The following is a 72,089-nucleotide window of genomic DNA, read 5'->3' as shown; positions in this document are numbered from 1 at the left end:
GTTGGAGAGCCCACAACAAATGCTGTGCAGTTGGGTCCTGACAGGTCTAGAGAAGGGAATCATTAAGACTGATGGGACCAGAGTCCTGTAGCAGCTGTTGTGTACAGCCTGCAATCCCCCCAACACTGTCAGGTTTATGAATGGAAGTCCATGTGTTAGCTAATGTTGCTGAAGCATGAGCCACATTAGCTTCTTTCCCTCAGAAGGAAAATAGATGCAATAGTATGTGGATGCAGAAAGGAACTTGAGACACCTCTACCGCCTGCAGGTGGACCAGATGGATAGTGTGAGGCTGACAGTTTTTGAGGTTTCTGGGGTTTGGTTTGTTTTTTGTTGTAGTAGTTTTAGAGATGTTCAACTTGGAAGACAGAGAAGCCAGTGCTCTCACTCACTGGATGTTACAGAGCTTGAAGCAATCCAGAATCTCTGCAGTACCCCAATTCCTGTACTCCATTAGTATTGTCTTCCTGATTCATCACTGGGACTCATTTATGATTGGTGTCACAAACTATGTTACTTGTCCTATAGCTCAGGAATTATCTAGCTATTGAAAACCTATATGAATTTATCTATATTTTTTCCTGTCAATATGGAAAGCCTAGAACTTAACAAAAGCTCTGAGCAATTGATTTAAGCTGGTCTCACTACCAGGAATAAATTTTGCAGTCTATTTCCTTCTCACATATTCCTTAAGTTAAGTCTTCAAGTCTGGGCAGTTTCTTCCCTCCTTCCTTCGTGTCTCTGCTTATATGGAAAGCCTCTCCAAACATTTAGGCATGCGATTAGTAGTAATTTGACCTCCAAGATCCATAAAAGGAATATCTAGACAGTTCTCATGCTCATGAGCATGCTTTTTCTGTCCATCATTCTCCCACTGCCTTTTGTGAGATAGGACCTAGTGATTTTCCTTGTTGAAGGCAAGGAAAATACTTTGAAATTTAAGTACAAGAACAGAATAAAATAATTTTTTCACTGATTCCTGAGGCCTTTCTTTTAACAATGTTATTTATTCTTCTTCACTTTTTATTAATCTAAATTTTTGGTTTTGTCTAGAGAACTGATCCAGGGAGAGAGAAAAGAGATCCTTTCCAGAAGGGGTGGAGAAGGCCCATGATAACCCATACTTGCCATATAACAAAATGGAGAGATAGATCTGTCTCAGGCTGAGATCTCTTTCTCAGGTCTAAGAAACATTTCATGTCTTACCTGTCTCCCAGTACTCACTGTCAAACAAGAAATGTAAAGCTAATTATTTGTACCAACCCAGTCCAGTAGCTGAGCCTGAAATGAAAGTTGGAGCACTTGAATATTGTACAAGGACAGACATGTGTGAAAGTCCCAAGAGCTATAATATAAAATATTGAGATCATTAGAATAGACTAGAATACTTCAGTTGGAAGGGACCCACAATGATCATCTAGTCCAACTGCTTAACTATTTCAGGGCTGACCAAAAGTTGAAACGTTATGAAGGGCATTTTCCAAATGCCTCTTAAACACTGACAGGCTTGGGACATCAACCACCTCTCTAGGAAACCTTTTCCAGGGATTTTCCACCTTCTTGATAAAGAAACGTTTCCTAATGTCAAGTTTGAACCTTCCCTGAATCAGCTTAGAATGATTCCCATGCATCCTATCACTGGATCCCTGGGAGAAGAGATCAGCACTTCCCTCTCCCCTTCCTTGATGCATTATCCATGCATCTAACAGGGAAGAGGACATCTTCTCTGCTACTCTCTAGCTAACAGGTCTTTTCTCTCACAGAGAGAAAAAAAAGTGGTTAAAATGAACTGGAGGAGGAAAAAAGTTGATCCCCAACACACACAGATGCACGTAATCTAAAACATTAAGTTCTCTCCTTGCATTCTGGACTTAGTTCAAGACAGTGGGGATGATGATCAGTCTCCTATGCAGTGCACTACAGGAACTTAATAACTCCAGTGATCCAGAAACCCTGAAAAAACATTCTGTATAAAAGATGGTATGTTGATTCCTGGAACCTCTGTGACTCAGTAATAGCTTCTTAGGAAGAGTGGTTCTCACTGACTTAGCAGTGCTACACCTTTTGCCACTTTACTCCCCTCAAATGCAGTCTCAAAATTACTTTAACCAAAAAAAAAAAAAAAAAAAAAAAAAAAAAAGTTGCATAGCACAATATGTCTTTGGCAATGCTTTTGTAAGGCAGCTGAATTTTAGGGGTTTTTTACTTTATGCTCTGTAGTATCTTTTTACTACACACAAAAAGTGAACTTAAGTGGAAGAGAAAACATTAAAGAATGTAGCAGATGTGTACCTAGCTGCATGCAAAAAAGGAATGTCTGTTACTAAGCTCTTACTGACGGTACAACCAACTAAATAATAATTACATATAGGCATTCTCCAGCAGTGTATCAAAACCAGCCCAAGACATTTAACCTGAAAGTTTATTGTGATACTTTATTCTGTACTGCAACTATCAACCACTAGCAGAAAACTGTAATCTAATTTAGTACGATCTACAGCAGGAACCATAAAAGGTTCCTCACACACACTGAGCTACCATATAACAGTTACAAAAGTGAGGACAGAGCTTGAACCTAGCTTGACACAGTTTGCATTATTTGTTCTTTTTGTGTATGGGGTGGGTTTTTCAATCCATATCTCCCATTCTGTAGCTTTTTTCTAACTGCTCTTCACATTTATAATGCTACCTCTTTTTACATTATGTGCTTTAAGATAGCTCTCCCTCACTAATTAAAATAACTGCCTCTGTTAAAATATTACTGCTTTAAGTAAAATGAATAGTCTGCTGATTAGAATAATTCATTATAATGCCAGATCAAAGGGAAGCATAACCTTTTAGAGTCTGAAGTAAAAGTAGCAATGATAGTACTTAAACTCTTGACTACCTCTGCTCTAGCAAGGGTTCCCCATCACTCACTTCAACAACATTGCAAACTAAATGTGCCTTTGGTACCTGACAAACATGTAAAGGTCCAGGCTTTGCAACCTGCAATAAAACTGAGTAGCCACCGAGAATTAATAAATACCAGCTATGGTTGTACGGTATGATGCAAGGTGAGGATCATAATGTAATTTCTTGACTACTAAGTAAAATAATTAGTTGGTGAAGGCACTTTTTATGGCTGTGCTTCAGCTACACGACAAGGGAGTTCAGTGGCATCTTATGATGGGAGGGATGTGTGCAAGGCAAGATTGCACTTGCATGCTTAAAATCAGAAAGCCGAATGAGAAACTTCTCTACCTGACTGACAACATTGAGTCTCTGCAATCCTGAGTTATACCATTACCTGCAATATTGTAAAGCTTCCATTATCATGATCAGGTTAAGGATTAAACATAAGAAATCCTCTGTAATGGATTAAACAATGGAGCTATTGCACAGAAAGACTCTTTGTTCATTGTATCTGACTGTAATGATACACTCTAACATGGTTCTTGTAATGACATTTATCCTTTATGCTTCTTTGACTGGACTTTGAATGGACTCCAACTTTTGCTGGCTGAGTCATTTCAGTAAAGTATCTTGGTTCCCCATCACCAACTGAGTAGCAGTCAGGATAGTGGTATCAGTTGGGTACCTTGTGCGTAAGTACTATCACATAAGTGGAATCATACATCTGAAAAAGGTTTAATAGCATCTGAAAAAATGAAAGCAGCATATTACAGTTTTCTTTTTGCTTTGGCAACATTAAAGTGATGTGGCTTCTCTAGTAGTTTCTGCTGTGATTAATCTAGAATAAAGATGATTTTTCAACAGCAAAATCCAATTAAAAGACAGAAGAGAGACAAAAGGAAGGAAGAGATGTTGGGAAAGTTCAGTTCTCCCAGTGACATACTTTGCACTGTGACATGTCTTTGTTGACTTTGCTTTTGTATCCTTGATGTAAAAGTGTCTGATGGACAATCTATCTAACTGGATGAATGAATTTAGAGTGTATACTTGAAACTGAAGAAAGATCAAGCCAAAATGTCAGCTTGCATGTTGTCAGGGCACAGCATGGGCCAGATGTCCCAGGAGAAGTGGGGGCTCCCCGGGGCAGACAGGGCAGGAAGCGGTGGGACATGTCCTGCTGGTGAGGTCCTGCCCTGCCCTGCCCACCCCAGTCTGAAAATTTGACTATAAATAATATATTTCTACCTTGGCCACTGAAACCATGAGGGAGAGATATTTCTCTTTCTGTTTGCTTATCTTGGCATAATGGCTTTGCTCCTTTGTTTGAACTTCTGTGTACGAAAAGAAGAAAGAGGGTAAATGACAGACTTTGGCCACTATGTTCTTGTTAACAGTTAGGGACAGTTCACTTTGTATGTGATGGATGTTTAACAATTACTAATCTTTAAATTGCAGTAGTGCAGCTGGAGAGGAAGGAGAAAGATACTCCAAAGATAAATGAATATGGTACTTAATTAAAGATATACAGTTTCCACTTGAAGCAGCCTGTGCTTTTAAGGAGGAATTGTAGGTGAGGGGGAGGAGAGCTTGAAGAAGTGTAAGGAAAGAACTTTGAAAAAGGGTGAAGTACAGTTTCTGAGTGTGTAAAGGAGAGGAATTGCAAAATACAGTGCAATTCCACTGAGCAAGGGCACTGAATGTATATAAGTGAGATCACAGTTTAGAGGTGGCTATTACATTGCTTTACACAGCTCAGCTTAATGGGAAAAACAAACAAACAAACAAACAAATAAACAAACACACACACACACACCCAAAAAAAAAGGAAAACAAAAAGAAGAGGTAATTTGGCAAAAAGTGAGGAGAAAAAGCTTTTGAAATGAAACAGAATGAGAGGAGTTTCACAGAAATTCTGCTGTAATATGGGACCAGATCCTCTTCCCAGAGGTAATCAGAAATTTTGCTAGTGAATTCAAAAACAGCAGGACCATGCCCATGGTATTCAGGCAAAATTAGATTAGAAAGGTTTAGATTTGTTCTTTTTTTTTCTCCCCTCTAACAACAGAAGAAAACCAAGTCCTTGGTCACTAATGGTTTTGACAGACTGCTTCATGTGTCAGTATAAACATTGTACAAAAAGTTAGAGAAGAAAAACACAGGGGTTTTTTCCCACTTAGGAGTAAAATACCACTGCTTTTCTAGACCCTGTACTATGTGCATATTATCTCTGTCAAAGAAAAATATTCTGAGCACCGTCATCTAATTAAACAAATTACCTATTAGTCACTTGGATGTCAGGAAATTGAGGCAAGCTCAATAAAGACATGTCATGTAAAAAGATGTGTCATCTAAAGAAGTGGATCCCAGCATTTCCTCCCTTCCGCTTGCTTGTTTAATTCTTCAGACCCAAAAGTAATTGTAAGAAATAAGATTTTTGTCTATATTTCTACATTTTATGCTGACCCAGATGGTGTCTTGGGTTTAATCTGTTGTGACCTCGTGAGATGTTGAAAGTCTGGAAAGAAACCATCACCTCTGTTCCTTTGTGTGTTGGACACACTGCAGGGCAATGGGCCCTATTTGAGGGAGCTTCTGGATGTGCAGGTTTAACTGTACTCTGCAGATACATAACACATGGCTGAAGAGGAAAAAATGGCAATTTTTACTTCCTTGTGTCATCAGGATCAATCAAGCCAAAGGGTTGTGAAGTTTTTTGGTTTGGTTTAGTTTGCTTTTTCTCATTCTTGCAGAATAAGATTGAAAAACAAAACAACATACTACAGAAGAGAATAAAAATAAGTCAAGCAGATTTTTGTTTGTCTAGGATGGAAAATTGTTTTAATAAACTATCTTTTCCTCCTGATTTTTCTTCATGCCATTTTTTCAGTAACACACTGAGGCACTCTGTCAGAATTACTATCCTCTTTGGTCTGTTTTACCCTTTGTTTGAGGGAAAAGAAACAACTGAGAAAGTTGGCACATCTCTGCATATTACAGTGTCAGCAGAACCTCCACCAGACACATGTGCACATCAGTCAGTACAGAAATAGCTGTATGTGTGGGAGAGCAAAACACACTGCCCATCTGGATCTGAGCTTTTATTTATTCAAGTTTTTTTAAAATGTAAATAGTATTTAACATATGACCAAAGGAGTCTTTTTTTCTTTTTTTCTTTTTTTTTTTTTTTACTCCACTTCTCTGCTGTCTTATTCCAAATGAATTGCCTTACAGCAATGAGTACATCATACCCAGCATTGCTCAATGCTTCTGTTTCACCTGTTGCTGGAGATGCAGTGACTAGCCATCAGGTGCCCCCAGGGTCAACAGTAGACACTGAGACAAATTTCTCTCAAGTACCAGAGGAGCTTAAACACAGAGGGAAAAGTACTCCCAAAATAAGAATCCTTCTCCCAAATGGCAGAGGAGGTCACAGGCATCTGAGGAGAAGTGGGTAGGAAGAGAGCATAAGAAGCTGGTGTTCGTTTGTTGCATGATGCCCAAGAGAACACCAGGCTCCAGACATACCTTCTTCTTTGTAGAGCCAAAGTAAGATTGAACTATAACCTAAAAAGAGAACTAAATAAACTGCTTTTGACTAAAATTTAATCTTAAAGCAGCTGTTCAGCATATTTATTTGTTTAGAAATTGATAGTCATAGGTATCTAAAGCAATTTAGTGCTATATATCAATAAGAAAAATCAATAAGAAGTCAACAGAATACAGCAGATACCTTATTTATTAACAAGCAAGCCATATTTCTGCAATGAAAAGTCTGCCAAAGCAAATAATGTGTACTGTGCCCACAGCCTGGCAAATACAATCTCTGATGAGCTGTTAGGATATAGGTCAGGCACTGAGCAAGAACTTGCTCCATGACTAGATTTCACAGTATCACTTGGCAGATTCACCAGTAGTGTGTTGTTTACATGTTGTATAAAAAGGCAGTTTAGGATTGATCCTGTAACTACCCTGACTGAGTAGTGTTTTGGAAGACATTTGCCTTAAGTTTGTAATTTTTGCTGTACATACATGCCTTAGCTTAAGTTCAAGTTCTCCATGAGCATTGTCTTAAGCACAATCAATAGCAGAAGTTTAACCCTGAGTAGCGCTGTAACAAGGAACAGCTGCCTTTTAACCTTTGGGATAGATATACATAGAAGGATGCAGACTGGAGGCCATAACCTATGATGCTGAAGCTGTGACTGATCCATTACAAGGTTGAACCAGTAAAATTGCCTTCATGTTTATAGCAATCCATTACTTGCAACTAATGAGAACCAGGTTCCCTGCTCTGTTGATGAAACAGTATCTCAGGATCCAGTTCAAATAGTCTTACCCTGTTCAAAGAGCCTGAATCAACTAGAGGATTCCCAAAGGACAAGTAAATAAGTAATTTCAATTTCATATACCCCCCAGTGTCTCACTTCTCAATCACAGAAAAGGAATATAGGGTTTCAGCGTGGAAGGACAGCAAGGAATGATGTATTTGAATGGAGCATCACTGCATTTTTTGCAGATTTTGGGCTGGACGCTCAGCTATTTAAATATCACAGCCTTCTTGGCTTGTGTCCCTTTCATCACCTCTTCCAAATTCTCCACACTGCTCTGACAATGCTGGCAATGTGAAAGGAATATAACCCTGTGGCTGCACCAGTACTCCAGTTTCATCTTCAGGTGCCGGTGTCAGAGTATGTCAGAAGAAAGGGACATACCTCAATTGCTGACATGCCAAAATGATCCTTAGATGCTGCAAACACTTCCAGAGGGCTGTGGCTGTCAGACGCAAATAAAATAAAGCTGGAGTTCAGCTGTGATGGCTGGTAGTTTCAGTCAAATTAAGTTATTGAGAAATGGGAGAACAGTGAAAGCTATAGCTGGCAGTTCTAATTTCAATTACCCATGAATAGGCTATATACGGAATGTTTCTGAACTTAAAATTCACATCTGTTCATTGAATAATGCTAATCTCAGCTATGAGGGTCTGGGAATCTGTCTTCATGAAAGTGCTTGCTTGCCAGGTTAGCAAGCTGCTGAGCCTACATACTCCCAGAACACAGGTTTTTCCTGTTGTTAGAAGCCATTAATTTTTGGATCTCAAAGCAGCTTCATACAGTTTCCAAGATCTGCAGAGAGTTTCTGGGTTAGATTCTCCCTTATTTATGCAGCAGACTGTAGTCATGCTTCATCTCGAATCTGACACATTGTGGTTTTGATGCACATGAAGGAGAAAAGAAGCTTTATCTATTGCCAAAAGCTTTAGTACATTTATATGTTGCTATCTCTTCACACAGTATTTCACCATTCCTGAAAAGGGTTCAGGTTTTAGGATTAGTTGCACTGAAGGAATACTAAGGAAAGAAAAAATTCTCTGTTCATATTGTAGTTTGACCTTTGATATGTTAGTCTGATGAGAAATCATTTGAATAGTTATTGTTTCAGGTCAAGAAGTTATATTTGGTACTGACCATCAAAAGGTGAACTGGAGAAGGAACAGTGGGAGTACCTCTTGGCCTCTATGCTGAGAGTAAGAGAACATCTACAAACTGGAAGTGATTTTTTAGTTATAATGATAATATTAATTTCTTGTGCCTTTCATCTTCAAGAGACTCAAAATGTGAACTAACTTGGTGTAGCATGAACACTGAAAGATACAAGAAAATCATCGCAGCACAGAAAAGTGAGACAGTAGCTAATCCTCATGACTGAGAACTGCATCTTCACTAAGGTCATCATAACTTTTGTGTACAGTCTTCCTTTTGTAAACAAAACAGTCATATAGCACTATGTGTTTGAACTGTATTTTCAATTTTAATACATTTATGCATATACCATCTCAAGTTTGTTTAAACACAATGTTATTCACAGAGATGTAATTATATATTTGGCCAACAGGTGGAATGTGCACATATTGTCTCTAGAAATGTGACTGAGAAGAATAGCTCTTTCTGAGCTCTCATTGTATTTGGAAGGAGAAAGCTTTTTGGTTGCAAAGGGTTTTTCTGAAATTTTAGACTAATTTCTAAAATGTTTTTTATTCTAAAATAACACTGAAGATTTCAGTCATACACATAGAATTGCGACTCTCTTCTATTCATTCTGGGAAAATAAAATGGCTAATACTTTGGGTACAGAACTTTTTTATTGTGTGGCTGAACATTATTAGTAGTCATCCTGGGTTAAAATGTCTGTTTGTTAATATTGCTGAAATCCTTAAAGTTACCTTTGTGTGTGGAAGGACTACATGACTGAACTGTAAAATCTTTATTTAAACCCTTTGTAAAATACTGAACGATTTAATTTTATTTTGATTGCTAGTTACCCTCTTAGGAACAGAAGTCCTAGAGCACCTGATTCAAATTATATTGACAATGCACTTTAATCTCAAGTAAAATATTTCCATATTTAAAAGCTTACTCTTAACTTGATAATGCACTGGACTAGACATCACACAGACAAGGCTGTCTAAATGCAAAGCATGTAAGCGTTTCATCATAAAGATCAGACCTGATTCAGACAGATTAATTTTTCTCGGAATATAATTTGCTGAACCTTTTCAAGCACTGAATTTATAGGATCAGGGTAATCTGTATCATTATTAAATGTAAGTATGATCGCCATGAGATGATCTCTATCTGTCTTTGCAAACAGAAGGAGAACAGACTGTATGGAGGGGTAGGAAAGTACCTTTTCAGATAAGGGCTTGCAGCTTTTTCCCCTCCATCACTCTTCTTGTGTTGTGGATGCTGCATCGTATGGTGTATCCGTACAGGCATGCTGGGACCAATGAATGGTAAACAGACCTGGGAGAGCATACTGGCAAGTCTCCTGCCCATGTGGTGAGGGTGGGTCCCAGGAGCTGACAGAGCTTTTGAATTTGAACTTAGGCAATGTTTTGCTGGACGATTTGCCTCATCTGCTGAGCAAAAGGAAAATGAAAAAAAAAAAAAAAAAAAAACAAATCCATGAAATCAGACTTATCATAATAAACTGCTTGGAGTGAGATTATGGCAAAAATTATCTGGGCCACGGTCCATCTACAGAGCAATATAAATAAATCACGTAGGGTTTAATTTTGTTTTCCATAGCTTACTTCTGTGTCAATGCCAATGTTTCTATCAATATAGTTTAAAAAATGCACTCATTTATCAGTAACACAAAATCACAAACATAAGGTAATAATTCACATTGTTGGCCTTTTGGATCTTGTCTCATATTTAGGAATAATACTTCTAAGCCAAGGTACTAAATCTTAACTTTCTCTAATTTTAAAAGGTCCTTGTGGGGTACTCTAAGCACCTAGTCTTTCATAAGGGTATTTAAAGACTTTAAGGACCACATGCTGGTTGGTAGCTGTGTGTGTAGGCAGTTTGGCTTCTCCAGCCATGGGACTATGAAAACAGGCCATTTTGTGAGTACACGATTGGCCCCTGTGAACCGATCACATGCAAAACTGATAATGTTGGTTTTACATAGGCAAATGAGACGTGTAAAAATGTATATACTTAGTTTCAGTGACTGGAAATTTTGCTCTTTTCATGTCAGTAGGATGGTCTACAACTCCGTAGTGGCTTCTATAAACACATGCAATATAACCGATCTCCAAAAGACCAAAATCATCCTTCATTTCAGGAGCAGTCTCCTTCATAAGGAGACAAATTACAAACTCTGTCTGTGTTTCAGGGAGAGAGAGAGAGAAGGATATTTTTTCTTCCCATTTATTTAAATGTGTACTTTCCATAACAAAAATAAAAGGCCTCTAACATCATGCTTCCTTTCTTGTTCATCTCAAGTTGGTGAGGATGTCCTTGCCTATTTTAAATTACTTTTCTCCTCTAAGTTAAAACATCAAGTGAGATGCCTGTAAGGCATAGTTTTCTTGGCCATAATTCAGATATAGTAATTGAATCAGTTAGCTTCAAAATGTCATTTAATGTTATAATCAGCCACTTTTTATGTACATAAAATAATTGCTCTTTCTTGGAAGTAAATAAGGTGTCATATCCTGTTAATTTTACTTTAAAATACCAATGACAAACTATTTACTGAATATTATAACTCTTTATGAGGCCCTTTACCAGTCAGTCAGAATTCATTTTATTTGCCTATCAATCCTTGTAACAGTAAGCAATGGAAGAAAGCATGTTTTTCTGTCTTTTTATGTCAATCATTCTTAGCATCATTTAGATCTGTTTATTTTTGTGATGTGACTATTAATATTGTTTTGCAGGTACATCAGCTCAATCAAGAAAGTAAATGTACAACTTATTTCTAGAATTTTCTTCAGGTTCTACACATTTTAGTTTCTTTCATAAAAGCTTTCTACTAACATCACTGTATCATTACAGCAGTGTCAGCACTTCTGTTATAAACCCTATTTTTCCAGCGTTTGTATCAGCTGTAAAAATTCCTTTTGTGTTGAGAATTTGCATTTATGTTCTCATCTGCTCTTTCGAAACAAGAGCTTGAGTATGTGTGTGTTTGTGTGTCCCTTTTCTTATGCACTAAAGGTGAGAAATACAGTTAAATGTTTACTTTTCTAAGATTTTATAGAGCTCTTCCTGGAGTTCACAAGACAAATCTGAACACAAACCAAACACACAGGAGCTTATTCTCTGCAGTTAATAGCAAACCTAATATTACCATAGCTATCCTCCCTTTTCCTTCCTTTTTGGTTGTTTTGCCTTCATATTTGCAGAGGACCCAAGATAAATTTGAGAGAGGACTTACACACCTAAAAGGAATTAGTAATATCGTTACTGATAGAGAATATAGGGTTTGCTGCCTTCTGGTTGAAAAGGGTGAAGAAAATTTTGCTTTCTTATTCCATCTGGCTATTGCAGGCATGAGGTCATTAAATGAAAGGTGGATGGCACCACCACCTTCCCTGGCAGGCACTTAAAGAGACGTAAGCTTATACCTACTGGCCAACCCAGCTCAGGTAGGTGTAGCCCTGGGTCAATTTTCTAAGCTTTAGAGAGAGGAGCGTTTGGACACACACCCTTCACTCAGACTCAGCCAAAGGAAATAACGAAGGCTTCTTCTTCAGTGTAGGGGTTTTTTTAATTATTATTCTATGGATGTCCTGTTTACCTGCTGTGTAGGGTTCTGGGAACCCAGCTGTGAATTTAGATTCCATTCTTGGGGATGGATATCTAAAACTAAGAGCTTCAGGCTTCAGCATTGCAACATCTAAATCCTGCACTGAAACTAAACAGAGGAGCTAAATGTCATGCTGGACTCTCTGAGCATAGATCCAGCATCTCCATAAAGATGATTTCTACATGACAAGACAGTTCATCTTGTCATGGAGAAATTTTGTTCTGCATGATAAGAATGTCCCTTATGTTTGATTTAGGGTTAGCATACTGAACTCCTCCTTGGCTGAGATTCTGTGTCTCTCTGTGAAAGCTTCCATAACACAGCCTTCCTGAGATGGGAACTCTAACCAAGTCTCATTAAAGCACATCAGTGCAACATATTACAATGGTCAAAGAGACATAAATTGTCAGAAGGAAATCTTTTGCCATGCTCCTAATCTGCAAGGGCTTTTTTTTATTACCTTAGATTTGAACCTTGAAACTCTTCCATTAGGACACTATGTATTTTTGCAGATCCATCAGTAATCATCCCATGTTCTGCTAGAAATCTTTGCAATAATAGAGCATACCCAGAATACCACTGGTTTCCATCATCCTCAGTTAATAGGTAAGCCATTGTCACCAAGGGTAGCAAGAAGCAGCTATGGGACCCTTGAATCAATACCTGGAGTCAAAAATGCATTTTAAACCACAAAAACAATGGGACAGACACAGCTGAGAACTGAAGTGTCTGTCTTTGGTGGCTGAGGAGGAGGTAGGCAGCCTAAAAGCTAAGGTGATTGATGAATCCCTGTCAGTAAAGAACAATTACTGCCCTTGAACCACACAGTGCAAATGTGAATACAAACAAAAGAATTGGAAAGTTGACTTTGTCAGAAAAATTGGGAGGGGGGGGGGTGTTCCTTCTGTACCCTTTCACCAATGTAGTTTACCCACAGGAAATTATACGGTGTATTTTCTATGTATTTGTGTATATACATATGTATTACTATGTATCAATGCATGCATTTAGGTATTTTTCCCTATAAAAGACTCACAGTAGAGAACTTCACAAAGCATTAAAAACATAGCATTTAGCCTTGTGGCTCAAAAAAGACAGGACTGAAATCACAGTTACATACATAAATGCACTGAGGTAAAGAGAGAAATCTTTCAATATTTCAATTTTCCTAGCAGATGGTAGAAAGTACTTAGACACAATGACTCTTCCTAGATGTGCTAGCATATGCTGTGGAATTGCCCATACAGAAAAGCCTTGCTCATTGCAAATCTCCCAGGCGCTATCACAAACAAAGCACAACAATTAACATTTGCTTATTATGTGACTATGTGTACATGGCAATTTTCTATTTTCCTCTCATACATTAGGAACACAATTTAGTTTGGATGACAGATATGCCAGATGAAAGTCTCAGCACTTAGGGTTCTGTTCTTTTCTTCTATTTTTAAATAGTTATACTTATCTCTTTTCTTTCTCCTTTTTTTTTTTTTTTTTTTTTTTTAATATATTTTGTAGCTATTGAAATGTTTGAGGCTTGTTGCTAAACCCAGGTCTGCAGCAGTTTTGTTGGCATGATCTCAGAGTTTGTGAGATCAATGTACAAGCAATGCAGGTAGCTGTATGGCCCAGAGTTATAACTTAGCGAACCCTGTGTCTCATCCCACACAGTGGGTTAAGAGGGTGGTGAATCTTTTGAATTCCCCAAGAGCCTTCGTACCAGTGGAAGAGCTGGCCTCTGCTCGGCAGAGCCGCAGGGTGGGCCAAGTCACCACAACTGCACTCAGAGGAGCAGTTGTGCTGATGACTTTATTAACTGACCACTTTAGTGAGTGAATGGAGACAATTTGGCAACAATCAACTGATAACCATCAACTAATAAAGGCACTTTGGCGATGAGACTATTTTCCTAATAACCCATCAATGATCAACTGATCGCAATTCAATTCCTACAAAACTTATACACATGATCCCACGTTGTCGCACAGTAGCCAGTGGGTTCCATAGGTGGTGGGTCGACAAAGACACACGTGGGGTGTTGCCTTTATATAGTCTTTTTTACGCATGCGCAGTAGGTTGTTCCAGAAGGTTCTCATTTTTACTGGCTTGTACCTGCGCAGTTAGGCAAGTTCTGTCTCTGAGCAACAATAGGAGGGAGGGGGAGATAAATGGCCCACAGCCCCACCTCTTCCCCCCCACAGGGTGTCCCACTGAAATTGTTTGAGACATCCTCTTTATGAACAGTTTCTTGTTTATGAACAGTCTGTGACACCCTGGTACAAGTCAGACTTTCAAGTAGTTTCTACCATTATATCAGCAACTTACAGGCATCTAAATCATGCTTACCTGAGACTTGAACCTTCAAGAAGTCATGTGTCTTAGGAAAGACATAATCCAGATCAAAGGCGATTAATATATCCCAGAAGGCTAGAGACAGCTTGTATAAATTACAACAGAAACTGCACATTAGGGTCTGTAGAAGCAGCTCTCTTAGGAGCACAGGAATAGAGGGGACAACTGGGGTCATCTAATTCCCACAGTCCCAGGCAACTGTGTAAAAGATTGAAGTGAATCCACAGGGCATCTAGTCCATAAACCTTATGACACTATCATGGCAGACCCTCATGGGCCAACAGATTGTGCACCATTACAAGAGCAATGTTACAAGGGAAAAAAATTCTAGAGCTGTTTCTTGAAATATTGAAAATTCATGATAAGCATATATAAAAGTCATGTTTTATGTATGCAGAGGATAAATGGATAGTACACTGCCGTAGCAAGGTTGTTGGTTTAATTTCCTTCCTGAAAACTGAACATCAGCTGCAGTAGTCCCTCTGTTTCTACCTTACAGGCAAACAGCACACTGCATCCTCTCTGGGACTCCACATGCACTGCTATCTCTGTCTCTCCTTCAAAGACAGTGGTGAAAAACAAAATCAGTAAAATGTTGTATCAAGCCTGCATGCTCCATCTGAACAATATAAAGTGCTTACTGCCATTGTGGTTTGAAATTTTCTGCCAGATATTTTCCGCCAATAAAATGTTTATCAGGTAACTGAATAGTGGCATGTTGGTCCTACATTTACACTTTAAGTGTGTCTGCTACAAAAATCAAGTGTGATGCTCAGAGAAATGCAATCGCTAGGTGGTAATAGGCACAATGATTTTTTTGCTGCCTTGGATCTCTAAGGTCCATCCTTCTGAGACACTTCTTGCAAATAATATATTTCTTAACCCTTAGCAATGCTTTCCACAAAGAAAATCTAGGTGTGAGAGAGGACTGTTTTATACAGTGTACATCAGTAGTGAAAGGGGGAGAAATTACACCCAGTGATGTTTCTGACTCTGGAAGTTCCTCTAAGGTGCTGATGGAACACTGATGATACTACAACTTCTGCATTGAACAGTGTGATTAAGAGCTTTGACTAGTGTTGATAGAGCTAAATATTGTTTCAAGCCTTTAGGAGACATATGTTCTTTTGTGTGTCAGTTTTCCACAAGCTACTAATTTGAGGACCTACAGATGAATGAGAACTTGCCAATGCAGTAGAAGTTGCACAGTCTTGCAAGAAAGAATCTTTAAAAAACAGTTGGTGTAGAAAATAAGGTGAGGTGTATGATTTTTCTTTTTCTTTCCTTTATAGATTTCTCTTGTCTTTCCCATTTCCTTGTCATGGGGAGGATTCTAATTTCACCAAAATGTTATTTCTGTCAACAGTTCACTTAAAAAAACCCTACAAAACACAACTGGAAAGCAGGCTGGAAAGGAAAATAGCCAGACAAGATGGAAGCCTGGAGATTTCTTTGAAAAAGAATTCTCTACTTTCATTAATCAGGAGAAAGCTAGAACTCTGTGTTAACAGAGCTTAACATCTACTTCATCTAACAAATTAGATTAACTTCTTTACAGTGCCTACTCTTTCCCAGCTCTAGAAATACTATCTTTTACTCATGGATGAAGTTTGCATATTACTGTAAAGCTGAATCCCTTTTTTTCTGAGCTGCCTGATGCACAAACACATTTCCACATGCTGAGAGGAAAGGAGCCATTAAAATATCACAAACCCCCATGCTGAGTAAAGGTTTGGGAACTTCAAGGAATTCAGGCAGCGCACTGAGTCAAGCACCTGTAATTTCAGCTCTTTCACCTTCCATGAGCTCACTAAATTGCTTTGCCTCTCTGACCAACCTCAATGCTTTCCCCATTTGAGCAGAGCAAGCATTTCCAGGAAGAGAAAAATTAATTAATTAATTAATTAATTAATTAAATCTTACCACTATACATGAAGGTAACAAGAATATACTTCAGTGTTCACTTGCGTTATTTCTTTGGAATTTCATGAGAGCCAGACATAGGATTCCTGCCTTATATTAGCCTATGTAGAAAGAAATTATATTAGTGGACATTTTCCTTTTCATAGAAAATGGTGTGGACCGTAGCCTAAAAGGGATCTGTTCAGAATGTCAGAAATTCACAGGCCATCTAAAGGACGGTACATTTACAGGTCCATTGACTCTCTACAGCAGTCACAATACCCTTCAAAGATAGCCTCGGGAGCCAGTCATGCCAAACCCAACATGACTCCAAAGCACTTTGTCATGCTTGAGACTAGCTTTAGTCAAGATCTCCTAATGAACTGCATGCATTAATTCCATTTATGTGCCTGAATGTTTTCCCAATATGTACATTTCATGATATGAAGAAAGGTTGTCATGTTAAGGTTCAAAAATTACTTTTATAAGCCAAAAGAAGTGCTTATCTCACAAAAAGTATTTTTTCTGTACTTCAGAAAGCACTGGGATGCTTGTTACTTCTTCTGTTTACTGCCTACAAGCTGTCTCCAGCTAGCCATTTCAATACCACTAATGAGTTCAGAACTAGGAGGGGAACAGACAATAATTCAGTGGGAGAAGTATCAAAACTATGTAATGGATCAAAAAATCTTATAGTGAATGGACTATGAACTGCATCAGAAAAAATAACTTTCAGTGAAGGTAAAGTTAAAGAGATGTGAAGAATCCAAGGCCCCTGTAGGAGCTGTCACCAACTTTCAGGAAGCATTTTGCCATGTGGAAAACACCCAGAGAGAAAAATCTTTTGGCATAATATGGGTAGGGATAGGTAGAAACAGAGTCTCTCTCCTCTCTCTACAAACCTGGCTCAAATGCCTTTATAACCATGTTCTCATCATTTGCATTGTGGGATCAAATTTTTAGATCCTAACTTTACCCAAGTTTCTTTCTGCTGAGGGTGGATAGCTGGGAAACATTACAGAAATAACATATACCAGGAATCAACAACACTCCAGAATGTCCAAAGACTTCTTGTCCATTACACTCTATTGACCAAGTTAGTAATTTAGGGTGTGAAGGAGCAACCTCTTCCATGACATAGTGCAGGATAATATAAGATTCTGCTGGGGACAGATGTGCATGTACATTCCTCCTCTCTCCAGCTGATGTATTTGAAACATTTCTCTCCCATACAGAGAACTTTCTGCAGGTCCAAAAGGAGGTAGAAGTAATGTTAAACACAATCAGTTCTTTCCTATGTGTCTAAAAACATTACATATGTTTTACTTGGTTGTTGTTTGAAAATTGTCTTATTCCCAGAAATATTCTCATTGATTTCTCAAACAAAGAAAAATAGTACACTTCTTATACTTGGCATGTATAATACAGGGGAGGAACAATCTCCATCATCTTTCAGAACTGAAACAAAACAGTCAGGAAAGTCTGATGTTGTTACTCGGAATACACAGTGTTTTTCTGAATTCCAGATCATTTTACTATGTTGGTAGCAAAACCTGTAGGCTTTGGCCTTTTTGAGACTTAGCATGTCAGTGACTCTAGTATGTCAGCTCTATTATGTCACAATCTATCTGCATTTTAGTGAGAATGGAATTTATTAATATTTAAAGACATTGCAGAAAAACAAAAATTCAGGATAAAATATGTGGGGGAAATGGTCCTTCTAAATATACACCTAATACATACATGAAGCAAAACAGGCACTAATCTGCAGCAGTAAGCATGGGGTTCAGCAAGTGTCATACATACTCACTGTTGACATTTGCAAATCTGTAGACAGGCTGGACAGTCTAATTCTCTCTTTCATAGTATGTAAGAGCCAAATTTAGCTGTCTCCTAGCTCAATGCTATTTAAGATTCTGAGCTAATAGTAATATGCTATTATTTTCTATAATACATTAAGTCGGCATTTTAAAAGCAGTAGTCTTCGGCTCCTCTGATTTGATTCTTTAAAATTACCACCATATTTGCACTGCCTTTTAGACACAGCAGAGTAACATGACTTTCCCCAGATGTCACACAGCAACAAGTAGAGCTGAGATTGCAAATTACTTCTATGTCATAGTTTAAAGATCTAGACAAAGGAACCATGTAATTTTGGGCACCTGGTATTTGCATCTTCTCCTGCAGGCTAATCTCCCTGGCTGGGCCCTGTCTCCTAATTCACTAACATTAAAATGCACCACAGGAATTAAATATAGCCCTTCTTGTGTGATAGGAGATAAAGCCATGACTTACAAGAAAAAGAAAAGAAAGATAGTCTGAACTACACCTTCCATGAGGAAATGTGACAAGGGAAATGCTGTTTATGGCTTTATTGAACTAAAAAACCACTATGGTTTGTTTGTTTGTTTTTTAAGACTCATTCTAATTGTCTTTTAAATAAAGTATAATAAAGTTTTTATTTTTATTTTCTAAATGGCAAATTAAACATTTTCTGCAGGTTCAAAATATTCCTTCATATCATTTAGATTTTTACAGAAAATGCATTTTCAACAGAAAACTGTTCTGACTGGATATTTCTAGATGTGAGTTATGGATAAAATTTTTAGAGATTTTTTGAGGTCTCTAGGAACAGAGTAAGAAATTGTTATTATATATCTAGAGAGATGCCTTTCTGTAATACAAGTTGATCCACTATTTACTCCATCTTTTCCCTCTTCTTGGACCTCCATATAATGCATCTGATGGGCCTCTTTGGAGAAGCTTTTGGTGGCAGTCTTAATGTTACAGATTTTTTTTTCAGTTTTCACAGTGTAACAAAGGTGTATCTGCCACAATTTAAAAAGCAACTCCATTGCATATCCTGGCAGCAACTTTAAAGCTCCTACTACAGCCTGTTTGACAGGTCTGTAGACCTGTCACAGCTGTGAGCAGCATTGTTGATTGGCAATAGGAAGTCCCTTGTTTTAGTAGTTCAATTTTTCGTTATTTTGCAACAAGCTTGAAGAAACAAATATATCTATCCACTTAATTGAGAAGATATATTCTAGGTAAGTGTTATTTGGGAAAAATATTCTCCTTTCAAAGATTATAACCAAAATCACATTGTAATTTCTTGCAGAAGTTGAAAATATTATTCCAAGATAAACTATATTCCACAGGGACAAGTTTAACCTATGCAGGCACATTACAGTGAAAGAAGCAGCTGCTTATTCCAGGTCTGAATTAGATGCATAGAATTGTTCATTATTCATCTTTAGGAAGCAGATGAAGTCCTGTCTGTAGCTCTCACCTAACGTATACCTGAGAACAGCCTGATAAGCTGCAGGAAGAGCAAGAGGTCATCTTCAGCTTTTGTTCCTGCTCCCAGCACTATGGAGATAAACCCCGGTTTGGAGGAAATACACCCACAGCAGAAGGACTCTGTGATGCCCTCCGTGGTGTCTGAGGAACCCTGAGGGTGCACAGGCTGCACAATGCTCCTATGGTGGGACTGTGCGTCCTCAAATATAGTTTGCTGAGTGCTGAAATGCATGTGAAAAGGTTCTTGATTATGCCCCAAACCCAATGATTAGACTCCTTATCATTCTGAGTTGCTACTAGTTATGAAAGACTGTCACCTACCAGTGACAGTTCAAAGAGCCCTAGCCTCAGCATTTGCTGCCTGCTCTAGCTCCTTCTAAATTAGCTATTATCATTCTGGAAAAAAATGTTATGTCTTTGAGGACATTTCTCTAGAAATGTTCTGCTCATTGCCAAGCAGCAGTCAAGAAAGAAAACAGGAATTATTGGGAAAAGAACGGAGAAGAAAGTGGAAAACATTACTATGTTACAATAAATATATCCTGAATACTTAGTGTCACTTTGGTAACCCCCATTTCAGAATTGGGAAGTTATGATAAAGCTACAAAGTATACAAAAAGAAACAAAAAGAAAGAAACAGACCAACAACATCAACAAAAAAAGACTTAAACAGAGGAGCAGACGCATGGAACAGCATTTGTATGAAGGGACACATTGGACTAGGAGACTTCAATCTGGATAGGAGGTAACAAGATATATGACAGGGGTCTATAAAATCTTGAATAGTTTGGAGAAGGTGAATAAGAAGTGATTATTCACTATTTCTTATAATACAAAAGCTAAGGGTCACCTAATCAGTCATGAAGTTTAAAATACTCAGTGGAAATACTTTATCACTTAATGCATAAACTATAGAACTTAGTGCTGTAGAGTGTTGTGGAGGTCAGCAGTGTCAATAGGTTCAGGAACACATGAGACAAATTTATAGAGGAAAGCTCCTTTAAACACCATCATTTGGATGTCTGCTCAAGAGGTCCTTAAGCCAGTGACTGCCGTAAGAGAGAAGGATATACGAGGAAAAAGACTACTCTGTGCTTCCTTTGCTCTTTTATAAGTTCTTCAGTCTCCTCTTACAGGCTACAGGCTGTCAGAAAATGAGCTGGACAGTCAGAGTAGCTGAGGAGGATTTGTTCTTTTTGTTTACAGTTCTCTCAGTCACTATATATACAGCTTTTTAAAGGGCAAAGTAAATTGTATCCTGTAGCTCTGTTGGACAAAGGCAATATCTAAGAACACTTGGCAAATGGAAGACAAATTTCTTCTTTTTTCTAGGCTATCAAGGATTTGAACCCTGATTCTCTCTGTACTATTTCTATCTTGGTTAAATAGATGAGACATGCTTATCTAATTTTCTGAGGTAATAGGAATGGCCAATGCTTTTAAGACATAATCTATCTTCTCTACTGATTGTGCTTTCAGCAAGTTTATTTTTCTTAACTGTAACTCACCTCATTTCACTCAAAAGATTCCTGCCATTTAAAGCACATTATTTTTTTTTTTTTTTTAAATTAAGTATTTAAATTCTAGTGATACTTTCCTTCATCTTTTCTTTTCTTTGTGGAAAGATAAAGAAAGTTATCTGCCAGTAGCCTTCAGTTATCACTATATATGGTTTTTTTCTGTTCAATTATTATTATGCTGTGATAGAGATCCAAATATATCTCTTTTGGACTTAATCTATTCCCACTGTTAAACGTGGTGCTGTCATAGAGGCATATATGGAAGCTTTTGCCTCTTCTACACCCAATAAGGTTCCCAATTTCCTTACCTGATTGAATAAAAACAGTTAATTCAAGTGGACAAAACCAAACACTAACTTGTATAATACCTGTTTTGTCTCACATGTAAGAGAAAACTTGTTTGGCTGAGAACATTGGTGATACAGAAATTTTGAATATTGTTTCATTTCATATACTTGCTGAATCCAAGCCTCTGTAACATAGAAAGCTGTTCGAAATTCCTGCATTATGATCACATGAGTACTGTGTCCAGCTCTGGGCTCCCCAGTACAAAAGAGACATGGACATATTGCAGAGTCCAGCGAAGAGCCCCAATGATTAAGATGTTGCAGTGTCTCTCCTATGAAGAAAGGCTGAGAGAACTGGGACTGCTCAGCCTGGAGAAAAGAAGACTCAGGGGGACCTCATCAATGTGTACAAATATCTAAACAGAGCGTGTAGAGGAGATGGCTCCAGGTTCTTTTCAGCGATGCCCAGTGACGGGACAAGATGCAATAAGCATGAACTGCATGAACAGAGGAGGGTCCCTCTGAACATCAGGAAACACTTTTCCACTGTGAGGGTGGCCAAGCACTGGCACAGGCTTCCCAGGCAGGTAGTGGAGTTTCCCTCTCTGGAGATATTCAAAGTCATCTTTTAAGAGATGACTTTTTAGCATCAGCCCGTCCATGTTTTGCTGCTTCCCATACCTGAAAAGAAAGGACCTTAAAATTACACCTGTTGTACTCAAATATCTAGTGTTGCAATATTCCCTTAACTTCTCTATAAAGTGATGAGGACACCAGTAGAGGAAATACAAATGAACAATAAAATATGCTTACTTCCACATAAAGGCAAATAGGTGTATGGAGTTTTTTATCCCATCCTTATTCTCAGATTGATCCATGTAGCTCCATGGATTCTACCCATTCAGATCTCAGCCTTTTTCTTTAACATACTGTTATAGTTTCTGTTCACAATTTTAGCTGATTGTGACATAAATTTTGGTGAAATATCCTGTTTTCTTAAGCTGAAATATATCAGTTCAAGGTAAATGTTTTTTGAGGAGGCTTTCTTTATAGCTGGCCTATGACATGGTAGACCTGAGGTCAAATCCTTGCTCTGCTTAATTTGAAATTTTCCAGCATGAAAAATTTTGAGGCAGAGAGTTAAGCCTGACATCTTAGGCTAGTACCCTAGCCATGAAACTGTAAAGTGTGTCAGACATACAGTGTTCCTTTGTACAATTTCATTTTCATGAAGAAGCTCAGAAAGTATTTTTTTAATCCATTGAAGAATAAATCCCAACTGTGGATTGACAAAGACTACTGCAGACATGGGACTCATCTTCCAGTCAACTCAGTTTTAGTATCAAGAATTTCCTTACTAAGAAGTAAGGATTAAGAAATTTCCTTACTAAGAAGTAAAGATTAAGAAATCTTTGAGACAAAGAATGGTCTGTGATTTAAGCATTTAATTGGGACACAAGAGCCTGTGTTAATTTCCTAATTTTCACAAAACCTTCCTTTGTGTCTTGCCCAGGCTACACCACTGATCTCTGTGGGCCTCTGTTCCCCTTCTGTAAGACAGGGTATGAGGTTTTTTTCTGTCTTGATGTCTGCTGTGAAATGGCATATGAGATTATTCTTGTCCTTTATTCAGTGCTGTTAAAGCCTGGTTAGTGTGTTGTGTCCATATTTAGGCAACTACACTTAAAGAATTTGACCACTTGGAAAATGCTTCATGAAAAGTGGAAAGAATTATCAGAGATATTGAAAAAAAGGCTGTATGAGAAAGTCTTTAATAAACTGCAGTTCTTTAAGCTAAGGAGAAGCAGGGAAGAAATTATTCTCCCCACTTTATGGTGGACATGATAAGAAATAATGATTTTAAATCACTGACATTAGAATCCCCTAAACTGTAATGGTAGCTAATTAAGGTCATGCCTGAAAATATCCTCACGAGCAGTGAAAAGAGGATGGCCAGCTTGTGAAAGAAAATGTAGTTTTCAGTTGTCCTCAAGATGTTATTATTATAAAATATGTTTAAATACCCGAAACAGACAATATGATTGCAGTGTTCCTAAAATGTGTGATCAGAAAGGAAAATTACATAAATTGGTTGGCTCAGAGTTTTCTTTTACCTCATATGAAACTGGCAGGTGTTTCAGAGATTCTTAGCTGGTTTTCCCCAAAACTTACAACTTGGGCTGTACTTGTAGAAGGAAGACCAGACCAGGAGGTTGTGTAATTTCTTTGCAATACAGACCAATCTTTGGGATCATTTAGATGAAAAATTGTCCCTGTGCTCATTTACTATTCATTTATTCAAGAAGGAAAGGCTTTAGCCCTTCTTCCCAGTAAACTGAGCCACTTAGAAGATGTTAATAACTCCTGGGCCTGATCCGAATGATTCACACTACCTAGATAAATGGTTAACAACTTATTGCATACTTGACTAAACCTTAAGAATTTAATGTCCTGTGAAGTACAACACCTCTTTCCAATGAGCTGGTACATACTGGAATCCTATAGCAAGATTTTTCATTTATAAACCTCATGTTCCATATATGTATATATAGACACAGAGTTTTTTCTTTTCCTGTGGGCCTGTACTCTTGCCAGTACAAAGGCACTCTGATCAGAATGGACTTTACAAGTAACACTGCAGGGAAGGTGATATGCAGCCCCACGGTACTGCGGCCAGTAGGAGGTTCAGCACTGATTTCCAGGGCAGCTAGGTTGGACATTAGGAAACACTTTGTGTGTGCAGATTTTCTTTCTGAGCAGCCATTTGTGTAACAGTCTTTTTACTCCTGTCTGTCCATGTGCTATTATGAATATCAGCAGAACATAAAGCTATCAGCAGTTAATTGCTTGACAGCAAGCAGGTAAGACAAACTCTTCATTAATTTAGTGTTATTTTTTAATAACATAATCCTCTGTTAAAAATGGTGCTGAGTTCTCTGGGGATTTAAAATACAGAGTAGTCTCTCCTACAAAGCAAATCTAAAATAGGTCACCTAATCTGTAACCATTTTACACCAAACATTAAATAAAATACCCCTATGTTTTAACAAGAATCAAAATAGACCAATGGCATGTATACCACTAACCAGTGTCCTTGCTAGGCAAGACTCAGAGGATACTCCTTTAAATGAAACTACCTGCTTTTTTCATTAAAAAATCCCCAAAACAATAGATTGACTGCAAGCAGCATACCAAAGGGGTGATCTCCTCAGACATGAGCATACCTCAGCCACTATTACAGCACAGAGGAATCTGCTGTCCCCTCCCCCATGCTACTTTTCCTGTAAGGCCTTCCATACTGCATGCTGTAATCCTTCTCAACTCACATCCCCACTGACTTCATAACAGATCACAGCTAAACTGTTACTGATTGTTACTGATTTATTATTAATTTGAGTTGATGATTTTTGGTGATTTTGCTAAGGAATGATTAGGACTACTCAATTAAATGGAATCTCACAGAAATATCGGTTTTTATAAAAGATAGTGGTGTAATGTTTTAAGTAGTCATAGAGATGTTGTTTAAAGTAACCATACAACCAGTTACACTGCTGGACGAGGTACCATTGTTAGACTGTTCGGTAAGGATGATTTATTGCCCTGTAGACCAGGTGTTTTAAAAGTTGTATTGTGAAAGGGCCTCGAAGCACGTTAAAATTGCAATGTGAGCCAAAGTCCTTGAGTCAAGGACACTGGGGGGTCTTCTCTGGAGTCAGTAGTCCGTGGTGGTCGCAAAAGCAGCCCCCCGACTCATTTCAGGACTCGAGTGCGCATGACCAGAAAGAGGTGGGAATATGAAAATGAGTTATGGGAGTTAACATGTTTATGTATGAGAACTTGAATAATATGTATTACTGTATCCAGTATAAGCAGCATGTTACATGAGTTAGGTGTGCGTTGTTGGTGAGACAACTCCCCTGTGCACCTGGCTGTTAATAAAGGAGTGTCTGCTTATCTACCCCACATTGGTGTCGGTAAGTTCTTTTACCCCGTTTTTGGTGACAAAACTGTAAACTAGTTCATAGTGAATAACCCAGAATAGCTCCTCACCTGCAAATAATTAAATTTTGCTGCATGAAATATGCAACAATTTTGCTATGAGCTGAATACGTCTCAGGGAGTAACAAAGAAATAGAAACTTTTCATTAAATGAAAGATTTTTTTTACAATACCAGCAAAATGTGCTTTCAGATCTTTGTGGGCAGAGTTGCAAAAAAAATTTGGCTTAGTGATTTGGGACCTCCTACAGGGGATATTTAATCTTGAAACAGAAGAATCAAATCTCTCAGCTCGTTGATTTTGTTGGCATAAGCTATTGAAAATGAGTTTGTCCAAGAAAACTGTGTTATGTATGTGTGGAACAAAGGAGGAAAGACTCAGAGGGAGATTAGATGATACTTATGCCTGTTGTTAATGGAAATCAGTCTTCATTCCAGTTTCTAAGATCTTGAAAATATTTAGTTTTAAATTGTCTCAGCTGTTATGGAAAAAAAAAAAAACCACAAGAGTTCCCCTCTTTTCTTTGAAACAGAGTGGAAAATCAGATAAATTGTTCAAGCACTCCATATATCAAAATCATTAAAAAAGCTTAAGTAGAGCAGTCATCATAAACACTTTCTCATGTTTCCTTACAAAACAGTAACTACTGGGTTTTTTTAAGGTTCCCTTCAAATTAGCAAAGAGAATATTTTGCATATGAACATGCAGCCATTAGTCATCTGACAGCCTGAGCCTGCACCATGCTAAAATGCTTTCAGAAAGATTCTCAGCATTCACTGCTGTTGAAAGCACCCTGACTATGACTGACTTAAAGATTCATGAAAGCGAACACAGAACCTTTCTGGATAACTGTATTAGACAGCTATTAGTGGAGGCCACTGTGTAATCATGTTTGACTTAAACAAAGGACCTAGCAGGTTTTTCTGGTGTTTGTATACAAAACATTAAGGATTAGAGATATAAACTGAGCGAGTTATTTGTTCTTGTTCAAATTTAGAGGAACTTGGAACATACACACCCAGTTTAAATATAAAACATGCATAGCTTAAAGCTAGTGGAAATAAAATTTGCATATGTAATCTCTTGCACATCAGCCCTGTAAAATAATCTATCCATGCAAAAGAAAAATTAAATTATAAGAAAAAACACTTATGTATGTAAACAGTATTACTGAATCATTCTGACTAACTCCAACAAATACTGTTACTGGCTTTCTTAGTTTAATCATTTTGGGGTTGAGGAGTATTGTATATATATTTATATTCAGGGTGCTATAAATAAGGTAAGAGTACTTTGTTCCATCTGAAAGCTATCAGTTTCCAAAAAAACAGCTCTGTTACTCAACTGCTTGTGATCATGTGTGGCTTGAGGGACAACCTAAGAAAATGTAAATCTAGTGCACAGAAGTATGAATATAATTAGGAAGATTTTGATAGTATTATACATTGCCAGTGCCACACTAGTAGAATTTGGCCTGGAACATTTAAGCAAAATATATAATGAGTTGAAGGTGACTAATCTACTTTAAAAAATTATAAAAGACACAACATCAAATTTAGTAAGGTCTTAACCAGCTTTTACCAAAGACCTTTAAAACCTTTAAGACCTACAACTACAGATATTGGATATTAGAGAGAGTAGAAGTATAACAGATGCAGTTAATTTGTTCCTTCAGTCATAAAATTCTGAACTAAATCCACAGATAATGGAGTGGTGAAAGGGCTCAAACCAATGAATTTCTGATTAAGACTAAACCGTGATACATGAAAGTTTTGCTTGTGTTTGTTTCCCAAGGACTCCTCAACTGTTTTCCCTAGGCTTCTGTCTGTCTAGACAAATGGCAAACACTCCTTATATATCACTGATAGCAGACTCAAAGCCTTCAGTGGGCACTTGGGCAAACTAACTTAAGGGGAACTCGAACAGAAGGACACACATCTAGGGAGGATGATCTCGCTGATTTAGGAAGACACCTGGACTTTACTTCACAGCACATGCTCTGGAAAGAGTGGACACCATGAAGAAGACCACGTACTTCTTCCTTTGACCACCGAAGACCCTCACTCTATTTTTACTACCCATGCTCAGACTACGTAAACAAATTCTGGGAACTCATTATTATAAGACACCCCTTTCCAGGAAATCTAATGAATATGTACAATTTGTGTGTATGTAAACTGATGTCCCTTGCTATTTCTTGGGAGCCCCAGTGCTGTTAATAAAGAATACCTGCTTAACAGTTACAATGGATTCTGACTGTTGAGTCAATTTCTTCATTTCAGCGACAAACAGAAGAAATAGAGAAAAGAATTACAGAATGACAGATAATCTTAGGTAGGCATCTCAAAACAAGCATTGGAAAATTAATTAGTTGAGAACTAGATATCACAGAAAGTATAAGAATAAGCAATGTGTGACATGATTTGTACACAATTCAGACCTGTTGCTAGTGAAATATATGTAGAAACTATGCTGCAAGATATTTTATGGCTTTCAATAAGCTATTATAACATCAAAAGTAATAGACAAAAATAGCTGTTAACAAAAATAAGGACATTTTGGCAACAGAGCATACAATAAATGTATTTTGAAAAGGGGAGGGGGGGGTGTCAAGTGGAGACACCACTGATTAAATGTAACTGAGAGGCAGAAGAAGTTAGTTCCAGATGGCAGGAACTGCAAAGAAGGCTGTCCACCCACAGTGTTATACTTCGTGAGGGAACAGACAGGAGATGAAGTACAGAATCTGAGGAGGGAGTTGCACAAAGATTAGGAGATACATGGTCTATTAAGAGTTTGGATCAACTCTGTGAAGGTTTTAAATACCAGGAAGGAAACTTTATGCTCAATTTCCAAATGCATAGGAACTGACAGTTGTCTTAAACTGATGAGGGACATTTCAGCTAAACATAATAGACTGGACAAAATACATCTTTCAAAGTTGTTATTGGGAGGTGGGATGGGGAGGGACAACCAGCAGAGGAGTAAGGATGGCACAGAGATTGGCTTACTAAAGTGACAAGTATCAGAAGTCTGATAACGATACTGAATTTCCATGCACTTCTTTTGCTATTTTACTAACTGCAACTTTTGTTTTCTGGGAAATTGTTTATATCTTGTTATGAACACAGAAAGGCTTTCTTTTCTTGGCTTGGAAAGATTGTGCTGCTTTGAGAGAATGGGAAATACAGCAGATTATATCTATGGTTAATGAGAAGGATATGTAAAATTGAGCTTGTAGGTATTAACTCAATATAACTAAATTCATTGGCTTTACAAAGTTTAATATCTTTGTGAAGATTATCAGTATATTCTTTTGCGTAAAAAAAGAAAAAAATTTGTTTCACACAAGCTGTTTCTCTTTGCATACTCTAAATCTTTTCTCAATGAACAAGAATATATTAGAAGGATGACAGAAAAGCCATAAATCTGAATGTGATTTGTTTTAAAATCTACTAGAGTGATTGCAAATCATAAAAACATTCAGTCAGTTATGTTCCAGCATGTCACAATTCCTTTTAAAAGTCATTGATGATTTAATAAGAGAGCCATATGGCTCTTCTCTTGTTGATTTAAACTCAGCTACAGGTTTCTTGAAGAATATTTGTGAAGAGAACCTATCACGCTCAAATGTCACACAGTTAATTCATGCCCCCTCTCAATCTGTTTATAAAGATGGGTGGCAATATGTTGGATTGTCATAAAAAAGTGGACTGCAGTTTAATATCCATATCTAGAAAATTGCTTGTAAACTTGACTGTTTCAGAACTACTACATCCAGGTTCCCTACAACGTCACATGTGTTACATTTAATTTGGTAAGAGATGAATCCCCTTGCGTTCTAGCCAGTCCTCAGAGATTAGAGGGGCTAGGGGCGGCTGGACTTATCTAATAGGTATGCCGAGTAGGGCCGTGACTGTAGGCCTGACACCAGATGCACGAACAGCCCGAATGCTGTAGGTCCGGCTGCATTCAAGAGAAGCGGTCAGGTTCACGAATAGTACGGTTTATTCTTATGCAACATCTACAGATTCTTTGAGATTGACTATGATAAATGCACAAACTGCAGGTTGGCTATATAGCACTACACACAAAAAAACCCAGTTGCAGTCACACACACTTAATTTCCGGGTAATGACTCAGCATAGCTGAGGGCCCAAATCTTACCAAAAGGTATCCCTTCTGGGGGGGAGTGAGGAACACAAACCTGTACATCTGTCCCTCTGATTTAGTATCAGATTATCGTCCCTCCAAGTTAGATACAAACTCAGGGTAGTATTTATCATAGTATGTATGTGTGAGTGGGTGGGACTGTGATCAAGCCATTGTTTCTTGAGTAACGACACAGCACATTCCTTGGTGCAAGGTGTGCGCTGTTTTTTGTGGGAAAAGAGGAAGAATGAAAGGTAAGGTCTGCAGAGTACTGCAGTCCTTGAGAGAAGGGGAAGAGCAAGAGATAAATCTGCATAGTCATGTCAAATGTTCCTTGAGATAAGTGGAAGAACGGGACTGCGCAGCCTCCACCTCGCTTTGCATTCCTCCTTGGTGCCACAGCAACACAAATCACTGGCTCTCTATCCCATCTTGTGTTTGTTCTGGGCACCATGCATTAAGGAAATGTGTGTTTTGCAGATTTTTCGCTGTTTTGCTTTTCCCACACTTCCAACAACATCGCAATTTTCTGTTCTGTAGTGACTTAGCAGCAGCTATCAAAAATGGTATTCTAAATATACTGAAAAGAAACATGTCCCTGATATCTCATCAAATAATATCCCAGCAGAGATGTAAAAAGCTTAGCATCAGGACCTCTTAACTATGCAGGGAGAGGGGTGGGTGGTGGTGGTGAAGTAAGATAGGAAAGTCATCAGGTATCCAAGAGGCTTGAAATAGTATTTTGAGTTTTCCATTTGCTTTTCTGTTCTGGGGTGGTTAGATCATCACTAATTTAATATGCTTCAAAGCTAGGAATCTAAAGGCTAATTTCAGCTTATAATTTCTTCATATCAGTATAGTTCAAATATGAGAGCCAAAACAATTCCTAAATCAAGCCAGTTTTAAATGAGAAACATTCTTCTGCACAATGACCTTTCTGAAAATGAACTGTCTTGACTGTAGTGCTGCAGATTCTAACTTCTCCTTACATATAGTCTGAAACCTGGGAAAGAAATGGCAGTTGACTCTTTCTGTCTTCATGACTGGTTCCCAGAATGAATTTCAGATGGAATTAATTTTTACGCCTGTTACCCCCACTCAAAATATTGTAGTTACATTTTATTTAAATGGTACAGGAAAAAAATGAAGTAGGTCTTGGAGGGATGTGAGAGTAACAGAATGGTAGAAGACAGAAGGCACTACAAAGTCAGTAAGCACACATAAAATTTTGCCCCTCTTCAGCAGGTAATCTACTGTGTCACCATATGTAAATCGCTGATGATAAAAAAGCTCCTAGCATAACACTTCTGCCTTACTGAGGCCTTTAAAATAACTTATCACAAATGAAAATGTGATTTTATGTATCCAAGTTTGAAAAATGTAACTAGTTTGCATAACCAGAAGCCTTGTAATCTACATTCTACTATGCAAAGTTTCAATAAATAATGAAATTAACCCAATGTATTCTGTACTTCATTAGTTAAATACACTGCTTTGTCACCCATTTGTCCTTTCACAGTAAAAGTTCTCCATGAAAGCACTTAGGTTTTCCATATTCTCTATAACATCCTACACAATATTAATGCTTTACCAAATATATCATGGTTCTAGCAATTGTGCTTTGTGTGAAAGAGAGAAAGTACTGTTGTATAAATGGCATTACAAGTTAAAAGCTTGAAAACCGTATCTCGTAACAATGGTGTAATGCTAGTGCTCTGGAGCCACTTTTGGTAAACACAGCTGATGCTGGTGTACAAACCAAACCCCGGGCTGAGACGCCCTATGCTGATGCTCTCAAGACAGGTGCTGGTTCACGTGTATGTAAGGTATTGACTTGGGGCGCATCCTTGCAGACCCATGGCAGTACCACTTACAGCAGTAAGACTCTGTCCAATGCTCATTAAATCTCTTTATACTTAAGAACAAACATGTTTAATTTACCTCAAGGGGTACAACAAAAATACTCCAACACTGCATTTCATGAAGAAAATAAAGTTAATACTCAAATTTAAACAAAAATGTTACTGAAACTGTTGATTTTTGAGCAAAATTTAACTTCTATCCTCCATGCAAGTTTTTATGACCCAGACTATGAAATACACAGAAAGCAGGAACAGTTATACTGACAATGACCTCACTAGATTCTGTCTGTCTGTTCTGTAAATTAATTTTCACTGAGACTTGTTATTTCAATTAGAAATAATATCTGTCTTTGTGCTTATTTAGTTTTAGCCCTGCATTTCTAGAGCTTTTCAGAGTCATGCAGAACCGATCTCATGCTATGTTTTCCTCCAAATTAAGTTACAGTGTAAATAGGACCCTCTGTACACCTTGTTGTCTGTATTGTGAGATGAAGAGGAATTTTTTAACTTCTTCCCCCAGTGTTATATGTCACTAACTTCTGCCAGTGATACTATGACTTGTCTATACAAATATTTTATTGAATCTCTTCCCTTTGGCTACCATTCTTGTAGGTAGGAAAGGTATGTACCTCTATTGTTTGATGATGTTGGTATGTTCCTAAAATGTATAGTTGGCCATAAAAGCTTTCACTAGTGCTTGTCAGTATATATAGTTCTGTTGTATTTTTATTCTTACTGCAGTGGAGATTAAATATTCAAATAATTGGGGAGGTGGTTTGTATCAGCACCTGTGGAGCTATGTTCTGTGATAGCAGTGTACTTCACAGCTTTATAGCAAATTAAATTCACTGATTAAAACAAAACCTTGGTTTGAATTCTGTTCTGTTTCAAAAAATTAATATCTATGCTGTAAATCCTAAACCAAAAATTGATTTAGGAGGAATATCAATCTGTTCTACATCAAGAAAAGAAAAAACAAAGTGGTTGAATTTTTCAATGTAATCTCACATAGTGTATCAAACGTTAAAAACAAAAGCATTGTTTTTATCATGATTGTTACTCCATGTTACCTTTTCTTGAAGGATTAAAGAATGGAAGAATATGTAGTACCAAAAGCTGTATTCAGTTTTTTTAACCTTCAGAAATCATTGTGACATTTTGTCAAGTGTGTTACACTTTTTTGATTGTGAGATTTTATCTTTTGAAAAATTCCTCTATAGTAATTCAGGTGTAAATTCAGAGAATGATTTCTTGGGTTAGGGTTTAATAACCCATTCACTAGAGTTCTGAAATTGCTATGTTTAATGAACAGGTGATGATAGATGGCAAACCTGTCTTCCATAGTTATTTTGTGCACTACCAAAGGGTGTTAAAATGTAGGTCATGTTCTTCTATACTAGTTAAAAAAAAAGTTAAGTCCAGGCTTTTCAGCAAGGTTGTAACACTGCATCCTGTGCTGGAGAGTGTGACAGGCCCAGTCCCATTTATTATGGTATGTAATAAATGTATATAGATTTCCTTGTTCTGATTATCTTACTGTGTTGTCATTCATAATGGCAGACATGTAAACTGACTGCATGTGCTTTTCATTCACATTTAAACTCTATCACATTTTCTCACAAACAGGCAGGCGAGGAACAGGCACACACTCATTTACTACAGCTCAGCTGGTGGGAGACACCCTAATGAATTGCCATAGCAAAACTATATATGTGAAGTCTTAAGTACTTTAATGATATAATGAGTTAAAACAGTTTAATCTTTTCTCATCACCTCCTCTCACAATGTTACAATTTTTAGAAATATTAATTTACCTTTGGTTTTGTTTTACTAAATTTTGGGGGGGTTACAGAAATGTGAAGCCCCAAATCATGTTTAAGCTGCTCACTCTCCTCTCTCCAGTCATGTTTCAACCTGGGATTCATAACAATTAATCCATTGCACCTATGTCCTTCATTTTCTGTATTTCAGTAGAAATATTTCAGAAATATCCATGAGCTAGCTGGGATTTTGCTATAAGTAACAAATAATCACACTTAGACCTCTCCATCCTCCCTTTTGTTTTTGTTGAACTGTTTGCCAGCCCAAGTGATCTCCAGTGCCCTTACTGTGGTTGTTTGTAACTTCAAATCTCATTCAGTTGAGCTATTTCCTCAGTCTTAGTTGTGTGATGTGGTCTGGAAAAAAAACACACAGGAAAATAGAATGAAAGGCTTGTGACAATAGACCACAACATAATACTATGGCATTGGAGGAAGAAAGATTTTAGTAAGTCTCTTTTACCTTGCCTTTTTGGCAGCTTCAAATTTTAACGATATTTTTCTTTCTTAAAAAGAAATAAAAGAAAATGTACACATCCAGCTCAAGAGTGCTGTTATGAAATTGATTTTTATAATGTTCACTTAAGCCTAAGAAGCAGAGTTAGTGTATCTTTTTAGAAATAACGTTCCAAAAGGAAAAACAAATATGTTCCCTTATGACAGATGTCACTGACATTGCTGTGTGGGAAGCAACTTAGGAGACATAGAACCAGTAGAGAAATAGTAAGGTTAATAATAGCTTTTCTTTTGTTTCCCTAAAGAATACCTGACAGACAAAAGAGGAGAATGATTCTTGAACCCCCTCACAGAAAGAGTCTTAGAGGAAATAAGGTGTCCTAAACTTTTGGATTAACCTGTACTAGCTGAAGTTATGCAGATAACTTTGAAAGGCGTTAAAAACAGCCTATCATATTCTGTTGGAGGAGCATAACTTAAAACTTTGCATCAATAGCAGAATATTGGTATTTTAGAGCAGCCATGATCTTTTCTTAGTGTGCCAGACACTGTACAAACACAGCACAACTTTATCAGAAGATGGCAATTACAGCTGGGGCTTTTCTAGGTTTGATTCTGATCAGTAACCATGAGTCAGTCAAGAATACAAAGACAGAAGGCAATTTGTATGACATAATGAAAGAGCTCACAATTGTTAGGAAGAGAAAAAAGAGAGAATAGCTGGGAAAACAGCAAAATACAAACAGATGAGTAACAAGAATTGCAACATTTAGTAGGTACAATTGCAATTAGAGTTGATTCACTCCTCAGAGAGTCAGAGTGGAGGCATGTTTCTAGTGAGATCTTAGAGTCTGTCCTGAATCTGACGTGACGTATCTCCATATTTCCATTAGTGATTTGGCTGATGGAGAAAAGGTTTGCTACATTTTCAGGTGGTATCAAGACAGGTATATACATCTTTTACAAGCTGAGAATACAGAATGACCTTGACAGATAAAAGAAATAGGAAGCAGCCTGTGTGAAGCAAATAGAAATAATCAGCTGCTCTGCCAAGAAATGAGTTCTGCAGAAAATAACTAGTAGTTCCTAATAGTCACCTGTTGTGCTTCACTCAGCAATGTCCTATCACTGCAAAACAGTCAACTATCATAGGAAGAAACATGCACAAACCAGTAAACATATACAAAATGGGAAATCATTTGTCCAGTCTACTTAACAGTTGTGGGTTTTCAGAAACAAAACCAATCAGATACCTAGAACAGATGCTTTCTGAGAAAAGACTGAAGGAATTGGAGTTGTTGAATTTGGAACAGGGAAGTTGATTGTTCTCAATGTGTACTAGATTTAAAACAAAAAGGCAGGCTTAAATTAGAAGGGAGATATAGATTCAACACCAAGAAGAGCTTTCTAAAGGTAGTAAGGGTCTGGAGTAAGTGGCTTAAAATCATATATATTACCATCATGCATAATGTTCTCAAACCATGTGTATGGAAGTGCTAGCCTTTGAAAATGCTTTTTCTTGTACCCTGACAGATCTCTATTGACTGGTATACATAATCTTTGCAGAATAAGCAGGAATTTTTATGCTTGTTTAGGGTCTTATATGTCTTTAAAGTTTATGTACCTAGATTCTTTCTACTAACAAATATTTAAAATACAGACTCTTCTAGTATGAACGAATTCATTTTCAGACCTTTAGTCGTTCTTTCAGTTAAAATTTGAAAGAGGTTAACTTGCACAAAATAAGTCATGCAGAAATGGATTTTTATTTTTCTGATTTTCCTTCATTATTCACTTAATTCTGGACTGCAATATATGACCTTACTGAAGTTGAAGTGTCCTTAAATTGTTGTTACAGGACAATTACAGTTCACTTTTCCACACCTGTAAATTATCATTATTCGTACGAGTAGATTGTACACCATATGAATGAGAATAATTCCAAGGTTAATAAAATTTAGAATGAAAATGTGATAACTAAAATTAAAGGTAAGAGGCATGCCAACAAGTTGTAGTAATCAGGTTGCTGATTTTGGGGTTTGGCAGTGAATAACTAAAATATAATTACTGTGCCTTGTAGTAAAATTTTTATCCATGATTCTCTGTGCATTCTGCTCCCTTTTTCTTCCTAATTTTTGAAATATTTAAATGTTTCTGCATTTACCGAGACAAAACAGACACTGTAAACTGGATGCTTACTGAAATGGTACTAAGTATTTGGGAACCAATTGCATGTGGTTTTATAATCCATCGAACTGATGAAGTCTTTTCACTGTTTTCATTAGATGTCGGAGAAGGCCCTTATGTGTCCATGCTTGTTTCTGAAGTTCCTTTAGCAACTGAACTAAACAGTGAGTAACACATGGAGTAAGAGTTTTCTTCTCACACAACACAGCCTGTCCTTGAAAGTCACTTCTGCTGTTTTTGGAATAAGGTTACTGTTACTTGGGAAATGGTAAATCAATCTGTATGTTACTGCCCCTATGCTTGCTGTTAGTATGCTTCACGTTCTTTGACTGCCATGCTGAAATTGTAGTTTAAAAGAACAGCCAGATAATTTCAATCTTTAAATGGTTAATAAAAAAAATCAATATACTGCTTAACTGTTTTTTCTTAGCTATATCAAAACTGTTACTGCTGGAAAATGGCACTGTTGGCAATAAGAAAAATAACTAATTTCAAATGATCAGAATTATTTTCCAATTTCAAAAATATAGAGTGCATTACTTCCACCATTTCTCTGCATGTTGAGGGGTTCCTTCTACTACAGGCTGCAAAAAAAAAAAAGTAATCATCCAGCCTGTGGCTTGGAAAGTATTCTTATTCAAAATTAAATCTGAAAATACAGACTGGGTTATAGAATTTCCATTTAAAAGCAGATGATATTATTCAGAAGTTTTAAAGAGAATAAACTAAATAGAAACTCCAGTATTTTTGGAGTTTTGTACAAAAAATCTCTCCAAATGCTCTGGGAAATGAAACCTAAATCCCAAAGCCTGTTTCTTGTTGATGGGTTTCTTCTCAATCTGCTTTATAACATTACCACATGCGTAAAAGTGGCAGAAATGGGGTTTTGACTTAGATACTTACAGTCAATTGGATGGTGGTATGGCAAAAGCTCAAAAAACCTTGCTCTTCTTAGTTCTGCAGGATTCCTTTCTGATTTTGTAAAATCACAGAACCCAAAGAAAGCCATTTTTGTAGCTCTGAAATAACACTTAAACAAATAATTTGGAGTATAGACGTGTACACACATCTTATTTCCAGGTGTGGAAGACAGATTTTTTGTGGACTTCTCTCTCTGTTATAAAGAGTATGAAGCTTTGCTCAAACATCTAGAAAATCTATTATATTATTAAGCTCCCACAAAATAATTTTTTATCTCAACTACCTAAAATACTAATTATATTGTTGACAGAAGCATAGAAGGACAGAATGGTTGAGGTTGGATGGGACCAGTGGTCATCTGGTCCAAACCGCCTGCTCCAGCAGGGCCATATAGAGCCAGTTGCCCAGGACCATGTCCAGATGGTTTTTTTAGTATCTTCAAGGAGGAAGACTCCACCACCACTCTGAGCAACCTGTGCCAGTGTTCAGTCAGCTTCACAGGAAAAAAGTATTTCCTGATGTTCAGAAGGAAACTCCTGTGTTTCAGTGTGTGCCCATTGCCTGGGTACCTGTCACTGGGCACCACTGAAAAGAGCCTGGCTCTGCCCTCTTTGCACCCTCATTTCAGGTATTTATATACATTGATAAGGTCCCCCCTGAGCCTTCTATTGTCCAGGCTGAACAGTCCCAGCTCTCTCAGCCTGTCCTCCTAAGAGAGATCCTCCAAACCTTTAACACCTTCATGCCCTTCATTGAACTCTCCAGTCCAACTCATTCTCCATGTCTATGTTGTACTGGGAAGCACCAGGCACAGTACTTCAGGTGTGACCTCACCTGTGCTGAATAGAGGAGTAGGATCACGTCCCTTAGCCTGTTGGCAACACTCCTCCTAACACAGCTTGGTTATGCCATTGGCCTTCTTTTTCATTGTATAGTGGCATCTGAATACCGTACTAAAATCATTTACTCATGTTAACTCCCCAAAGTAACTTGAGCAACTAACTTAGTAGAGGAAATAACCATTCTGTCATTCTTTTTTATAATACAGAAATATTTCCCAGACATTTAATCTGTTGTATTAACTAGCCTGTTTATTCTACCCTCCATCTCAAAGTACTAAGGTCAGCATAACCTTTGATTTTACTCAGCAAAGAAAATAAATGCTCTGCTTCTGTCTGATTTAGAATTTCTAACAAACACACCTCCTCCTACTTCTGAATTAGCACTGCTTTTACCTGCTTCTGAAGACACACTGAGGTGGAAACAAAATCTCTCACTAGGTCCATTAAAATCTTCAAGGAGTAGAGTAGAAGTTTATTTTGGTTATCTCTCCAAGGACTAACAAATCTAGTGCTGAATCCAACCTAGATATTTCAGAACAGTCAGAAAAAAAGCAAACTTTAATGCTAAATAAAATAATAATTGATTTTTAAAATGTAAAGCCTACTGATTATTGAGGTAATTAGTATCCTAGTTGGAAAAAACAATTAAATTCAAGAAATGCTGACATTTGTTGGAATCAGTTAATATCAAAGTCTACAGAGCAAGTGAAAGTGTGCTAAGTTTTTACAGAGATGTATTGGGTTCAATGTGAAGGTCTGACAAAATCTATGCCCTGGAAAAGTTCTAATTTATCAAAGTTCTTTCTAGATATGTTACAAGAATAGACAACACACACAGGGTGCTAAAAAGACAGTCTGTTAAGTTACATGTTACCCACCCTACTCACTGTGTTTTTCTTCAATAATAAATGGTTCACTGTTAGAGCTCAGGAAGATTATTATAGGTTATTCAGACAATTTTGTTGTGTTGGTGGAGATCAGGCCATTATAGCAAGAGCCTCCAAACTTAATTTACTTGGAATCCATGACTGTTGCAGGGTTGGAGATATCCTTGGACCTGGAGGCAGGCAGAGAATGTCCAAGTATTCTGGTGGTGTATGCATCCCATTTTGAAGTGGTTTGTACGTCACACTGACAGACCAACTTACAGTTTATGCTACTTTATTCTAATGGAGGAGATCTGTTCTTATGGCTACTAAATATAAATATCTGCTGGGAGAAATTAATTTGACTTCCCTGGCTCCAGCATGCTGGCTGGCCTTACTGTAACATACAAGTTACTTATTTAACTAGAAAGGAAGAAAAATGATTTGGCATCATTTGTTGACAAGTAAACAAGAAAAACGAACTGTCAATGAATCAAGTTGGACACATTTCAAGAAAAACTGAGAAAACCAATATTATGTCAACTTTTAGCCTACATCTCCATTAATGACCCAGAAAAGTATCAAACATCAGTGAAGACTGACATATAAAACAGAGTCATTGTAAAGGTTAACACGATGGCCAGAAGAATAGCAAAATGATTCACCTTGTGAGATGTAGGCTGTTATACTGAAGACACTCTAATGTGAAAAACAAATAAAATAGGTATGAGCAGAAACCTGGAAAAGAATAATGTTGAAAGTACCCAGAAAATATCAAAGTACAGTTAATGAGACACATGTTTCATGTGGCAGAAACAATTCCAGTTAAAATGTAGCTTGCATCCTGTTATGGATGGGAAGTGTAATGCAAAATGACAATGTCCCTGTTAGAGTTTCATGAAAAATATTGTATTCAGTTGAGGAAAACACTGTCAAAATATACCAATTGCAAACCAAAGAGAATTCACCCGTGAGCAACAATAGTGATTGAATGTTTGGGAACATGATGTTTCTGACTTGCATTTCAGAAAGGAAAAAGGACCAGGGAACTGATGGTCCCCCTGTACTCAGCACCTGGTGAGGCCACACCACCTCACTGTGTTCAGCTTTGGGCTCCTCACTACAAGAAAGACATTGAGATGCTGGAGTGTGTCCAAAGAAGAGCAATGAAGCTGGTGAAGGGTCTAGAGCACAGGTCTTATGAGGAGTGGCTGCTGGAACTGGGGTTGTTTCACTTGGAGAAAAGGAGGCGCAGGGCAAACCTTATCACTCTCTACAACTACCTGAAAGGAGGTTGTAACATGGTGGATATCTGTCTCTTTTCCCAAGTGATAGAACAAGAAGAAAGAGCCTCAAGTTGCACCAGGAGAGGTTTAGATTGAATATTATGAAAAAATTCTTCATCAATATGGTTATCAGGCATTGGAACAGGCTGCCCAGGGAAATGTTTGAGTCACCATCCCTGGAGGCATTTAAAAGAAATGTAGATGTGGTGCTTAGGGATATGATTTAGTAGTGGACTTGGCAGTGTTAGGTTAGCGGTTGGACTTGATGACCTTAAAGGTCTTTTCCAACCTAGATGATTCTATGATTCTATGAAAGGTTAGGCCTGAACCACATAATGCACAGTGTTCGAAGTGGTTTGTCTGTAATCAGTTAAGAAATCTCCACTCGCATGCAGAATTTCTCATGTGGAGAGTCAGAAGTATTTGTATTTGTAGACAACTGTATTCCATCAGCCCTACAAAGTAAGGCTGACTGAAAAGTCACCACCACTTCCAGGAAGATAGTACCAAACATCTGGTTCCTGCTGGAGGAAGTGGCAAACCACTGTGACCAGCAGTTACTCCTGATGCCCAGATTCCTTTGAATTCCTGGCTTAGTCAGGGCATGTGCTCCTGTTCACCAGGAAGCTATTGTTCATTAGCTGTACTTTTGCGTCTGTGAAAACAGGGGTTCTGAGCTTGAAATTACACCCTGAGTTTGGGCACTGATATAATATCAAGGCTGAATAAAAGCTGGGAGTCTGAGGTACTTGAGAAATTAATAAGCCAATACAAGTCCACAGGAATAGAACTGATGTCACCTGAAGCATTAGGAATAACAAGAAAGTGCTTTTGAGTTTACACTGGAGAAAATTTCATTTATAGCTAATTACTTTACACTGCCTATGTTAGGGAGTTTTTTGTGAGGATTTTCTTTGTCAGCTATATAAGAACATAGTTTTATATATATAGGCAAATAGATTTATTAAATTGTGCTTTAAGCAGATAAAAGAACAAAGCAGTGTCACAGGAGAAGTTAGAGTAATTAATCAAAAAATTTTCAATCAGTGGTACCTACTCGCACATCTTAGAGCAAGGTTCTTCAGAGAAGTACCTGCATGTCTCACCAGCTGAGACATTGGAAGTTAGACTGGACAATGCCCTATTCTGTTGAACAGAAAGATTATCCATGTAGACACAAAAGAGATGGTCTAATGTTCCTTAATATCAGTGACTTCTACAGTTCTATGACATAAACACTCATATTTTTTCTTAAATTAACCATACATGTCTAATTGGTTTTCATATATTGCATTTTATAATTTTAATTAAATTACATTTAAGTTAAAAGCTACAATTTAATTTACATTGTGACTTGGGATGTGAGTCAGAGTTCACTGAGGACCATAGGACTACCTAGAGTTTTTAAGAGGTGTGGTTGAGGTCTGTAGAGATGATGCAAGCAGGTGTTTCTGAGATTCAAACTTAAAATGTGTTTTTACGGAAAAATCTGTATAGACTTCATGTGGGATGAAATTAATGGAGGTATGTAGCAGAAATTAAGGTCATCAGGGTCCATAGTAAATGTTCTGTTAAAAATACTTCAGCAGCATACAGAAAACAACACTCAGTGTCATTCTAGGTTTGATTTTAAAGCACAGGCAGGTTTTATTTTCCATTATGTGTTTTAACACTTTCCTACCAGTGTTTAAATTTTATATCATTATACTATTTTCTACACAAATTCTAGGTTATTTCCACTCAGCATATATATGCCTAACTGGTTATGGGGCCATTTGTCACCACAAATTAGATCAATCCCTGAGCAATGAAGAGGATCTATGCAATTTTTGTCAACCTTAAGAACGGGATGCGTTGGAGGCATTTCATGATTTGTCTGTTGTCTCAGTCCCTTACAGAAACTAATGTAACCTGAGGCTCACGGATGAAAAAAAATGAATGCCTTAATCCCAATATTGTTTGGCTGCACACAAACCATTCCTGTCACAGCAACATTGTGTCCAGAATCAATTACATATTGAACTTTCCAGAAAAGAAAATGCTTTCATGAAGGGAAAAACTGGAAACCATAAATAATTTCACATATGCAGAGAAAACTGTGATACAGAAATAGCAATGAAAGTGGTAAGCCTAAGGAGAAGAGTAAGTGGGAGAAGGAAAATGATCTTTAGATCATTTACTGTCCATGATCTAAGGCAGCATCTTCGGGTTTCAGATTGAGTAAATTCTTGCAAGTATGCCCAATTGTAAAAATTTATTGTTTTTATACATCAGTTGATCCTGCTCATGGTAATTTTTTTTTTTTTTTTTTTTGAAAAGCATTTTAAACTTCTGCTTCTCAGTTCTGAAGTTGTCATTGCAAAGTTTCTTTAATGCATCCAAGTCTGCAAGAGGCTTTTGGCTGTGAGTCTCTATCTCATATATGCAAATAACTTAGGGCTGCATTTAGTTGACGCATCAAATTGTACTTCTCTTTGGCATTTCTGAACAGCTAACTTTCAGCATTTCTCTGCCTAGATGTTGGTTTGGCTGATTCATATTTAACCAGGTGACTGATATCCTTGTGTGAATCTTGACTGAAATTTATTTGATGATCAATAGAAGATTTAGTAAGATCTTATACTAAAGTAACCATTAAGCAAAGACAGAGATCTACACGCAGTTATCCTGCGCCAGGTTTGGCAGACCTGGGTACTAAAAAGCATCATTCAAGACACATTTTAAAGGAGATTTTGGAGATTACTATTTGGCCTGCATGATATAAAGTGGTGGATAATCAAAACAGACATAATGGGCACTGACTAATCATCTCAACTTTTTTTGTCTTTTCTTCCTTATCAAAGCCAAAAAGCAGGAACAGGCTGACAACATAGGTTTGTGACAACCAAGAGAGAATAAAGAGTAGTCACAGATGTAGTCAGAAAAGGGACAACCATTAGGGCCTAAAATGACATTGCTAACAATACCAGCACCACAAGAAAAAGTCCTACCCAGATATGGAGGAGGCACAGTCAGAAGAGAAAAGAAGCACAGGCAACTGATAAAAAAGGAAAGCAATTCAGATTATGTATTTATTAACTGTACATGGAAAGCCCATGTGATTAAAGACATGCCTTGGAAATGGAAACTCACTTGATCTTAATGCTACTAGATGAGAATGGAAGTTCATTAAGTGCTACTAAGTACATAGAGAGCATGTGAGACCATGGATAGGGAATAAAAGTGCTCTGTTTTAGGATTACTCTTTCAAGAAGTGTTTTCTAATATGAAGTTAATGGACAAAAAGCCACGACATTTGCCTACTCTTTGTTTAGTCTAATTCTGAATGAATTTCTTCTTATTTTTAAAACTTTGAAAAATAGTTAGAAGTGGAGAACTGTTCATGTTAAAGATCACATTAAAACCAAATCTTACTAGAGCAGCAAATTCAAGCTAGTTCATTACCTGCACACACCAAAATGCAGCAGCTCAGATGATACAACAATTTTCTCTAAGGACTGAATGCATACTAAAGACAATAACACCAAAAATGAAAAACAGCCTTACTCAGGAGTGGAATAATTATATTTCTAAACCATTTTTCACTTATTTAAACAAAAGCCATTAGATTGTTCTGCAGCCTTCACTGAACTAGCTGACTCATATGTACACACACAGGTACGTATATATGTTTTAAATTCACAGAATCACAGAATCATACAGGTTGGAAAAGACCTTGAATATCACCTAGTCCAACCATTAACCTAACACTGACCATTCTCAACTACGCCATATCCCTAAGTGCTATGTCAACCCAACAAACACCTCCAGGGATGGGGACTCCACCACTGCCCTGGGCAGCCCATTCCAAAGCCTAACAACCCGTTCTGGAAAGAAATGCTTCCTAATATCCAGTCTAAACCTTCCCTGGTGCAACTTGAGGCCATTACCTCTTGTCCCATCGCTTGTTACTTGGTTAAAGAGACTCATCCCCAGCTCTCTGCAACCTCCTTTCAGGTAGTTGTAGAGGGCAATGAGGTCTCCCCTCAGCCTCCTCTTCTCCAGACTAAACAACCCCAGTTCCCTCAGCCGCTCCACATAAGACCTGTGCTACGGACCCTTCACCAGCTTCGTTGCCCTTCTCTGGACATGCTCGAGTAATTCAATGTGTAGTTGTGTAGTGAGGGGCCCAAAACTGAACACAGTAATCGAGGTGCGCCCTCACCAGTGCCCTTCCTGTCCCTGCTGGCCACGCTATTTCTGATACAAGCCAGGATACCATTGGCCTTCTTGGCCACCTGGGCACACTGCTGGCTCATGTTCAGCCGGCTGTCAGTCAACACCCCCAGGTCCCTCTCTGACTGGCAGCTCTCCAGCCACTCCTCCCCAAGCCTGTAGTGCTGCTGGGGGTTGTTGTGGCCCAAGTGCAGCACCTGGCATTTGGCCTTATTGAAACTCCTACAGTTGGCCTTAGCCCATCGCTCCAGCCTGTCCAGATCTCTCTGCAGAGCCTCCCTACCCTCGAGCAGATCAACACTCCCACCCAACTTGGTGTCATCTGCAAACTTACTGAGGGTGCACTCGATCCCCTCATCTAGATCATCAATAAAGATGTTAAACAGGAGTGGCCCCAAAACCGAGCCCTGGGGGACACCACTTGTGACCAGCCGCCAACCGGATTTAACTCCGTTCACCACAACTCTTTGGGCCCAGCCATCCAGCCAGTTTTTTATTCCAAGTGGTTATTCATTTTGCCCTAGCAATTTATCTCTTTTTAGACTCTGAGCTCCAGAGTCCAAATATACTCTCAGACCATCTTTCTTTCAAAGCTGGGATGACGCTTAATATGCAACTGTCACTAACATACAGAAATAATAAATAATATAAATTAGAAGGGAAAATTTGGGAGGATAAATTTACCCTTCAAAGGTCATGTAGAAGATCTGATCAAATATCTAACAGACTTCACTTTAGAAGCAGTGAATATGGCTTATTTTAATTAGTAGCTTTACAGGAGTCATCAATTATAGCTTGAGATACAAATGTCATCTAGTACTGAAGTGTTAAAAACTAATAACAGGGCAGACACTATAAATCTTTGGATATCACTATTTTTAGACAATTCTTACACACTTTTCTGGCATGTAACATAGTGTCCTAATCCATTAAATGCATTATATTTGCCAAACCTAGCAATAAAAAGATGAAAAAATTCTACAGAGGCAGGCAGATGTTCTTAACAGCATAGAATTTGTACAGCCAAAGCATAAGAAGGTGTTTAGAGCAGTTTTGTCTGCCAATGTGTAGGCTGGGTCATCCCTGATATAAGTCAAAGAAAGACAGAGTGTCTTCTGAATCTGAAATTGCTCAAAGAAGACAGTTGTTGGCCCAGGCAAGATGAAATAAAAGAAAGAAGTTGAGTCTGAACCTTGGTCTGGCTTGTGTTTTTTTTCCCTGAATCTTGCCAAGGTTGTCAGGGCGTCTAAAGGAAGTCACATTGAGAATGGAGTTGTACACTCAGGTTAGTTGATTTAAGCAGTACTATTGCACTGAAGGTTGGAGGTCATTGGGACTTGGGAAGATTTTAAATAGTTATTAAATCATATAGCAACTCAATTCCAAAGTAAAAACAAAACATTACATTACATACATTGCAGTGCATGCCACTCATACACATCACAGAAAAATAATACAATTATTGCTGTGAAGTAGGAAACATGTGGTATGAGATACTGAAGTGCTATATGTACATGGCTGGAGAAGGTTTGGGCAGATCTTCATACAGGCAGGCAGTCATGCTCTGTGTCTGAATTTCTGACTGTGTGACAGCTAGCCCTGTAGTCAAGCAATCCCACTAACATACCCTTGTGGTAAGAACTTCACATCAATAAGCCATATTCTCACTCTTCCCCCTGGCTTCAGGATGGCATCATTTCATGCTGTCACATCTCAGATTAACAGAGCATTGACACAGTTGATGCTGTAAGAGGCACATGCCACGCTACTGTGGTTTTGGCTGGGATAGAGTTAATTTTTCTTCTTAGTAGCTAGAATAGTGCTATATTTTGGATTCAGTATGGGATTTGGTATGAGAAGAATACTGATAATACACCAATGTTTATAGTTGTTGTTAAGAGATCAAGGACTCTCCAACTCCCCATGTCCTGTCCATGTGCAGGTGTACAAGAAGCTGGGAGGGGGCACAGCCAGATCACTGGACCCAAATTAGCCAGTGGAATATTCCATATCATGTAATGTCATGCTCCATATATAAAGGAGGGGTGGCCGGAAAGGAGGGGTTCTCTCTCACTTCTGGGATTACGATTGCAGGATATTGGTATTTTGGAATCACTAGCTGGGAATGGGCTGGGTATCGGTTGGTGGGTGGTGAGCAATCATATTGTGCATTACCCAATTGTATTTTCTATTATTGTTATTGTTTTATTTTCTTTCTTAAACTGTTTTTATGTCAGCCTACAAGTCTTCCTTTACCCCTCCAGTCATTTCCCCATTCTCCAGGCAGGGAAGGGTGAGTGAGCAGCTGTGTGGTGTTTGGCTGCCAGCTGGGTTCAAGCCACAACACACACATGGAGCATGGTGCACAGCTTCATGACACCATACTCCTTCCTGGTGTAGGGCTTTTGGGATTGCTATTGAGCCTTCTGCCCCCACTCCTGCAAATGAGAAACCAAGTTGGACTGTTTGCCTCTGTTGGAAAAAAACGTGTCTCCTTTCTCTCTGTCTTCCTCTTCTGGCAGTGTCCTAGAAAATCCACAACCACTGAAAGCCCAGACTTCATATTTGGCTTTGTTTCCATAAGAACAAAAAGAGAAAAATAATGTGGATACAAGTTACAGTATTTAAGGAGGAAAAAGGGAATGGAAAAGAGAAAGACAAGCCTATCTTCTTTGCCTCAGTCTAAGAAGATAAATTATTTGGATATATCCTTTGCTTACACTGAGTTACTGCTGTCACACAAAATAAAGGAAACAAAATGAAGTAAAATCCACTTCAGAGTGAGGTTTCTTATTTTCAGTGACGTGTTTTGCTAGAGCTTTCACAGTTAAATCAAAATGTTGCAAATCAACATCCCTGGTCATTGGGATGCCTGAAATTAGTTGTGAAGTCAATATCTTCTATCTTTCTGTAGACAGCTCATCTATAAAGGAATATGTACATAGTATGTGTTCTGCAGGGTTTTTTAATTGCTTAATTATTTTTTTTCATACAGTAACTCTGTTGAACAACACAGATTTAAATCTTGACAATATATGTTTCATTATTAAATTAACAGAAAGCGTACAGGAAAACATTCCAATGAAAAATTAATTTTAATCATTCTAGATTAGTTTTAGGTTTATTTCACAAGTACAGAATACAAAAAAGTCAAAGCTTAATGAACTTCCCTGAAGATCAGTAAATTTTATTTTTGTTGTTCAAGTACTCAGAAAATAAAGGCAACTTAAAGTGCAGGAGCAAAGTTCCTATCAATAACAAATTTAATTTTATAAAAACAATCTGGGATGAGATTTGTATGTGCTTCAAGAAAAGCAAAATAGCAGCAATTTATTGATATATTGAAGACATACAAAGTACTTACAGTGTATCTGCTTTTGTTGCTGAGATTATAAATCTTTTTCATAGGATACATAACTGTGATTAACATTTAAACACAAAAGTTGTTACTTTAAGAATTATGTCAAGTTGGTGGATGATCCTTAGAGGTTTGTGGGTGGAGTTCTTTCTTATAGAGCAGAAGATGCTTCACGCAGTTGAGGAGATATGTTGCATAAGAAACCCAAACAACAAGGCTATGCCAAAGGAAGTCTTCAGTTTCAGACCCTTCTTGTTGAAGCCTTGATGAAACTGATGGGTTATGATTCAAAGGAAACTAAAAAAAAAAAAGAAGTAAAAGGGAATTAAACTAATTGGTAAGATCTTTTTATTTTATTTAGAATTTATATTTGAATTTTAATCACTGTAGCATTCTAAATGTACATAGTGTTCTCTTTTTGAATAAAATATTGCAGTTGAATGTGATGTCTTTCACACTGTCTCAAAAAAGCTTACCCACTCTGTTTCTTCAGGACTGTTCTCTTCTTGCTTTGTCTAGCATCAAGTTTTACCTTCCTATGGACAAGTTTTTATTACAGAGTATGTGTTACTAGTCTACCCAGTATGGGATCTTGCTTTAGCCAGATATGAACTTACAAAAATAAAGTTTTAAGACAGGGTTGTTTAGGAGTTTTTACCAATTCTTAACTATTAAGAGCAGTACAAGTGCTTCTGCTGTTTTACATAATGACATAGTATAGTTAGGCATCAGTAGTGTGGATCAGCTGTCTGTCAAGGTGACTCAAGCCTCAGCGTCTGGAATCAGATCTTCATTCTTACATCCCTGTGCTCATGCAGAGTTCTCCTCTATGGTCAATGTATACCTGTGAGATTGCATTTATGAGACTGCAGAATACAGACCAAAGTGCTTTTATTTACCGATATGTAATACAAGGGCCAGTATTATTATTTCTTGTGTCAAAATTTTTTTACCACTTATTCTCCAAAGCATCTGCAGCAGCTCAAGAGAGGCATGCTACCTACACAGGGACTGCACTTAAGTGGAGGAGGATAAATAAACTAAATAAACGGTGTCAAACAAAAACTCATCAGTGCCTGAGGATTTACATGGCCGAATGCAACGCTTCAAGCACCTTCAACAGGGTTTAACTCTACCAATGGGAGAAAAACTGCATTTAAAAATGAATTAAGTGCATGCCTGTGGTGTTGTGTAACTACCCTCTCTGTAAGGTTATTGGTATCTGTTAGATGATCTCCCACACTGGGCTCAAAAAGTCCTGCTAGCCTACTGTCTTGCTTCTGGCTATATTTATCATTCAGTTCTTGGGGTGTCCTGGAGTCCTTTGAGCAGAAGTGGAAATTTTCCACCAGCTTTGGTCTCATCCTTCTCTCAAAGAGATGAAAATTAGTTCTAGCCCTGAAACATGGGACTGAATATTCTTCTACAGAAAAGTATAATCAATTATTACAACTTTAGAATGTCCAATTCCTTCTTACTGTGAAAATGACTTTGAACTAAAATAGTTCAGAACAGCTATACATTTGCAGTCACTCTGCATGGGCAAGTAAGGCAATCTACCACCAGTACTTCCAGGAACTTGTCCTTAAAGAAATCCTGTGCTGTCAGATGAGTCTGTTCATAGGAAAAGTCAACCATGTTGAACCTCCCACTTAAAATAACTCCAAAGCAGAGCTTAGGAACATAAGGTTCATGCAAATGGCAAAACAACCTCATGAACTCTATGTACTGCATACCTAGAGCAATTCAAATGTCATTCATTCTTGCATGCCAGAAGACCCTACTCCTTAATACGGTAAACCATGAGGGATAATTTATTATGCAGCGTGCTTCTAAATATTATAAAAATTAAGCTTATTTATTTGATTCACCTCTATGATATGCTTTATCTGTCTGTCCTGAACTTGTCTGATATTCTGAATTCTACTCAGGTTTGTTACTTTTACTTATGAATTCATGATTATGACAAAGAACAGTAGACTTTGAATAAGGAAAATAAAAATAGGCACAGAAGCTGCTGCAATCTGCTGTTGAAAAATGTAGATGTGTATTGTCTATAATTTATCAGCAGCAGTGTCTAGAGAATTAGTTGCATTCAAAAACCTTAGACATATCTGGATTTCAGAAAGGATTTGTTCAAGTGCCAGGTACTGATGTTATTTTATTCTTAAAAATTGTTACATGTCTCAATAAAGTTTGGGAATGGACTGTCACTAAAGTGTGCTAGACATTCCCTGCCCTTTTGTTAACTGAAAGAAGGATTTCAGAGGATGTCCAGAATGTGCTAGTATCAGACCACTCATTTCTCCCTTGATTTCTTTCTCTAACCATCCCTGTATTCAAGACGTGCTTATTAATGAATAGAAGTCATCGTTATGAGAGTGTCTACTGTTCTTTTTTTCTATACTCACTGGGGAAAATTGTTCAGAATGAATTAGTCTAATTAGGTATGATTTTATCACTTTTGCTAGCAACATTTTCATATATTGGATTTGGTCACAAAGGAGTTGAAGGGTGTCTGCTTCCGGGCAGTTGCTAGTGCAGCAAAGACACTCCATAAACCCCTCCAGTCCCTCCTGAGTCAGGTGTGACTCCCCCTCTCAGCCTGCCCTGGAGAACTTCCACAGCAGCTGGCACACTGTAGTACGCACTGCTAGACCAGCCCCAAACAGTGCTGCTGGCTCAGAGGAACTTATCACCCACAGGTCACACTACTTCTGGTTTACTTTAGTCCCGGAAACAGTATAGAGTACAGACAGAAAAAGTTGCTTAAGTCCTTTTTACTCCCATCTGTTCTGGAAGGAACCACACACTTTCTCCTGTTTCCCACACAAAAAGTAAACTCTTTATCTTGTTGTGCAACTTGTTTATGCTGTACCTCTCATCCTAACACAAACACTTCGAACAGCCTCCCATCCACACACCTCAGTTAGTCCCATGAAGGTATCTCCACTGCTTGATGGCTACTTAAAACAAAGCACAACATTTGCCTGAAAGTTTAATTGACAGTGATCATATTACAGATGCCCATTCCTCATTGTATTGAAGATTTGAGATTAAGTGGGGAATTAAGTTTAAATTGTTCTGTTTGGTCTTGCAAGCTCTCTGCAGTGAGGAATATTCACAATCTCCATCACGCTGACATAAGGCTTGTAGGATGTACCACATTCTCCCTCTTCCCATCTGTTTCAACCCCTTGCTTTTCTCTAAAAAACAATCCTCCTCCTCAGGAATTTAATTCTCTCTTCCCTTTTTTTTAAATTTTGGAATAAATTTGCTTTGGAGAGGAGTGTTAATTTTGTCATTGTGGCTGTTTGTTCTTTCATATATTTACCAATTACCCTCCTTCCCCCAACCACGTAATAGGAGTATTACATGTCTTTTCTCTGTGGGAAATGGGGGTGTAAAGGTATTAAACATCTTGTTCAAGGTCACAGAAAGAGTTCATACAACCAAATTAAGGTTTTCTGAGTATCAGGTACTTACAGAAAAGAACATCCTTCTGCTGTAAGAAATAAATGCCTAAGAGTCTGCAGCCCTGATAAGGTACTTTAGAAAATGAAACAGAAAAACATATTTAATTGTAGTCCCTCTCTTATGCTTGTTTGAAAAGTAAACCATACAGCTTATGCAACTCTACAAAAGACACCAACTTAAGTGAAAGCTAACATAACCAACTATATAAAAGAGAGGGCATTTGAGGCTAGTTCTGTGTGACCTTCATTAAGATACAGAGCACTGCACTTACAAAAGAAGCTTGGTAAGCTATTTCAGGCTATATGTTTGAAATGGGTTTTGTCTTTTGGGGCTGTTTATTCCTCATGACAGTTTAAGATTTTAGTTCTGGTTTTCCATCTATAAAATACAAATAAATACACTTGCCTTTTGTTGAGAAGTTTTGCGAGTTCCTAGGAGGAAAAAATATAAGTACTAAAAATTATTAACACAGTAAACAGCATTTGTATTTAAACTCTGAGAAGAAAGCAAAAATGATACTGGGCAGTTCCTGCCTGATGTTATTCCTTTCTCTTTAGTTACGTATTTACCTGAATGAATGAAGACTTGTTTGCCCAAGAGACACTATTGAAGTTATAATAGCCTGTAAACGAGGCACATAATTAGGCAGTTTTTAATGATATAAATGATAGGCCACTGTGTGTCAAATAATTATGGTTTCATTATTCCCCTACTACTGATACAGCTTGGAAAGTAGAAACAATTACTCAGAAATGACCTTCACATGATGTGATGTATCATCCCTCCAGAAGGAAGGGTTAGTAGTGGAAGAAGTTGAGAAACATGGGCATCAAGCAGTATGCTCACATCCCTATGAGTGCAATGTCATGCAAAATTTAGGGCAGACACTAAAGAATCAGCTCCTCTATACTTCCTCCCAAAACTACTTCCTCACAGGTATTTCCCATGGCAGCAATGTTGTTCCAGTCCTGCTCTGTCATGGGGTGGCACTAATTCCCCAGCTTCCTCCACCCACCACATTTCTTCCATACATTGGCTCACTGGCCTCTGCTTGCTTAGTGAGGGCAAACAGGAACTGCAGAGGAGTATTACTGCCACACAAAATACTAGGAATTGCATCACTGTATCACACTGAGCCTTCCATTGAAAATTCTAGGTGGTATCATCATGAAATGATCTTGTCTCACAAATTCAGGCTTCAGTTTCTGCAAAATTAAAATCTTGTGTCTATCATTTTGCTGAACTATCAGCAATTTGTTCAGCTAAACTCAGCTTTAATACTTTTTACGGAGCTGCCAAGCATGTTTATTTATCACCGTAATCCCATCCGATGCATCATATATCATCTGATTATGTTACCCACCTTGCCAAGGAGAGTCTTATCTTGTCCTTCTTCCAAGGTTACATCATATACTGATAATGATTCAGAAGGTACCACAGTACAGCATATGGCTTCCCCCGCCTTCAGCATAAAATGTACAGCTGAGAGGATATTTGGATATGTCTCATAGCTGATCACACAGGCTGAGAATGTTTTAACAGGAAAAAAAAATTATTTTTGTTTTGTAATTTGTTCTGCTTGCCTTTTACTTAGTGCATGAGATTTAACTTTACTGTTTTGCAGACAGAACCATTATCAGGTTTTCCACTGCACAGATTTATAAATGTTGTGTGACCTCTTGTGGTATAATAAAATATTACACATATGAGCCATGGATAACAGCTTATGCAACCTGCAATCTACAGACAGCCCATCTGCCTTGATGATTAGATTTCTATTAACTAAAGATTAATTATTGCCTATGAAACTCTCAATTAACAATGAATCACAATGTAAAAATCTCCTTTCATGGCAGTCATTTAATGAGTGCATATATTTTGTATAACTGCTAGACAATTTAATTTTCATAAACTAAAGCAATTTTTAATTTGTTTTTATTTCTGATATGCCTTTAAAATTCCACATTCAGCAGTAATATACAGATGCTGGTACTGAAAAACATAGCTTAATTCCTGTCATTAATGATGTTTGGCACTGAAGAAATAAAGTAATTAACAAGTCTCTTGAATCTGCTTGCATTCATAGATCTCTGAGAGTCTAATACACGCATGCCAATAGCAAACGGATAAAAGAAATTTAACTATTTGCAAAATTAGTCACTGGATGTTATATATAAATGTAAATACTGGCATTCCTTAAACAACACAGGAAGTTACGAAGGTATTGTTATTGTGTGTAGGTGCTTTCTGTGATCATGCATAAAGTTTGTTAAAAAACAAAACCAAAACACGTCAGGAAAAAAATTGATATCATTTTTAAAAATTGTCTGAATCTTTCTGCCTCATATTGTGTATTACTTGTGGCCATGACAACCAACAATAGTGGCAAGACTGCAATGCCTCTGCAGTCTTACCACAGCAGCAGCCTACTGATGCACTGCATGCAACGTACACAAAAGATGCATGCTATGAAATATCATGCAAGCACCTGCCATTAGGTGCCTGTATCAGAAATGCTAGCTTAATAAATACATTGGAGCTGAAACCAGAAACAACTTAATTTCTAATGTAGTCCAAGTTGTTCAGTCCCCTGAATGAGGTATCTAACACCTTGAAGGATTAGCTTATATGCCATTTATAAAACTAGGAGAAGCTTAAGGATACTGCAATATCATTTTTTTCCCTATTTATAACAGTGACCACTCATTACCTGAAATACATGGTGATGCGTAAGAACACTTTCAGAACTGACTTAACAAGTAACTAACATTAACCACATTGCAAGCAGAATCTAAATTTGATTAAACTTTTTAAAATATTCACCTTTCCTACTTACATTACAGTGTTTTTCCAAGATAATAATTCAGAGATGTGAAGTAGTTTTGATTTTTTCCCTTTTTCATCTACACTTCTGTGTTTTCCTTTCTATTGCACTTAGTTTAAAGTGTGTTAACGGTTGACTGCTTTCCTGTGTTAGCTGTGGTTCCTGATTTAGTTAGAAGTACTTTCAGGAAGACATGTTGGTTGTACTGATCATGTACAGTGCTTTACCTTTTAATCCTGTATAAAGCTTGAATACACATTCTCCACATTTTGGATGACCGAAAGGTGGAAAACAAAAAGTCTTAAAAATCCAGCTTATCAAACAGCCACTCAAACACCAAAATGAAAAAACTCAGGCTTTCTGCCTATACATCAAACCACCTGATGTATGTAAATAACATCTTTAAGTTAGAGTAAGAAAGCCCCACATCTAATTAAAGTTCACATATATTGTACAATTTTGAACAAATTGATTATTCTGCTGTGAGTCCTCAGTTCTCATTAATAATGTGTAGCATAATAACTAATTTTACTAATATTACATAATAAATAATGTATGTGACAGGGAGAATTCTGGCTGTAACTGGGAAAGTAATGGATATCTTCTATTATAAACATCCTGGGATATTCTTTTTTTCAGCCTCAGATCTGAGCCTGGGAAAAAAGACAAAATGAAAGAATTTTTTCTTGTAATAAAAGTTACAGTATCTGACTTCCTATTTATCAACTTCCATTTAGACAGGAATGGGAGCAAAAGATCTTATGCATTACAAAACAGCAAAATATTTACCAAGTATTTTAAGCAAACTTTGTTATTTCTCTTTGACAATTTTTAATCTGCCTCACTATTATCTTTGAATGCAAACAAGTATGAATCCTTCAAAAATATAATTACTGGTGTACATCTCTTCCAACTTCCTTCCTTTTCTTCAGCAACAATCACACTTCTGTTTTAACTCTCTGCATTGCTTGGATCTCTCCAGCAAATTTCAGCATGAACTTTAGTTTCCCCAGCTGCCTCTCTTTCCCTACAGGCTGTTTTCCACTTGAAGATATTTGCTGTCATAAATTCAAACACACAGCAGAAAACAGCTGCCGTTGCTGTCCTGAGCCACCCACTGCACTCCTCCAGTTGCTCCATGTAATGTAGCTATCAGTACCCAGCAGCTTGGAGAACTATTACGAGGCAAAATGAACAACCAAGGGTATGAGAGAGAGAGGCTGATCCGAAGACTGACTGCTCCTGAGCTTTGGACACTTTCCTTCTGTTTTCTATTTCCCCCCATTATTGATAGTGCAATGACCGTTTTTTTATTATAGTAATAGTCTGTGTACGTAAGGCAGAAGAGCTGTTATTTTTTGCTAGTCCAATAATCCTGAAGTTTGAAAATATTGAAGTTACTTGATGGGAGTAAATTTTGATAAAATGCTGAGGTAGAGGCAGCTCAATCTGGAAACAGGCTTCATGCAGACTATGTGATCAGTCCACAAGGCATGATTTGCCTTTCACTTATTTTTTTTGTTTATAAGCCCACTCTTCATCTTTTTCAGATTCACAGCAATTAACATGAGGGTAGATTCAAGCCTGTAAAGGGATATATTCTGCAGCTTTCAGTTTTGCTCGCCTTCATGTCAGTGACAGAAGTTCTCACCAGCTTCAGTATGAACAGGACTGGGCACTCCTGTCCCTTTTCTTGCTGTTCATCTGACACAAAAATTCAGAAAATGAATTAATTTCCTGCTTTCATATCTTAAACAGAAGAACGGAATACATTCCACTTCAAAGAGGATACCTCATGTATAATATTAAAAAGAAGAAATATCTGAAGACCTCCAAACAGGTTTGGCCTGCAGAATTATTCATGTTACTAAAAAGAGAAACTTTTAAAAAGTAAATTTTTTTGCAGAATCCCAGGTAGATGTCTTTCATTGCAAATACAGTTTTCACAGGAGGAAGAAAAATTTATCAAGTAACCAGCTGTTGGTCCTGATAGGCCCATCTAACAGAATTTTTAAAACCTAGGGAAGTGGAAAAATGTACTAAAATACATGTTGATCTTGCAAGCTTGAGCTAAACTCTATAGGGAAGAAACTTCAGACCTCACAAAATGAGCAAGAACTATATACCACAAAAAACTCCAAACACTAAGTGATTCTTCACCATTCCTGGAAATGATGCATTTTTCCACAATATTTACTAGCCTCATGAACTGGAACTTTTACATGCTTTTGTTCTGCCACAGTAAGTTTTCCATTGAATTCCGCATCAATGTATTCTGGAAATTTCAAGGCATCTTCCCATTAATCTAAATCCAGATGGCATAAATCTTTGACTACTATTTTGACTGCAAAATGGTTTATCTGCAGCTGTCCCTTTTCCATGTAAAACCTTCTTATAAGATGAATTTTTCCATGCATAAACAATGTTGAAAGGTGAATGTCCTTTTAAAGGTTTGAGTAAAATTAATTCAGTCTGCATGAACCCATGCTACAAATACTTCTTTCTGTATCTATAGGTATGCAGAGAGAGATACTTTATTCTCCATATTTTACTACTCAAAATAGATTTCTCAGAATTGTCTGAACTTCAATCTTGACAGGTCTGAAAATTGTTCTTCCAGAGACGAGTGGGGAGACTATATCTTTTTATTCCTCAGGACAAATAGGAAATAGCAGAACTTCTCTTGCTTAAACCTCTCGGAATATCTCACAACTTAATTTCATTTTAATTATAAGCATGCTTTCAGCTAAAATGATTTTTAAGAAGGTGAAGAGGGCTCATTGATTTGTAAGGGTCAAGCTCCTGTAATAGTTCACATACCAACTCTTCATTGACAGTGGGTCTGTATTTGCATCTACCTGGATTTATGTTATCTGCCAAAAGAACCGTGGAGAAAGACTTAACAGGGAAAATAGAAAGAAGAATGATTCTGGGACTCAAGAGAAGATAGAGAGATAAGCATAAAGAAAGTCTTAAATTAGGTTGGAATATTTGCTCAGAATTTTAGAGGAGGAAGCTCTAATTTGGATTAATCCCATGTGTGCTTGGATGTGCATCTATCCACAGCATCATTCTTCCTTCTGAATGCATAGTTTTCTTGCTGATGAATTTTTAAAAATGCATCCTGACACTCTGCATCTTGGTTATGGATAGTGCAGGTGTAAGAATAAAGAGTTCAAATAATTTATGAAGAAACACCATCATTAAAGGCAGGGTAATATCCATATAAACAGTAGCATGCATTTTATATTGCTCTTCCAAATACTCTGTCAAAGAGGAATTTTTTTTCCAGTATTCATGTAGGATTTCAGGAATATGACTATTTAGCATTATAGATAATAAACACATTATGTGAGCAAATAGGAGGGAAGAACTAAAGTACTGCAATGAAAATACTTTAGCAAATTGACTGGATTCTACTCACTTTCTAAAGGTGTAAATCCAATGTATGTACATAGTTTTCACAAAATCAGTACACATTTTTCAATATCGATGAATAATACAATGTATACTGGAAAATTAATGACAACTTTAAAAATTGCATAATCTTTGTTAACTTGAGTTTTCTTGAATATAAGTGTGATTTCTGTGCTACATCACAGCAGGTTTTAAATAAAATAGTCTGCAAAGAAAAGTAAAGCAGAGACATTCTGGATTCATCAGAGCATGGTCCAAAGAAATTAAAAGGATCACTAAGGTAGAAACAAAATGGAAAATTAACTCATTAAGATCAATCTTGAACGCCTTGTGAGTTTATAGTAGGTATATTATATAGTGTATATTATAGTACATAAATTATGAACAGGGTCTTTCAGAAGTGAAGTTCTCTCCTTCAGAAACTGGACTGGATTACCACTGATTTTTTGTGCTAAGGTGTTAAGAGTTTTATGCAAAATTGTCTGAATTAACATCAAAGAGTTTATTGAGAAGGTATAATAAAACCTGCTCTGAAGATAATTTCATCTTTTAAAAGTTTGTGTAATATCAATTTCTACTAGGTGTCCTGATTTTTCTGTGTCAGTGAAAGCAGCCATACAACGTTATGGCTGAAAAGGTAGAATTGCTTTTCATGGTTGAAAAGATAGTTAAATTTTTCCTTCAACTATTTTTCCTGTGAAAATAAGTGATGGTTTTTCTCATTTTTGGCTAATGATTTGTGTGAATCTTCTGTTTATGAAAGTGACAGATTTATAGATCTCACAGGCAAAATTTAGCCAGGCAGTTACTATGCAAATTTCTCCAAATTTGCCTGGCATTGTGCTTTAATCGTTACTTTATCTGCCAAGTTCTGTGTAGGAAAAGAAATCTCACAAATCCTGCAAGGAAGAGTGGAACCACAGCCTGACACAAATCTTCCAAGTTCAGCACATCCTCTCCCTCATCTTGATCACCCATATGTTCTATGATGAAAGACTCAGACTTTCCCCCAGTCAATTTCTCAACTTCCTTCACGTCAAAAGAAGTGCGATTATTATTTATAGCACAGTAACACCTAGATATCTCAAGGGAGACAGGAAGTCAGTGTGCAATTTATCTCTCTAAAAGTGGATTACTAACACTGATTCAAATGTTTTGCTGTTTGGAAGTTGTTCACCTGAACTCTCCCTCTACCATCAAGAAACACATTTGCTGTCTTCACTTATGCAGGCAACTGCATTCCAACGTCCACAGGAAGATGTGGATCTGGACTGCTTCTTTTGCATAGATTTTTGGTGCACACCCATGTTATTCTAAACATTTAAACCATGGCCAAAGCTGGTCATAATTCAACTCTTTCTTACTGACAGCTGCAATAAGCTTTTTGCTCTTTACCTGACCATTACTTTTTGTAATGCCAGGACCCACCATCTGGACATCTCTTGAATAAGGTACCTCTCAAGGTGATAGCAATATGTAAATTATGCTTGTTCATGCACCTGACTTGGTGCCTGGATCAGCCAAAGTATAAGCAGCAACAATAAAGAGAGAAATCTACCGGACTTTCATGGATGCTCCAGATCAGGTAAAAAAAATGGAGGCAGGAAAGACTATATAGAGTTTGGTGGGAGACAGTACTTAGGGAAAGGGGAAGTTTACATTTAGCAGTGGACCCAGCTGGGTTAGCATGAGGCATGTCAGGTTCCAGGACAATTAAAAAAGCCCCATCTAGTGAGCAGAAACAGACTAATAAAGAGGCAGTAAAGACAGGCTGGGGGCAACATCCCAAAGCATGCCCTCATGTTTGCCAAGCAACATGCTATTGTCATATACCACTTGCAAGAAGAGAAAGAGCACATGGACACAACACTTCAGGGCGTCCTTGTGCTTGACTTTTTCTGCAGGCCAAAAAGGTGAGGGAGGGCAGCCACCATAAAGAAGGGTGGGGGAAAAATGGACTACGGATAGCCAAGTGAACAGCAACCGACTTGGAGCTCGATGGAGATCCTGGAGTGGGGCAGATTAATCCACGGTTACACCAAGAGAGTTTCCAGCATTACAGGTACCAAAGGCAGGACAGGAACTGTGGTGGTTTATGAGGTGTAAGATATTGTTGTCACATACTGCTACCATAATCCAAGGAACTCTGACTGAGCAGATGAGAATCCTCTCATCAAAGGAAAGCACAGACAGGTAGATCTGATGGAAAAGGAAAAGGATTTGATATGGACTGAAAAACTGATGCAGGATGTAAATGACAGTTATAACAGAACAAGAGAAAAAACAATCTAGAATTTATGACTGCCTTGTTTATCTCATTGGCCATTTGCTGTGCTCTCTTTTGGATGGTCCCTCTCCTTGAGATGGAGCAGAAGCAGGCCTGGCACCACTCCAGGCACTCTCATGCAGTCTTGGCAGGCCCTTGTTCAGTGATAGTGTGGATAAAGGCTTTTCCTTTCTGATTTTACCTTCCTTTGCTTCATAAGCATGCCTTGCTACTACTGCCTGACAAGCAGAGGTAGTAGTAGCATCAGCAGGAGCTGCATTAACAGCAAGAATTCCTTCAGAGCTGGTGTTTATAGTTTCAGTCTGGGCCAGTGTCGTGGGTGTGTTTATAGGAATTTCACCAACAAGGCTGTTTGAGCAAGGAGCTCTGAAAAGTCTTGCTTGTCCCTGACTGCCAGCAGAGAGGGCCCCCCCCCTGCCCCCCCCCCCCCCGGTGAAATAGGGGAAGGACAAAAAAAAAAAAATAACCATAGGTTGAATTAAAAAAATTTAGTAATAGTAACAAAACAACAGTAACAATATTAAGTCCAAACAGGTAATATACAATGCAGTTGTTCACAGACCGGTGACCGGTACACAGCCCGTCCCCAGCAGCGATCCTGACCCCGCACCAGAAATCCTGCCACCTACTGACCGGGAAACTGAAACTGAAACGAGAGAGCACTGTCCCCTTATATACTGAGCATGATGTCACATGATATGAAATACTCCAATGACCAATCCGGCCGATCCTCTAGCTGTGCTCCCTCTCAGCCCAAGGCAAGTTAACTCTATCCTGGCTGAAACCAGGACAGAAGTGTTTGGTTGAGAACCTGTAGACCACTGGACTGTTCAGAAAATGTGCCTCAGTTCCTAGACTGAAAACAGAGACATGAAAATTGGGTACTGGTATGCTGAATGCCCATGCATCACGTAGCTGCCTTTGATGCCTGAGATGCTGAGAGTTGGAAGAATTTGCAACAGATGTGAGAATGCTTAAGAAAGGCCAATATTTTGAAGTGGATAAGGTGTTCATCTGTTTCCTAACTGCCTGTGGCTGAACTTGAGAGAGGTTCTTTTTCTAGCACAGGACAACTCAGTGGCAACTGGCACAAGTGGCACAGTGCTGCCTGCATTGAAACATAACCTGGACTTTGATCTAGTGTGTCATCAGTTGATCAAAGGGCAATTCAGGGGCTGAAGAAAGAGGACAGCCAAGAAAGAGAACTTGGGAATGCAGAGAGATGTTGTATTTCCTGGTGTGAGACAAGATTTCACCGTCAGGTCCAAGAAAATTTCTGTATTACAGCAGAAATGTGTGAAGATTGGCTCTGATCTTCCAGTAAGTCACTTGAATGATACTGTACTTCTTCATAACATTGGAATGGGAGGGAGAGGCTCATTCCACTATGAGGGATGGGACTTTTTTTTACGGTAAGGTATGTTGGTAAGGGAAGCTTTGGCAGATTTGCTGACCCTCCATTTCTTGTCCTAGACTGTCTCTTTAAACTTTGAAGAGCTGAGACAATGTAAGCAGGTAGCTCTGTTCTTATTTCTCATCTAGTCCTAGCTACCACACTTAAGTCCCCTTCTGTCCTATGCCTTCAGCATTGCTTGGGCCCTTCCCCACCTAAGTCCTCTACACATGGCTATATCTATATTACTAAGTGGATTTAGCCCTGCAGGAATAGATCTGTAAAGCAGATTAGCTGCTACTGAATACCAGGTGTCCACTACATGTATTTCAAGTGTCTGGGTATGTGTACATGTACCTTGATACAGCACCGTGAAGATGAATCACTGCAGAGAGCACATTTGTCCAGATTTGCCCCACTGCATAAACAGGACAGATGAATTGCTACTCTACAGAAGTACATTTTTAGAAGACATTTTTAACCTAAATATGGATGTCTACTCTTAGTAAGCTGAATGTACCATCAGAGTTAGAATCACACTCCAAACTTACTGTACAGTCCTTAGCATCAGTAGTTTATGTTTATGAACATTGTATTACCTCTTTGGAGACAATATAATTGTTACAGTTCTTTCCTCTCTGAAATATCAATATGGAAAAAAAAATCAGCCCTGATTTCAAAATTATTCTAAAGCTTTGCCTCTCCTCAGCCACTGAAAGGAATATTTATTTACTGCAAGATGAAAGCAAGTTCTTGCATTTCCAAATCAGCGTTCTTTGCTTCAGGGGATTCTTGAAGAGCTAAATATTTTACAATTGCATGTTCCTTTGTAGTCATGTAGGCTGAAACATTCATGCAGTTCCCACCCAGTCAGCAAGTGGCTAAACGAGGCATTGATGGTTCAATGATACCATAGTGCTCTACTGTTATTTTTTAAGTATATCTTAGTAGGCCACCAATAAAACCTGCTCTTCAGTTTGTTTTGAGGACTGATTTGATTTTAAAGGGTAGATCACTGACTTGGCAGGTAACATGATCCATGTATTATCAACATAAAGCTCCTTTCTTCCTGAACAAGATTTTAAAAAGTAGACATGAGACCTACATAAAAATCTATTTTTCAGTACCATGAAATTGTCCACAGATTTCTACCAGTACTGCAGGAAAATGTTAAGTAAAAAGAAATCTCTAAAATTCTTAGGTTTTATCCCAAATCAACAGATATTCTAACAATAATATGCACTTTGTTAACTGGCAGTCCAGTTTTTGCATTTTCATCATGAAAATTTGTAGCTATCAACATCAGTACTTTTTGAATGAGGTACAATACGGCAAACCATTGTCCCAAGAGCAAATCTCTTTTTAAGTTCCATTTTACTGGGGAATGACCCTGCACCTGAGACTAAAATAACACAGAGCACTATTTCTCCTACAAAATAAAAACCAAGTGACTTTGCTTTGTTCTACACATCCTCCTTGTGGACTGTACATCACAGATATTGCATACATGTTGATCCATCATTCCTGTTTCCATTTTACAGGACTAAATCACACTTTTTTTAGTCTGTGCTTCAGCTGTCATAAAAAACCTAAAGCCTATGTGATGCCAAATTTCAAATTACTTAATAAAGCTTCACTTACATAAATCTTATTTTGTCTAAAGCTGTATGTGTAAGTAAAGATATTTTAGTGTACAGATGAGTTCATAGCTTTTCCCCTTACCTGATTTTACCAAGCATGATTCAGAGTGTTTGAGAGTTCCTTTTGTGGATTTATATCTATTACCTCCTAGCCACTTCCTCTACACATTTAGTACACTCAGCACCATCCTGTTATTGCCCTTGCTTTTTCTTCTTCCTCACAGTATTTCCCTGTTTCTTCTCATGTCCCTACCTCCTTGACTGACTGACAGTCAGCACATGCCAGTTTTGGGTTGGAGCTGACAAAGTGCTGAGTGATTACCTAGTATGTACATCTTGGCTGATCATCTGATTCCTGACTCTTAAAATGGATAGGGCTCTGAATTATAACTGCCTCTCCCTCGCTGCACACTATTGAGCACTGGCTCCTCTTCTCCAGCCAGCTACTGATTTTCAGAAAACTTTAACAGCTTCATGTTCTGAAACATTAAGTTTGATTTACAGTAGGTCATTGCAACCAGAAGGTTTTTGAGGGGACAGACAAATACACATAATCACTGCATAATCATTCATTGCTTGGAAAACCAAGCCAAAAGTAGTTAACATGTTTATGTTAAAAGATCCTTCAAAATCCTGGTTTTGTTGATAAGACTTATTCAGAAAAAGTATAAATAAGAAGTTATTTAAAGCTTTTCGGTTTGAGATCATTAAATTCTATTTTAATAATATTCATTGTTATTTCTGACAGGTTATAAAGAAATTATGCATAAAAAAGTGTAAGATGAAAGGTGCTTAAATGGAATTATTTTGCAGTTTGACAACTTACACTTAAAAAGAGAAAGTTCAAACAGAAAATATAGCTATGTCATTGATAATGTCAGTATATTTTTCTAAAGTTTGTTCTTCAAGTAAGACATAGAAGCCATTTTCATCTTTCCTTTATTCCAAATTTCATAATTGAGAGCAATCAAGTTAGCTTTCACTGTCTAGTTAGAAAGGCTCAGAATAACTAACAGAAATATAATTTAAGAAAATTATACCATCTTGAATATCACATTTGCATTAAGACAACATAATTGCTTCATTCTTACTACTGGAAGATTCACGTGTTCCCCAGAACCTAAAGTGCTAAGACCTAATTTTTTCTGGAAGGAAAAGGGTAAAAGGGTAAAGAAAATTTTTGGTTCATTTAGCTGATGGAACATCTTTCTTACAAGCAAAAAACCAACTTTGTTTAAAAGAAAAGTGCATATTTTAGAGACATTAAATGAGCTTGCTGATGCAGAACTCAAGAGTAGGAATTAATGAGGCATCAGTGTTAAATCTCTAGAGTTAGCACTTAAGTAAGAACAGGCATTCATACCTATAATTATAGTCTTATTACCCATTTTAAATACTTACCAACAAAAACAATTATTTAACACCTCTGTTAACAAATCTGTAACTCCAGCCAAGGTAGTGCAAGGATACTACTATGACAACTGACGTAACAGTAAAATCACTGGGAAATCTAAAAATGCATTATCCTGTACTACTTTGGAGTTTTGTCATTCACATATTTGGAGATCAAAACACTTTTTTCTCAATAGATATTCACTTATGAAGTGTTTTAGAACCATATGGGGTGTTTAACAGCCAAAATGCTGTCACATTCTGGTCATTAAATGAGGAAAATACATAATAATTAGATCTGTTAATATTTTGCATATATTCAGCAATTCCTATTGATACCGAAAAGCCGGTCAAAGAAGAACTCTCTAAGACTCAGAATTAGAGTATTAGAAAGCAGGCATTCTTTATTGCAGCACTGGGTGCACAGTGGATTTCTCCACCTAATGTGCACACCCAAACCCCTTAGGTTACATCTTAAATGCAGGTACCTTATACATATTCATAGGGTTACACAATACAAATATACGTATGTACGACTAAGGTGTGGTTAGTTCAAAAGACTTGTGTCAGCAGTTTTGAAGCAGTTATGTCACTCTTGCGCCTGCACATTGCCTCCTGGTGGTCATCTTCAGGGGTCTTCAGGAGTAAGGCTGGTAGTCTTCCTCGTCACCTTTTCCCCAGTTTCGACATCGCCAGGTCTCAAAACCAGTCCCTTCTGGTCAAATCACCTGTTATCCTACTTATCTGAAGAGTGTTGCGCATCCTTGGGCCTGGACTCAGTCTTTTGGGTCATAAAATGCGTGTTATCTTCTGTTGCCATGGTTTCACCTCCTCTGTCCTCTGTTTTTGTGGGCCTGTGCCTTTATTCTCAGAGCTCAACATTCTTTAGCTTAAACAGACAATTCTTGGGTCTAATATTGTTAGTCATCTTATTAGTCATGTGCTTAATTTCTCAATACTTCTATATCATTCCCCCCTTACCGTACACGGTTGCAGAATTTATATGATGCAACCCTAAGTAATATTATTGAAATTAAGGTGTTAGTTCTAACGTGAATAAATGAAAACAAGAACTTATCAATGTATCCTAATACAATTCAAATTGTAAATTAAACATATTTGTTGCAACGTGTATAGCAATCACAACATTGTATGGTTAAGCAAGTTATTACTATCATTACAACTATTCCTAAGACTAAAGCAAGCAATTGTTTCAACCATTTGAAATTTGGTAACCAGGAAGTGAGCTTACTCCAGATTTCTTCAAAGCCAAAGGAGGTATCATCCTTTTGCACTTCCTGTAATATACCTATTCGTTGCTTTATTATACCTAAATCTGCATTTATTCTCCCTGTTTCATCTATGTATATACAGCAACTAGTATTTACAACTGCGCAAACTCTGCCATGTGAGGCTAACATCATATCCAAAGCCATCCTGTTTTGGAGAGTAATTTTGGAAAGTTTGGTAACTTCGTTTTGTAATGTTCCTATCTCATCAGTTGTGGCATTTCCAATTTCTTCCATTACACCAGAGATGTTTACTATAGCCTTCTCCAGTTCACTAACCCCTAGCGCAGGAATGAGCCACCTCACAAAAGAATGGAAAGCTGTGGGCCATGTGACTAATGGGTTTGGTATACCTCTTTTCTGCCTTCCAATAGGTATCCTTGCCCACCCTATTCCATGTAATTGAGGTAGTATTTTAATTTGAGGAAAAACTATTCCTAATGTACAGGCTCGGGTCCACCAAGGAGGTAGTGATTTTCTGGCTATGTTTCCACAAAGCTAGTACCAGCTCTTCCCTTTCGGAACCCTCCAATATTTTTCTCTATAACTTTCATGTTTCTTCTGTAATTGAAACTGAAAGTACCAATCGCACTGGGGGTAATTCCCTACTGAAAAGTTACCTGGAAGGGTAGTCTTTTGGTCTGTCACACACTTAAATTTTTCTTCTAGCTTAGGAATCTTTATTTCCCAAATTTGTGGGTCTTCATTTCATTCCTTAAATTGATTTTTAATATCATTCCAGAGGTCATCCCAGGTGGTATTGAAAGGAATGGGAATTAATGAAAGATTTGTGGCAGAACTATGCCTTGGGAATTTGGCACATACCCAACATTCACTCATGTTAATTGCCAATGCTACCCATTTTATTAGCTGCACATGAGTATTATCATTCCACTGGGTCCCTAAGCTCTATGGAGTACCTTTTCAATAAATTACTAGCTGTAACAACAAAATGGTTACCGCCTTTTGAGTTGAAGTTTTAGAGGGGCCTCCTCATGGCATGTCCATGGCGTTGGAGCTTTCTTAATTCGTGAACAGTGTATCCAGGAGTCCTTGCCATTTAATTTAACAGCAGTAAATGTTTTCAGCAAAATCTGATATGGTCCTTTCCATTTTTCCTGCAATGGCTCAGATGTCCAAGATTTGAGATAGACCCTGGCTGGAAGGAATGAGCTGGTGAATCAAGATTTAAAGATTTATTCATTACCACAGATTTATTTACTTCCTGTATAACTTTTCCTAAGAGAATTATGTAATTGGATACAACATTCTCCCCCTGGATTTTCATTTCCCCAGGCAAATCTGGGATCTGATATGGCCTCCTATAAAGAAGTTCATATGGACTCAGCCGTTGCCTACCTTTTGGCTGCACCCTTATTCGCAACAAAGCCAGAGGCAGAATCTGTACCAAATCCATTGATGTTTCCTGACATAATTTGCTTATTTGCAGCTTAAGGGTGTAATTCATTCTTTCCACTTTACCACTTGCTTGTGGTCGATAGGGGGTATGCAAATCCCAAGTAATATTCAATACCCTTGATACTCCTGAAATGATGGTTGCTATGAAATGGGGACCCCTATCAGATGACATTCCAATTGGAATCCCGAACCTGGGAATTATTTCTTTTAATAATATTTTTACTACTTCTCATGCTTTGTTGGTGCAACAAGGGAAAGCTTCTGGCCATCCAGCGTAGGTGCCTACCAACACTAGTGAGTACTTTAAACTTCTTTTTCTGGGTAACTCAGTAAAGTCAATTTGCCAATACTCACCTGGAGCTCCTCCTGTCATTTTTCTAAAGTGTATCCTGATCTGAGTTTTGGGATTATTTCTACAGCATACCTCACACCTCTCAGTAACTGATCTTACACTTTCGGCAATTACAAATTTTTGTAAATGCTTCAAAAGGTTCTTAGTTCCCCAGTGAAGAGAATTGTATTCTTTTCTTATTACTTCATTTAGCAAGGTATACAGAATCACTGTTAGACCTGAAGATGTCACACCCCATCCATTTTCCTTCTTTTCAGCCTCTAGTTTTTCAATTAACTTTACATGTTGTTTGTCATAGTTAGGTTGTTCAGGCAAACCTAACTGACATTCTGGAACCAACGCTTGAACCTCTATTAGGGTGTCTTTTAATGCAGCCCGTTTAGCAGCCTCATCAGCCAATCTATTTCCACACTGTTGTTCACTGTCTCCTGCTTGATGGGCCTTACAATACAGCACAGCAACTTCAGTAGATAATTGTATGCTTTCCAGAAATTTTAAAACTTCTTCCTTGTGTTTTATTGTAGTTCCCTGTGAGGTTAAAAGTCCTCATTCTTTCCATATAGCCCCATGGGCATGAATTACTCCAAACACATATTTTGAATCAGTCCAAATGTTCACCTTCTTTTCCTGGCTCAATTCTAACGTTCTAGTTAACGCAATTAATTCAGCCTTTTGAGCGGATAAGTTTGGTGACAGTGATTTGGCTTCTATGACATCAGTCACAGTGATCACTGTGTATCCAGACACGCGTTGTCCATTCATAACAAAACTGCTTCCATCCATATATAATTCTAAATCAGGGTATAGTAAAGGTGTATCTTTTAAGTCAGTTCTGCTGGCACATACTTCCTTAATTGTTCGTAAACAGTCATGCTCTAAGTCTTCTCTCTTGTTTTGCTTAGCAGTCAGAAAAGTTGCAGGATTCAGTACGGCTGTTGTTTTTAATTTAGTATCATCCTGATCTAACAAAATTTGAGCATTTGCTCGGAGACAGCCAATGATTTTCTTTTTGGTCCAAAACTGTAATTACCATGTGAGGTACATATGCTGTTATTTGTTGCCCTAGGGTGAATTTACGGGCCTCTTGGATTAACACCACTGTTGCTGCCACCGCCCTCAGGCATCCTGGCTATCCTTGACTTGCAATGTCCAATTGTTTAGAGAAATATGCAACTGCTCCTCGTAAAGGCCCGAGAAATTGTGCCAACACCCCCAGGGCTATTCCTTTCTTCTCATGGACAAACAGTTCGAAAGGCTTTTCAACATTTGGCAATGCCAATGCTGGTGCCTTTAACACTGACTGCTTTAACTCCTTGAAGGACTTCCTCCCGTCCTCAGTCCATGTTAAACAAGAATCAGCAGAAGCTTTCAATATTTCATACAATGGTTTTACCATCAGTCCATAATTATCAATCCATAAACGGCACCAACTAGTCATTCCAAGGAAAGTTCACAGTTCCTGAAGGGTTCTAGATTCTGGTAGTTGACGGCTTCTTTCCTCTTGGCTGACAGCTGTTGATGTCCTTTAAAAATTTCAAAACTCAAATACATTGCAGTTTCTTGGCCAATTTTAGCTTTTTCCTGTGATACTCAGTAACCACTCATTCCTAAGAAATTCAGAAGGCTGCTTGTTAACTGCAAACATTCTTCCTTGGTGTCTCCTAATATTGTTAGTCATCTTATTAGTCATGTGCTTAATTTCTCAATACTTCTATATCACTATGAAAAACAGAAGAGCTGGAACATTCTTTCCTTTCTACTATTACCACCCTTCTAGAAGTGGTGCTGGGGGCTGACATGGCTTCATGCACCAGTAATTTCACCATTAAGGAACTAAAACGAGCCTTTCCTTTCTCAAGAATGCTGTAGTTAATGAGAAGGCAGCAGTTTCAGACACAAAAGACAGAATCAGCTGCAGGCTTAAGCAGTTGTCTGCGGTGGCAGACTAACCTGTGTAAAATCATCCCAGAAAGGGCAGAAAAGGTCTCACCAACTAATTTGACTGCACAAGACCCTCGAGAAGCTTTTCTTGATGATGATCCTAAGAAAGAGATCTAACAGTGCAGAGTTACTGTGATTCCTGGAGGAGGACAGTTTCATAGCTGCACCACATCTTAATTCCAAACCTCTCTACAGTTACAAGAAGCATAGTTGTCCAGGGCTTAATTATTTTTTCTTATCTGAAAGGGCTCAAACCAATAAATTTCTGATTAGCACTAAACTGTGACACATGAAAGTCTTGCTTGTGTTTGTTTCCCAAGGACTCCTCAACTGTTTTCCCTATGTTTCTTTGTCTGTCTAGACAAAAGTCAAACGCTCCCTATATATCACTGATAGCAGACTTAAAGCCTTCAGTGGGCACTTGGGCAAACTACCCAAGTAGGGAACTCAAACAAAAGGACACTGAGAAACCATCTAGGAAGGATGATCTCGCTGATTTAGGAAGACACCTGGACTTTACTTCACAGCTCATGCTCTGGAAAGAGCAGACACTGTGAAGAAGACCACGTACTTCTTCCCTCGACCACCGAAGACCCTCACTCTATTTCCACTATGCATGCTGAGACTATGTAAATGAATTCTGGGAACTCATTATCATAAGACACCCCTTTCCAGGAAATCTAATAAATATGTATGATTTGTGTGTATGTAAACTGATACCCCTTGTTAGTTCTTGGGAGCCCTTACGGTAGAAAATCCCCAGGGTGACCCCAGTGCTGCTAATAAAGGATACCTTTGTCACCAAAATGGAATAAAAGAACTTATCGACACCAATTTGATGTAGATAAGCAGACAGGTGCACAGTGGAGTCATCTCACCAACAACGCACACCTGACTCGTGTAACATGCTGCTTATACTGGATACAGTAATATATATTAATCAAGTTCTCATACATAAACCTGTTAACTCCCATAACTCATTTTCATATTCCCACCCCTTCCCGGTCATGCACACTCGAGTCCTGAAATGAGTCGGGGGGCTGCTTTTGCGACCACCACGGACTACTGACTCAAAAGAAAGACCCCCAGTGTCCTTGACTCAAGGACTTTGGCTCACATTGCAATTTTAACGTGCTTCGAGGCCCTTTCACAATACAACTTTTAAAACACCTGATCTACAGGGCAATAAATCATCCTTACCGAACAGTCTAACAATGGTACCTCGTCCAGCAGTGTAACTGGTTGTATGGTTACTTTAAACAACATCTCTATGACTACTTAAAACATTACACCACTATCTTTTATAAAAACCAATATTTCTGTGAGATTCCATTTAATTGAGTAGTCCTAATCATTCCTTAGCAAAATCACCAAAAATCATCAACTCAAATTATTAACAAATCAATAACAATCAGTAACACCTGCTTAACAGTTATATTGGATTCTGACTGTTGAGTCAATTTCTTTGTTTCATATCCTTAAGGCAACAAAATTCAATTTTGTCTACACTGCTGAGAAGGTGTGAGCCACTTCTGACTGGAGACTGCAGAATTAACATTGCAAGTGAATGCAGTAAGCTGAGGCTGTTGTTTTCATCTGTACATTTTGTTTCACTAAAGGGGGCTGCTTTTTTATTACTGAATGTGTTGTAAAGCATTCTTCTGGTGCTGTAGTTAATCCAGGCTTAATTTGGACAAAAATGGATTGCTAAAATCAAGCTCCAAAGCACCCAAACCTCGCTAAGATGCCCATTCTAGGGTGCCAATTATAAGAGTTATTTGAGCTCTTTAGCCCATGCTCTTTTCCTGCCAAGTTTAAGAACTGCAACACAAAGGATAACACTCAAAATGAAAGTCCATAATTTGCAAATAGGGCCTTAAGTGTGCTTTGTAATTTCTGCATTTTCCATTCAAAATGTAGGACAAATTACATTAGCACCACAACCTTCTCTTTGGGGTTTACTAAATGGCAAATGTATTGCTTTCATAGTATCTTCCAATTCGAATGACCAGTCTGTTTCTATGCACTATCTATTTCTGGTTTAGGAAGCCCACAAGGAATCATTTTGGGCTGATGAATATGGTGTTTACTGTTTTCTCCTTTCAAAACAGTTGCAAAGACTTTAATGGAGAGAATAAAATATAGCAAAATTTATCAAAGCAGTATTGCAGCTAAACTGCTCCTCACAATATTGCTAAAAATTCTCTTGCACATATTTAATTTATACAACTATAAACTAGTGTCTTGTCCTGCATGGTGTGTTAGGAGGGGGGGTGAATCTTTTGAATTCCCAGAGAGCCTGAGTGGTGGTGGAAGAGCTGGTCTCTGCTCTGCAGGGCCCCAGGGCTGGTTGAATCACTACAGTGACTCAGAGGAACTATTTAGTTGGTAACTTTATTAACTAACAACTTTAGTGCGTGAATGGAGACAATTTGGCAACAATTAACTGATAACATTTGGGGAGCAAATAAAGGCACTTTGGGTATGAGATTATTTTCCTAACAACCCATCAATGACCATCTGATCGAACAAAACTTATATACATGAATATATGTAAGAAAGAGAGAGTAGAAAGAGGAAAGAGAAGAGGAGGGAATAGGAAAAGGGAAATCACCACCCTTGGACCCCACACTGTGGTAGAGTAGTGAGTTGATCCATCGGTGGAAACACTTGTGGGATGTTGACACATGCACAATAGGTTGTTCCAGAAGGTTCTCATTTCTTCTGGCTTGTACCTGCGCAGTTAGGCAAGTTCTGTCTCTGGGCAACAACAGGAGGGAGGGCAAGAGAAATGGACCACAACCCCACCTCTGCAGAGATCGCTTCGCTTCTCCCCCACAGGGCGTCCCACTCAAGTTGTTTGAGACACCCTCTTTACGAACAATTTCTTGTTTAGGAACAGTTTGTGACAGCTAGTTAAAATCTGTATGTTTTCCTGCTATGTTTTAAAGTATTATGGAAGTATTAGGATTGGGACCTCAAACACAAGATCATCCTTTTGATTATATGTAAGGCATTTACTGATTCGACATTCCATTACTATGCTGTATAAAATAAATACTATCAAATTAGACTTACACTTTCCAGTAGTCCCTGTCATACTTCATGATCACTAACAGTTTTTACTGTTTTTAGGAAAACCCCAGTCAGGCAGTGGTTTCACAGCAGTTTAAGCCAGTCACTTTAAAATGGTATCATGCTCTTAAATGGTGGCATGGGCCCAGCCCCACCCCAGCACTGAGGACATGTGATTGATTGTATCATAAATCAGCTCAGGAAGGTCATGTTTGGAAAGTAACTCCACCAAAGGGGAGGGGGGAAAAAAAGTGATTACTTATC

Source organism: Strix uralensis, chromosome Z (genome assembly GCF_047716275.1).
Source record: "Strix uralensis isolate ZFMK-TIS-50842 chromosome Z, bStrUra1, whole genome shotgun sequence".
Lineage (NCBI taxonomy): Eukaryota > Metazoa > Chordata > Aves > Strigiformes > Strigidae > Strix > Strix uralensis.
Note: the sequence above shows the minus strand (reverse complement) of the source record.